The sequence below is a fragment of the Lathyrus oleraceus genome, chromosome 4 (assembly GCF_024323335.1).
Source record: "Lathyrus oleraceus cultivar Zhongwan6 chromosome 4, CAAS_Psat_ZW6_1.0, whole genome shotgun sequence".
NCBI classification, from domain to species: Eukaryota; Viridiplantae; Streptophyta; class Magnoliopsida; order Fabales; family Fabaceae; genus Lathyrus; species Lathyrus oleraceus.
The window spans coordinates 187192545-187264633 of record NC_066582.1 but is presented as its reverse complement, the minus strand read 5'-3'; the positions used below and the strand labels follow the sequence as shown (position 1 = coordinate 187264633).

The 72089-nt window shown below is 37.1% G+C and overlaps 3 protein-coding genes across 4 annotated transcripts; 1 reads left to right on the top strand and 2 right to left on the bottom strand.

Moving 5' to 3' along the window:
- Window positions 1–17419: 17419 nt before the first annotated feature.
- On the top strand, window positions 17420–19401 carry LOC127074451 (uncharacterized). Its single transcript, XM_051015774.1, has 3 exons — window positions 17420–18651; window positions 18731–18812; window positions 19008–19401. The coding sequence occupies exons 1-3, from the start codon at window positions 17801–17803 to the stop codon at window positions 19209–19211; spliced, it is 1137 nt and encodes a 378-aa protein (XP_050871731.1). The 5' UTR covers window positions 17420–17800; the 3' UTR covers window positions 19212–19401.
- A 275-nt stretch (window positions 19402–19676) lies between these two features.
- Window positions 19677–26412, bottom strand: LOC127074452 (uncharacterized). 2 transcript variants are annotated; one of them, XM_051015776.1, is made up of 14 exons: window positions 26274–26412; window positions 25909–26082; window positions 25722–25811; window positions 25271–25336; window positions 25126–25191; window positions 24899–24984; window positions 24560–24605; window positions 24303–24357; window positions 23669–23745; window positions 21768–21912; window positions 21560–21687; window positions 21387–21491; window positions 20772–20942; window positions 19677–19977 (listed from the first exon to the last, which is right to left on the bottom strand). In XM_051015776.1, exons 2-14 carry the CDS (start codon window positions 25927–25929, stop codon window positions 19915–19917), a joined length of 1119 nt encoding a protein of 372 aa, XP_050871733.1. In that variant the 5' UTR covers window positions 25930–26082; window positions 26274–26412; the 3' UTR covers window positions 19677–19914. The 2 variants fall into 2 exon arrangements, with proteins under 2 accessions (XP_050871733.1, XP_050871732.1); XM_051015775.1 differs by having other exon boundaries at window positions 25909–26411.
- Window positions 26413–43631: 17219 nt separating this feature from the next.
- LOC127136612 (uncharacterized) lies at window positions 43632–44963 on the bottom strand. Its single transcript, XM_051063150.1, has one exon. It carries the CDS (start codon window positions 44961–44963, stop codon window positions 43632–43634), a length of 1332 nt encoding a protein of 443 aa, XP_050919107.1.
- Window positions 44964–72089: the final 27126 nt, after the last annotated feature.

The following is a 72089-nucleotide window of genomic DNA, read 5'->3' as shown; positions in this document are numbered from 1 at the left end:
AATGGGTAAATACCTGTGTCGATGCAGGAGAGACTGCATCCTGATTTGTGTTCCCCAAGGCAGTAGCGGGGGAGAGACGAGTCGACGGTGAAACTCTCACGGCTGGAGCAGGGACCGTACCAAGGATGGAAGTGTCGACCACAAGGGTGTCGGCATCTTCAACAGGAGCCTCTAAAGGAGGCATTGTATGGTGCCTCTTCTTTTTGTTGTCGCCACTCTTGGAAGGAGAGTCATGTTTCTTCCTTTTGTGGCCATGGTGGATTTTGGATTTATGCTAGGAGGGGTGCTGGAGACACGAAGAGAGGTTATAAGCAGATAGTCTAGCCAAAAGAGCGGACAAGTCGACAAGAAATACCTCAGAGCCCGCGGGAGCAGAGCGTTTGTGTTTTTTTTTTGGATTTTTTGGAGGCAGAAGAGACAGGAGGTTCTGTCGGACGTGTTTGACCCTGCACATAAGTGAAATATTAGAAACCACGTAGTATTTTTTCTAGGAAGTCACAAGTCACTAGGAATGCTTCAGATAGGGGCATACAGAAGAACTGGGTTTCCTCAAGACCTGAGCAATAGGGCGTCCATCGTCGTTAGAAGATTCCTTAGGAGCAGCCTGCAAGAAGGGAAAGGATGGCTAAGAATAAAAGTAAAGGCCAAAGGAAATAGTAATTCAGCCAGAGTCGAACCTGAGCCTCCTGTGTCGAAGGAGTGGATTGGTTAGCAGATGCAGAACCTGCAGGATTTAGAGGGAGCGCTGCAAATAAATAAAAGAAACGCAAGTAAGTGATGAGATTTAGCTAAAAGGGAGTGTTAAAATTTCCAGAGAAGTGTTACCAAGTTGCGTGGTTTCGAACACGCTAACATATTGAGGATCAATATGAAGCGGCCCTGAGTATTCAGGCAGATAATACTTCGTTGGGACCACTCTGTCAACTTTTCTCTTTTTAGAGGCGTTCTGTACGTATGAAATGGGATAATAGAACCACACAGGAACCAAATGACCAAAGGCCAAAGCCAAAGGGCTAGATGGCAGAGGGGGGAATTTGAGTTTTCCGAAGTGAAGGGCGTAAAGATATTTGTCTTTCACGTAACCAGGGATTCTGAGTTTCGAAAGTTGGTCGGTTATTTTTGCTTTTAGTTCGACCGCAGCCTCCCAGATGGTCCCACGAAGATTATCTGGTCGATACACAACTTGGAAATAATTCTGGAAAGCACGAATTTGTTTGACATGAAGAGCCTTACACTTGGTCGACTTCGCCTGCAAACAAATAAAAGCCTCAGTTAATTCAGAAAGTTTGGCATCATGAGCGCCAACATAAAGGGTAAAATATGACTGTCACCAATCATGGAATTCCTTGGTACAGTAGTAGGTTGGTCGAAAAGGAAGAGAAGGAAGACGTGGTCGGTTTTTCCAAATATTTTCAAGTTCCTCTTCGACCTCGCTCCAAGGTTGACCACAAAGGATATTGGCAAGTAACTCTTGAGAGGAGAACAGAGACTTGGGAATGAATTGGCAAAGGCCAAATTTCCTGGCCACAAGGTTAGGCTGATAAGCCACTAGGCCAGGATTGCTGCTGGCAGTCTCAGCCGACAAGAATCGAGGGAACAGAAAATGCCTCCAAATGAGGAAGGCTTCATCCCTATGTTCCCCGTCAGCCGGAGGGAAAGGTCTGGTGAGCCACTCAGGACCCTCAGTTCGACGGCTAAAAGGGGCCATATAAGGTAGGAAATCGACACGAGTCACCATGATGTTGAATATGAGTCGAAATACTTGAAGGTCTGGGAAATTCTTCTCGATAGGCGTCAGGGGGATCAACCGTTTCCAGATAAGATGTCGTTCCTCTGGGGGACACGCAACCCTCCTCATTCCATAGGGAGCTACATCTTTGGAGAAAGTGGCATTGAGCCACAATTGCAGAAACCAGAAAGGGCCATGGACCAACACGTTTTTCTTTCTGTAGTTCTCAGGGTCGAAGAGCCTAATCTGGCAGACAACCTCAGATAGAGACTCGTAGAGAGAAGCTAATATCAGTTGGCCCAAGGCAACGTCACGCTCTTGGTGGAATTGGGTTTCCAGGAGAGCAAAGTGCTTGGCTACCTGCATAGATCTCGAGCAGAAAACAAAGCGGGACAGCCAAAGGGTCAAGAAAGCCACATGCTCCTCGTCGGTCACAGGGTCTGCAGAGGTGGCGTGATGATCAATAAAGTTGTTGTATGTTGGTTTGCGAGAGTCACCAATATCGAACCTCAAGGAAATTGGCGCTACACCTTCGCAGTCGAAGACTTCGCTAGTCGGTCCCAGGCCAGTGATGACAGCAATGTCCTGAAGTGTCGGCGTGATCATGCCACACTTAGTATGGAAGGAGTTGGTCAAACTCTCCCAGAACTGAAGGGCGGCTAATAACATGCCACAGGACTGGGGAGGGCCACAACGGGCAATCTGTAAAAGGGTATAAATGCCTGTCCTTTTCCAGTGGTCGATTTTTTCTGATTCCAATCGGTCCATCCAAGCGCAAAACTTAGGACAATTTCTGGGAGGAGCAGTCCTGAAGTTCCTGTCGACGTATCGAAGGGAGAAGGGTTGTTGAGCGAAAATCACAGTTTCAGAAATGTGACTGGCGGGGAAAAGGGAAGAGTCATTTTTGGTAACCTCTGGGTGTCGGTTTTCTTGGAGAGGACCTAAGAACGCTATGGGTTCATTAGCCAAAGAAAGAGGAATCAATACCTGAGAATGCCATATCTTCTCCTTTTCTTCTGCCAATGGAGGCTCAGGAACATACTCCTTGCCATCAATGCTAATAGGACGTGTGAGTTTAGCAGCAGAAGGTTTGTTAGAGCTTGCCATGGAGAGAACAGAAGATTTTTTCGTTGTGGAGTAGAAGAGTTTTCACAAAAAGCAGAAGATAAGTGAATGCTGAAGCAAGAGGGCGAAAAAAGAGAAGAAGAAGAAAGAATGAGGATTTTATAGAGCTTAAAACCTGAGAAGAGAAGAGTGAGTAGTTGGACTTCCATTTTCGACACGTATGCCCACGTTCCCACGCCTACAGACACGTGGTGGAGAGAGGGCAAGCGAAAAGACAAACACGTTTCAGTCATAAATACGCGAAATGACGTAGACGTGATTTTGTGCGTCTCGAGGAGAAAAGGAAACGTCCGCCATGATTACATGACGTCATCAACGTGGGGTAAACAGAGGTCCCACTAAGTAGAAGTGGAAACAGTAAATGGTAAATAGACGTTTCAGAGATGCCATCATCTCATCAACTTCGACAGTCGACAATGGCATCTCTGGGGGGCATTTTGTTACCATGAAAAATCTCTAAGGCATGCTGAAAGCATAATTAATGAAGGAGTCCTGTGAATGTGGGGGTCATACCCTATCAAAGGATGAAGAGACGTTGGAAGCAAGCAAGAGTAGGAAAAACACAAATCAAAGGATGAAGATGACGGGGGAAGTTGGCCTCGTCGACAGGCCATTCTATCGACCAACGTAAGATTTGGGACTTAAAGAGATATGGTCAAATGTGCAGAAAACAGCATCGCCCTAACGTCTGGGCGGGAGAAATTTGAAATTTAAAATAAACAGCAGTTTCAAAAGGAATAAGAGCGCCATAATGTGGAGCAGTCATCAAGACATGGGTGCAGCGGTTGTGCAGATCGTGTGACATAACATCTGCTAGTTTCTAGGAGTTTTTAGCTTATGAGTAGTTCCTCTAGTTTAGTATAAATAGAGTGTCCCACAAGGGGCTCAAGGTGTTCACTTTGTACTAAAAATCACTTGTAAGAAAACTTCCCATTCCCAGCGCGAGGAAGCAAGAGTTTTTTGAGAGTGCTATGTACGTGAATCACCACATTCATTTCAATGCAACTTCCTTACTTTTCAATTGTTCCCGTTGAACATTTTATCTTAATTTCATTTACTTTTGAGTTATCATTGTACGTTATCGTTTACGCTGTCGACACTGATTCTATTACGATAATAGAGTTTACCAAAAGCGTGTTCGTCGTATACCTCTTTTGAATGTTATAGCATTGTCGATCACGAGTCACCTATAGGCGATAACATTATCTAAATCGTTCGTGTGGAAAAAACCCTACGTTTGTTCGACACTTTGTTAGGAGCCATTCCTCACAAAGTCATTTTGTCGAGTTGGACAAGCCTCACTTGCACTAGCACATGTTCTAGGATCAACTGGTCGATCCTGCGAGTAACCCTTTGTTTTAGAGCCTAGGGAGGACCAGCGGTTGTTTACCAATTTCCACAGTAAACAGTATTCTGCTTCGCACGATGATAATGCCACTACTGGTTCTTTTCTCGAACTCCAAGCAACTGGTGCACTACCTGTCGCATCGCGCGAAAAACCGGCGGGAAAAGAAAGAACAACAGAGCCGCCACCGTGCGTTATTTATCCCAAAAGAGGGAAAGGAAACGCTCGAAGTAAACCTGGAAAAAACATGGTCTCGCGACCAAAGAGGATGGGTTCGGGAGTCGGTTATGCGAAGGGAAGGTATTAGCACCCCTACGCATCCGTAGTACTCTACGGGATCCACGCACAAAAGGAAGGAAAATTGGTTGCTAAACACTGCTCAAACACACACACACTGGCTGAAAGAGACAAAAGAGACTGACTGAAACTGACTCGGCAGGATGTCGCATCCTGGGCCTACTTAGTCTATCAGGCATAGACATCAGAGTCGAAGTAGTTCGGACCGGGGAGACGACACATGCTCGCTAGGATATCGCATCCTATGCATACGTATCTTCTCGGACGAGAGAAGAATCAGAGCATTCATAGCTCGGCTGACACGCACACAAACAAACTAGACAAAGGCAAACATGGAGCCTGAATGCCAATTGCTGGACTTACATCAGCATCCGAACCAAAACACACACAAAAAGGCAAACGTGGAGCCTGAATGCCAATTGCTGGACTTACATCAGCATCCGAACCAAAACACACACACACTGGAACCCAAATGCCACTCGATGGACTTACATCGGCTTCCAAGCACACAACAACACAACAGGTTGATAGGGAGTCGGGGACTCAGCCTATAACTGTCAAGCACGCATACAAAGAAAAAGGGCGCCCGGAGAGATCAGCTCAACCTCCTGCCTACATACTTCATCTGGTATGAAGATCAGGGCGATGTAGTTCCCCTACACAGGGATAAAGGACTAGCCTAACCAGATAACAGAGGGAGACACAACCAGGGAGACTACGACTCGAGCCTAGATGTTATCATGCAAATCATCCCTAAGTTAAGGTTTCTAGCTAAATGGCACAAGGGCCAACCTATCCTAAGCATGGCTCACACAGGAAGCGAGCCACACACACTTAACTTGCACAGGAAGCAAGCCAAGCAAAAACTAACTTGCACAGGAAGCAAGTCTAAACTAATCCTAACTTGCACAGGAAGCAAGTCAAACAATCCTAACTTGCACAGGAAGCAAGTCAAACAATCCTACAAGCACAGATAGCACACGCTATACACAAACAAGTGGCTCAAACAAGGGTTAGGTTTTAGTCAAGGGGTCATATCAACCTCAACAAACAAACCTCTGGAACTGGGTGAATGTTGCTCTTAACCTTGCCATTGAGGGGCTAAGGTGAAGCAGATGAAAGGATGAAGTGAGGATGAGACCTCACAGCTCTTATCCCTAGCCTGGGAGAGCTCAAGACAAGAATGTGTGGGTTCAGAAAGTGGGAACCCTTCTACACATTTGATACTGACTCAACTGTACAGTTGTACAAGATCTTGGGTTTGTATCTGCAATGCATCAACACAGTTGTGTGAGCAAAGCGGATGACACACTGAATAGTGGGGGATAGATCGCATATCCCTACCTTCCACCAATTGCCTCTTCACTTAGGAGGACTTTGACTCTATGCAAGGACAAAGTTAAACATCCACAAACATTGCCTCTTAAGGAGGACTTCAGACAGTTGCCTGGCCAAGTAACAGGCCAGGTCTTCCAGACTACATGAAGACAAAGAGACATACCTCAATGCAAATTGCTTATACAAGCAAAGCAAAGCAAAAAGTTCACAAGGAACTAAGCAACTAAAGCACCTGAAACAGTCAAGCAGATGTTAGTATGCAACTTCAAACGAAACAAACAGAAACAGACACTAGCAGTCAATTAGAGGCACATGGATGTGCAAGGCACGAGGCTTAAAGCATGTGAGCCAAGCCACCTACAAAACAAAGAGGTTAGACAATGATACTTGGGTAAGCTCAATCAAAAGAATTGGTCTCAATGGCCATTTGATGGTCAACCTGAAATCACAAACTCAAAGGTGAGTAACAGGACCACTAGGGCAAGCCTAGGGTCAAAAATGAATGAGAAAGTCAAAGCAGCAAGGGGCAAGTACCCCAAATCATGCTCAACCCACTAGGAAACACAACCAATTGGATTCACACTCATATCAATCCTCATCATCATTTCATGAACCATTTAGATCAAAACGTGGCAAACAGAAGCTCATAGAAGTCAACAGCAAGACTTAACTCAAAAGTCAACTCAAACATTTCCAAAAATCACCAAATAAATCATGATCAAACCTAACACATAGCATGGTAAGCATGTCAAATTTCATCCCATTTGGATGAGAGGAAGGCAGTCAATGAAAATCATGAAGTCAAACCAAATTCAAGCATGCACAAAGAAAGTCAACAAGCATGGGTCAACTTCAAAAAATCATATCAAATTGAAAACAGATGAGAAATGAATGAGATTAACACCAATGCCAAGCTTGAGATGTCTAGTTATCACATATCAAATTTCATGTCCATCCAATAAAGTATGAGAATTTCACAAATGAAATGGGAACATGTGTCACACAAAGTCAACATTTGACTAGGTAGGGAAGAAAAATCTCAAACAAATGGAAAATTGTTCAAATAAATCCAAGAAAATTCATACACAAACTAGACATGTGATAGATGATTCATGCAAATTTTGGGGTCAATTGGATAAGAGGAAACATGTGAACAAAATTATGGAAAATGCATGATCATGGTATGACACCAAATGTAATCTCTAACTTCAAAAATTCATAACCAGCAAACCACAAATGGGAAATCCACAAACTTTATACCAAAATGAAGGTGAACATGTCTAGTTTCATCACAAAAAAATTTCAAGCTTATTGGATGCAACATCAATATTTCACAATTGAAATGGCCAAGGGTATCATTTATGCACACATGTTGGGAAAATAATTACCATAAAAAATCCAGCCAATGGAAAAATCATTAAAAATCATCATAAAACAACGGACACATTCATGATCATGAGGAAAAAATTTCACAATTTTTGGAATTAAAATGAATGAGAAATTGATTTTTGAAGATGGAGAAATAATTGGAACAAGTATGAACAAACAACATGGCAATAGGGTCAAAGCAATAGTCAACCGTGGCAGTCTTGTAATATTGGGCGCCACTTAACCAAACTGCAGCGTTTTGGGGGCGCTGAGGAAATGTTCCTATTGGCTACTAGCCAATGGAACAGTGGAACGACCAATAAAGCTTCAGAATTCTGGGTTTTCAAAACCCTTAGGGTTTTAACAACAAGGCAATGTATACATCTTCATGTAATCACCAAAAAACAAACATTCAGCAAACTCAATCAAACAGCATGACATTAGTGTTCCAACAACATCATTCAGCAACATACAACAATCCAAACTTCATGCCAATTCTAGGAATTTCATGTTCATGCAGCTAGAGTTTTAACAATGGCAAGGCATTTCATTCAAACATCAACACAAAACCCGACCAGCAGAAAACGGCATAGCATTAATACTCAAATGGCATTCTAACACAAACAACAGAACATAATCCATGTAGATTTCTGAGCATGTTCAAGGTTCAAGCAATAACAGCAGGGCAGTAACAGCATGGTTTTCAACATTTGGTTCACCAACATCACCATCAATTGAAATTCCAGCAAACCAACAACTAACATGGCAATGAGAATGTTCCTACTGCAGCCAAACAACAGCATACATTCATATTTCAAAACTGCAGCAGGATTTTAGCAGCATGGTATCATGTGTTCATCAACATCCAAACAACAGCACACAACAGCATATAACATATTTCACATGGATTTTCTGGACATGATGTTTGGTTCAATACAACAGTGCACTCATCATCAAGCAATTACAATGAAATCCAACAACAGCACATGGACAACATGGCATAGCAAGCAGTAGGTCCATACAGTATCATGCAGAAGAGCAACAACTAAGGACATTCGAAATTCTGGGCAAAGTTCCTGCAGCTAGGGTTTGGCTATGCAACATACGAATCATCATCTCCAACATTCCAAACACCAGTCATGAACAACAGCATCAATGATTAAACGTGGCCATGAAACATCATTACTAAGCAACATTTAGCTAACAACAGAACCAACACAAACAGGGGAATTCTGGCAAGTTTCAAGGTTTCAAACACAACAGCATAGTATTTCATCATCCAACTTTATCATCATGTAATTATCATCATCAAGCAAACAGCAGGAAAGTCTCAATGTGCTTCATGTCATAAACATCAAAACAAAACAAGCAGGAACATTTCTAGGCAAGGTTCTCTAAGCTGCAGCAAACAGTCATCATCATGTCTCATCATCAATCAAAATTAACCAGCCACATGGAAACCACAAATGTAACACAACCATGATGCTCATATAACAAACAGCAGTCAACATACATGATCCAGTTTTCTGGAAAAACAACAGGATGTTTGGTTTAAATAGCAGCACATATGTATACATTCATCATCATGGAAAGACAAATCTCTAGCAAAATTATGCAGACCAACATGGTAACATAAATGATATTCCTGCAGCATAGGGCAACAGCAGCCAACAAGACAAGCATGAAAAAAAAATCTGGACAGCTTAGGGTTTAACAGCAGTAACACACATTCATCATGGAATTTCAACAAAACCCAGAAAGCTTAAACAAGCATATCATCAGTATCACCAAGCATCAAACAGCAAGAATATAATGTCCAAATTCATTAAATCAACTCCAGCAATGCTAATCGACCAAAAGTTCACTTGTAACAAAAAAAAGAAAAGCAGATTTTTCCATCAAGAGAACACCATTTCAAGCAAACCTTACTTCCTTAGAATCAACATAAGATGATCTTTCATGAACATATCATAGCATGGCATATAATGGAAGTCGATTCACTTACTTGTTTTTGAAGAAAATGTGAAACAGTGGTGTATTGATGATTTAAGCTCAAACAGTTGCTTCTTTTGGCCTTTCAATGATGGAGAATGAAGTATGTTAGCTCAGCACCTCTTGAAAACTTCCAACACTTGACCTTGAGTTTTGACAGCTTTTGTGTAAAATGCCAAGATGAGCTTGAGAGAATTGTCAAGTTATGTTGGTTCTGTTGTGACTAGCAGGGTTCATCATGACAGGAAAGTGCAGTTTGGATTGAGAAATAGAAGTGCCAAGCCAAGTCAAAATGGATGAGTGAAGCTCTTGGTCTTGTTGGTTTTGTTGCTCAAGTCTGCTGTGGGATGTTGCTGCTGTCTTGACTGTGACAACCCAAGCCAGGCTTTTGTTCTTTGTGTGTTTAGAAGTGGTGAGAAGCAATGGCAGGTTTAAGTTATTTGGAAACTTGCAAAGTAGCAGGTGAATCTCAATGAATCAGTTTTTGTCATGAGTGAGTTTTTTGGTCTGCTCTGTTTCTGCAAGGCAGTATCTCCCTACTGTTGAGTTTGACAGATAATTTTGAATGCCAAAGCTAGGTGGATCATATCATCTTTTGCTGCAATGTCCCTTTTTGCTTGTGGCTGCCATGAACAGGTGAGAGTGTGTTGGTTTTGTTATGACAGGAAAAGGGAATGCAAGGCAAGGTTGGGTTCGGAACTATTGCTGTTTCATGACAGAAAACAGGATGGTGGACTGCTGCTAGGTTGTTGTGACAGGTTTTTTGGAGTTTGGCCAAAGGTTGTGTTCTTTTTGTTGTAGCAGATTTTGGCAAGGTTTGTGAGGTGATGCTTGTTCTGCTGTTTTGAGTTGGCAATGTTCATGTCATTTTGAAGTCTTTGGCAGCAGAACATAAATGTATAGCAAGAGTGAGGTTGGAGAGAAGTGTGTGAGGGCAAGTTGCAAGGGTTGTGGCAGGGTTGTGGACAGGAAAAAATACAAGGTGAGGACAAGGTTGGTTTGTAGCTGCCACTGTCTTTTGTTGACAGGAAAATGGAAATGGCCAATGTGCTGTTCTATGTGATTTTGCCAGATTTTGTGCTCAGAAAAATGCAAGGTCAAGGTTTGGTGCTGCTTGAGTTTGGATAGGCAAAGTTCAAATACCAGTAGCAAGGTATGATTTGGGAGAGTGAGCCATGGCCTTGTTGGTTGGAAGTTTAGACAAATGAGAGAGATAGCCAAAAGCAGCAAGATGGTTTTAGGGAGTGTATGATGTTAGTCATGTTTCGTTGGTTAGCAGGGTGCAAAGCTTCAGGTTTTGTTTATGCCATTCTCTTTTTGACAGCAAAATCCCCAAGCTAATGGCAGGTTTCTTTGATCTTTTACAATTGCCAAGGTTTTTGTTGGAAGTTTTTTTTGACAGCCCCCAAAAAATGGCCAAATGAGGGCAAGGTCCATCTATCCTTTTTTTTTTTTTTGCAGTATGGTGGTATGGTCTTCCAAAATGACAGAAAATTCCCATCCCTAAAACCTGCTGTTGGCTGCTGTTGTTGTCCTTTAATGACAGCAAATCCATCCTCCAAACTGTTGTTCAGTGTTGCTTCTTCAGCAAGGCAATGTCCTTCTTCATGACAGAATAATTGCTTGTATTCTGCTGCATTAAGTATGGCATGGTATAGGTGTTCTTTCAGTTGCACAGCAGGGTGTGGTCTTGGGCTGCTGCAGCAGGTTTTCTATTGTCCTATGTGTGTGTATGACAGAAAAATGCCAAGGGTTTTGGGCTTAGGTGCTTGGACAGAAAAATTGGAAATCAAAATAGCAAAAATGAGGGCAGTTGTAGGATGAGGGAATTAAGCCAGGCTTTTTTTGTTGTTGGATGTGGTGACAGGTTTTTTTGAAGTTTTAGAATGCTGCTGCAGGTTAGGTTATGCTGCTGCAGGTTTTGCTATGTTTGTTGACAGAAAAAAAAAGGAATGCCAAAGCCAAGATGAGATTTTTGCAGCCTGAAATCCTGTGGTATCCTGTAGCCTTTTTGTGTATTCCAACAGATGACAGAAAGAAAAGCTACCCTTGCTGCTGTGTTGCTGTTGGCCAGTTCAAATCATGGCATGGAGGTATGGAGGACATGGTCACATTTGTCCTTTTGCTCCAAAAATCAAGCAAATAGTGAATGGCCTTTTGTACTACTGGTTTTTCTTACAAATATGTGTTCAAAAATGACAGCCAATAGCCTCTAAAAACTCTGCTTGAAAGTACCAAGGCATGGTTCAAATGCAAGCATGGAGTGGTATGGTGAAACTTGTACTTTTCTTACAATTCAAGCAACCAAGTATAGATTCACATGTGCTGCATAATTTGACTTTGCAAACACACTCAAAATGATATTTATGAGCTGTTCCAATTGGCCAAATGTTGAAAAAATGTTTAAATCAAAAAGTCAACTCTTGGTCAAACTTGCATTTAAATGAAAAAGGTCAAAATATGCCATTTTGATTGGTGAAGTTTTGGGTCATGAAATTTATATTTTTGGAAAGAGGATGAAAAATTTGGTTTGTAGGAAAAAACCCCACCAAATTTGGCCAAACGGTTTGGGAGATATGGCCCTTTAAAGTCCAAGATGTTCTGAAATCGATTCGATCATAACTTGCCAACCACACATGGGAATTGAGAGTTCTAGGACTTTTTGGAAATGGGAGAACAAGATCTTCAACTTTCATGTTGGGCAAAAATTCATTTGAGGCTTGTATCATGATGTAAGTTTGAGGATCAAAACTTTCCATTTTTGGTAAGTTTCAGTTACAGGCCCAGTTTCCATTTTGGGAAATTTTGACCTGGCTTCAAATTCTTCCATGATGGTGTTTGGCATGATGTATGATGACTATTTGGACATGAATGAACTCTCACAAACCAATTCCAATCATCAAATCACTGATTAAATGGACAGTTGACCAACAGTTGACTTTTAGGGTTTCTGACTGATTGTGCATTGACTGATGACTTCCAAACCCTAATTCCTTGAGAACTTGACTTCAAATGATGTCCCAAGTTGTATGAATTATTGATCATTGACCATGGTGCCCAAATTCCACAAGAATGACCATTATCTACTGCTTTGACTGACAGTTGACTTTTTTAGGGTTTTTGACTGTCTGGGCATGAACTGCTGACCTCTGAGCCCTTAACCCTTGACCAAAATACTTCAAATAGACCTCTAAGCCATGTGAACTTGTTGGACAAACCCCAAGGCCTTGATTCAATGAGAAATTCTTCTGCTTGCTTGGTTGACTGATCAGGAGATTAGTTTGACCTAATTTCTGATTGCTTGCTCTTGAGGCAACAGAGGCAATGCAATGCTATGCAATGGACCATGATATGCTATGACCTAATATGAAAATGTATGTACAATGATAGGTGCAAATTTGAGGTGTTACACTACCTAGCATAAACACATAGCCAACTGTGGATTTTCGATCCTCAGCATCACTACACCAACTTGAGTCGGTGTATCCCACTAATTTAATTCTTTTCCTTCATCGGCTGCAGGAAACAAAATGCCATAGTCGAGAGTTCCTTTCAGATACCTTAGTATCCTCTTCGTCGCTGCTAGATGTGATACCTTTGGCTTCTGCATGAACCTACTCACCATACCTACATTGTATGTTAAGTCATGCCTTGTGTGACAAAGATATCGAAGTGATCCAATAAGTCTTCTATATTGGGTTGGGTCGACATCATCTTCATCTGAATCCTTCGACAGTTGTAATATGGGCTCAGCTGGAGTCGAAGTTGGGTTGCAATCCTGCATCTCAAATTTCTTGAGAATTTCGCCTGCATACCTTCTTTGATGCATCATCAAACCTCTACCACTCTTGTAGAATTAGATGCCAAGGAAATATGAAATGTCACCCAGATCTGACATTTCAAATTCCTTGTTGAGATCACCTTTGAAGTCTTCGATCTCCTTCTTGCAGCTACCTGTTATCAACAGGTCATCGACATAGAGGCATAGTATAAGCAGTTCACTCTTGCTTCTTCTTACATATACTCCATGTTCAGATTTTCACTTTACAAATTCCTTCTCCCTTAGAAAACCATCTATCTTCTTGTTCCAAGCTCTTGGAGCTTGTTTAAGTCCGTACAGGGCTTTATGCAGCCTGTACACCTTTCTTTCTTCACCATGTTTCACAAACCCAGCTGGTTGTGCAACATAAACTTCTTCTTCTAAGGGGCCATTAAGGAATGCACATTTCACATCCATCTGACACATCTGCCAGTTGTTCATGTTTGCTAGACCAACAACCAACCTGATTGTTTCGATCATAGCAACAGGTGCAAAAACTTCATCGAAGTCGATTCCTTCTTTTTGAAGAAATCCTTTCGCCACAAGTCTCGCCTTGTGTCGAGTCACTTTTGCTTTGGGATTCAACTTCACTTTGTATACCCACTTCACATTGCTTGCCTTCTTGTCTTGGGGCAATTCGACAAGTGACCAAGTGTTGTTGACTTCGATTGACTTCAGCTCTTCGTCCATTGCTTTCATCCACTTTGAATCTTTCAATGCCTCAGTTGCATTGACAGGTTCGACAGCTGCGTAGAAAGCATAATGTACTAGCTCACCTTCTTCGTCGACCACATCATATGATGTAATCACGCATTCTTGCAATCTTGCAGGCATGTGTCTTGTTCTTTGAGGTCTGCTTGTACTTGCTTCACCTCTGACTTCTTCCTGTCGAACTTCTCTTTCGACTTCATTAACTAGTTTATCACAAAATGTTCTCACTGAATCTTTCTTGACATTCTCAGTCCAATCCCACTCTTTAAGCTCATCTATGATCACGTCCCTGCTGATCACTACTTGCTTATTCATTGGGTCAAACAACTTTTATCCTCCAGTCGAATGATATCCTATCAGGATCATCTGACTCGACTTGTCATCAAGTTTTCTTCTCAACTGATCCGGCACATGTCTATGTGCTATAGATCCAAACACCCTCAGATGACTCAAGCTAGGCTTGACACCAAACCAACATTCTTCTGGCGTGATTCCTTCTAGCTTCTTCGTCGGACATCTGTTCAGGATATATGTCGCAGTCGACACAGCTTCTCCCCATAATTCTTTGGGTAGATGCTTGTCTTTCAACATACTTCTAACCATATTCATAATGGTTATATTCTTCCTCTCTGTGACTCCATTCTACCGTGGAGTGTAGGATGGCACCACCTCATGCACAATCCCTTCTTTCACACATAATGCATCAAAGTCTTTCGACACACACTCTCCACCACCATCAGTTCTTAAAATCTTGATCTTTCGACCGCTCTGTCTTTCGACCATAGATTTAAACTTGGCAAATACCTCGATCACTTCACTTTTCTTCTTGATCAGGTAAGACCACAGTTTTCGAATGAAATCATCTATGAATGTAACAAAGTATTTGTTACCTCCAATAGAATCCACCTGGAGAGGACCACATACATCAGAGTATATGACTTCAAGAATTGACTTTGACCTGCTTCCTACATCCTTACTGAAGTTGTTCTTATGTTGCTTTGCCTGCACACATTCTTCACACACTTTGTTTGGAATGTCGATTTATGGTAATCCTGAAACCATATTTCTTCTCTTCAAATCTCTGATGTCTTTGGAATTGAGATGACAAAGCCTGTAATGACATATCCATTCATCTTTGTTGGCTGTTGTTGCAAGGCACTTATGCTCCATCACATTTAGTTCAATCTTGAAGGTTCTATTCTGAGACATTGGAGTCTTTAAGATCAACCTTCCATTTGAGTCGAGAACTCTCATCATCTTGTCTTTGATTGACACCTTGTAGTTCTTTTCGACCAACTGCCCTATGCTGAGGAAATTACTCTTCATTCCTGGTATGTACAACACATTTGAAATTACTGACCTCTTGCCATCTTTCCTCATAATCAGAACATCACCAACACCTTCAGCTGCTAGAGTGTTATCATTTGCAAATTTCACCATGTTCTTCACTGAGGGCTTTATCTTGACAAACCAATCTTTTTTTTCCAGACATGTGTGATGAGTATCCTGAGTCCAAGTACCACTGGTCCTTGAATCTCTCTTCTTCTCTTGTTGTAACCATCAGCAACGTCTCTTCTTCTTCATGTTTCGCCAGCTTTGCATAAGTTTCTTGATTCTTCTGCTTTTCTGGACAATCACTAGAATAGTGACCATACCTTTGGCAATTGTAATACTGAATGTGACTCTTGTCTGGCTTTTGACCACCACCTATTCCTCTACCTGCAACACCACCTCTTTGGTTGCCTTGGTTCCAGGGTTTTCTCTGATTCGACCAATTTCCTTCTTGCTGATTTTGACCAGTCGAATTGTTGTAGCCTCCTCTGCCTTTATTGCCATTCCATCTTCCTTTGCCTTTTCTTTCTTTTCCTGATTGAGCCTGCAAAGCCATATCACTCTTCGACTTTCGTGCAACTCTTTCAGCCATTCTTTGTTCATGAGATTCAAGCGTCCCTTGAAGCTCTTCCTTTGTCAATTTTGACAAATCTTTCGAATCTTCTATGGCTACTACCACGTGGTCGAACTTTGGAGCCAACGACCTCAAGATCTTTCCAACAATAGATCTTGATGTCAACACTTTTCCACATACCTTGATTTGATTCACCAGTTTCGTAACCTTGGTGAAGAAATCAGTTATGCTTTCATTGTCTTCCATCTAAAGTAATTCATACGTTCTTTTGTGAGTTTATAACCTCACCTCTTTCACCTTTTCCGCGCCTCCAAATGATTTCTCAAGAATCTCCCATGCTTCTTTCGCTGACTCTGCATCACTAACCTTTTCAAAGTTATTTGCATCAACACATTGATGGATTATAAAGAGAGCTTTATAATCTTTCTTCTTCAATTCTTTATGTGCAGACTTTTCTTGATTCGTCGCTGCTTCTGCAAGCGTTACTACTCCTTCATTCACAAGATCCCAAAGATCTTGATAACAGAACACAACCTTTATCTGCTTGCACCAATTCTCATAATTGTTGTTCTTGAGAATCAGAAGATTTGCTGGAAAATGCCCGTTTGGATGATTCGTTGCCATGATGATTTTCTTCCCGCGAATCGATTAAACCGGAGCTCTTGATACCAGATGTTGGAAATCCCCCAAAATCTATGGAGAATTTCAATCAATCTTGATGAACAAGATTGTTATTACCCACATAATAGCAATGAAAAGAGAAGAACAATGGAGAAAGAAAGAGTGTATAGAACGATGAAGGAGAAGAGTAATATAATTCTGCAGAGTTTCTCTCTGCCCACAAACTGTGGAAAACTTCTTATTCACTTTGCAACTGCAAAATACTATGAATACAATGTTATGAATGCTCTATTCACTTCTATATGAAAATAAGGGTTACTCCATCTATTTATAGATTTAGGTTAACTTTGACCTCAAGCCAAAACGCAAAATTATAAAAACCCAAAATTATAAAAGCCCAAAATAGCTAAACTAAACTCATTAATATAAATCTGAGTCAACATATATGGTTAAAAACGGATACACTATTTAAAGAGTTGGGGTTTTGTTTTAAACTCTGAAAACAAAACCTTCACACTTTAAACAATGTATCAGTTTTTAATTACATATATTTATTTAAATTTATATCAATTGTCTTGTTATCACATTATGTCTTCAGAATTTAATGTTTTTTGATCAAAAATTGGTAAAATTGACTAAATAAAATAACGGAAATGAAATTTAAATTATAATATTTTTAATTAAAAAATTAAAATAGAATATTAAATTAAATTAAAAGAGTTAGTAATTAATTATGCCAAAATATAATCTACGGCCCACTGCATGTGAATGCGTTTGTAATTTACATACAACAGGACAAGTGGGAGGGTGGGTGGGTCGTCTTGGGAGTCTATAATATGCCTCACGGTGCTCAAGTCCCCACCCTAGTCTCTTCTTTTTTATGATTACAATTTTAGAACACGAAAAGTGTATATAGTCGATATAAAATTAGGAAAAACTGCACATTTCAACCATTTACGTGTAATTTACAAACATCTTAAAACATAGAAATTTGAACTAGAATTAAGAAAGTTCCATTATATTTCTGTGTCACAACTCTTTAGGCAATCTCTCTCTAAAACCGCCTTTAATCGTACTCATTACTCCAACCTCCAACAAATGTTTTCTCATTGGGGTATGGTCTCTAACGTGATGTGTCTTGTCTCACTATATAAACAACTCCGCATTCTAAGATTGTCCACCCCTACCCAACACAAAACGTTACTTCAAACCGAACACCGATCAATGCAACACGACAAATATCTATTATACTACGATACCCAACTCACTATTTGTTACTCCGTTTTACTTTGTCCTTTTGCATAACCACTACTAGTTCATTTTGTTTGAGTCACGCCTCATGACTGGTCAAAATCTTTCGTTGTTTCTTTTTGGTACAACGAATCTGATCAGATTTAACTACACTATCATGTATCACCTCACAGAAAGTAAGAAAAAAATATCCATTCTTGATTTAGTGAGACTCAGTTGGTGAATTAAGAGATAGTGAAAGTGTTTTTTAAGTATAAGGTTTCGGTCTCTGTCACACTCCTGTGGCTTTGTAATCAAATGGAACTCCAGAACACAGTGAGTGTCATAAACAAGGATTCTTCTTCTTCTTCAGTTTCCTCAAACAATATGGGTTCTTTTCCGAGTCCAGGAGCACCGTATTACAGAGAGAGAACAAGAAGGTATGAGAACAACAAGGGATGGAGCTCAGAGAGAGTATCGAAGCAGACAAGCAGCAGCAGCAGAAGACATACGATGTCTGGTTTAACACCATTCAGTGGTGGAAGAACAATGCCATCAAAATGGGATGAAGCTGAGAGATGGATTTGTAGTCCAGTTTCAGCATCATATGTTGATAGCAGAAGAAATTCACATACACAACAACAACTTCTTCAACAGCGAAGACCTAAGTCAATAAGTGGCCCAATTGTTCCTCCTCCTGGAGTGGCTTTTTACTCGAATTATTCACCGTCTGCTCAACAACTGAGACAAGGTTTTGTTGTGAGGAATTTAATGGTTAGTTCCCCTTTTTCAACAGGAGTGTTGGCACCTGTTGCTGTTTCTGTTCGCCATTATGAGGAACATGATGGAAATGAAGAAAGTGAGAGATCTCTTGTTCCAAGATATGACAAAGGTACTCAAATGAGCCCTACAGAAACAGAGAATGATGTAGATTCATCTCCGAAATCTTCTGCCACTTCGGCCATAGATCAAGAAGATTTCCATTATCCTAAACTAGAAGTCAGAGATGTGGAGGTTGACAGTCAAGCTACTGTTATGAGGGGATCCAAGAGACATGGAGTCAAATTGAACAAAAATGACTCACTGCATAGAACAGAATTGAGACAGAATAGTGCAGATGCTCAAGTTTCATGTTGGGATATTGAAGAATCAACCTTGGACACTTCCAAGTATGTCTCATTATGCTTTCAGTTCCTTAGATCACCATTAATGATTCATTCATCTGGGAGTTTCTTTCTTTTGGCGCAGGTTACGGAGAGAGGAAGCCAAAATCACTGCTTGGGAGAATTTGCAGAAAGCAAAAGCTGAAGCTGCAATGCGGAAACTCGAGGTATATTTTCATTACAACTTGTCTACTTTACTTTCTAATACCAAGTACATCTAGAGTGGAGAATTAGACAAAAAAGTATTCATATTATCATGTGATTAAAAGTAAGATATAAGGTTATTAAACGAGATTTCACCCTATATAACAAAAGCAGGGGCAGTTGTACTATCTTTCTGACCATGAGAATGTTTGACACAGATGAAATTGGAGAAGAAGAGATCTTCAACGATGGATAAGATTCTAAAAAAACTGAGAAGGGCGCAGTTGAAAGCAGAAAGTATGAGAAGCTTAGTACCTGTACAACAGGAACATCATGCTTCCAAGATTTGCAAAGTATTTTCATTCCCCAAATATGTCCAGATAAGGTCTCTGAGCAGCTGCTTCAGCAGCCATTCTCAGTGACACCTATTCCTTGTACATGCCATGAAGTCGTGAGGTTTTTACCAGATTATAAAAGAATACTCTGCATTGTCTTAATGCCCATTGATGTAATTGGCATGTGTTAGAAACCCCAATACATCATTCTTTGTACCTATATGTGTTATTTGTATATATAAAGCACGGTAATATATGTGGACGAACTTTCTTTAAATATTTCGTTAATCTCGTTCTCTTCATGGACAAACATGTTCTCAAGGACGTGCAAGCACTCGCCATGTTGATGGAAACACACTGATCAAGTCTAGCAGCAGGTGTTTTGACAATGTGCTGCCATAGACGACAATAGGGAAAGTGTATCTCTAGCCGCTTTTCTTTGGAAATAATATTTTTAAAATGTGTTCCACATGGTCTTAAGGTGTGCCGCTGACACTAATCATAACACAACAGAGTATAAATTGAAACACAATGAACTGGCATAAACACAACTTGCAAAAAGACCAAGAATTTTCATATAACCTAAAAAATGTCTTTGAAGATTTACAATTTAATCATATAGACTGCAAGTGAATACAAGCTTAGTGTTCCATGGGCCAAAAAAGAATTCATCTAATTTTGTGCATCAAGTAAAATGCAACTCTAAGTGTTGATGATACTTTAAAACCATTCTTGATACACCCATAGTAGTATTTGGAAAATTGGAACGCTTATGCGGCAACATGCTCTCCTAGTATGGTCTATACCTCCAATCTGCTCTTGATGGTCTTCTACTAGCAACTCCATAACCCCTCTGCGAAATAAATATGAATAATAATGTTAGCAATACATGCTTTTTTATTGGTTAAATACATATGGATCCCACCAAATAACCTACATAATTTAGTGAGACCCACATAGAATTTAGACTGTATTGTTAGCACTCCTTAATAAATAGCCGAAAGCAAGAAGCATGCAACTAGACTCAGTATTCCAATATTTTATATTGTCCAATCTTTTACATCCAATCCAAGGAACACTTTAAAAAATATATATCATCCATCTTTCTCATATTGAATAAAATATACAAGCATTTTGGTTCACTTGCAAGATGACCACGATGGGAAACAACACATACTAAGGGTCTAGCAGATTCAAAAAAATATATAAAATGGGCAAATTCTTGATATATAACCTAATTTACCATTTCTTACCAGTTATAAAATCATTCAAGTGTATTATAAGTATATTTGTCAATTAGTATTTCTGCTATATAATTGTATTTCTCCTGTCTGTTAGCAAATGAATCTTTGGAGCAAACTCGGCCTATAACCAACTGCACTTAGTGTGTTGGGATGAGCTTATTGTAGCTTAGTAATCAGATTCTTTCAGTACAGAATCTACCAGTAAACTATAACTATCAACTTGATCTAAAAATACTGTACAAGGAATTTTAATCAGTTGCAAGCTAAGTCTTCAGATTCAGAGTTCAGAAAATCAAAATTTCAGATTCTCTCAAATCTCCAGTTTTCCTCAGCTTCCTATTAATTTCTCAGATTTTCTCAGCAATGCAAATAATAGTAATGAAGCTATATAGTCTGTACTCACATTGTCGAAGTCCCGGTTATCGTACATCCTCACATACGGCCTCCCAGAACTTCGATCAAAATATGGCCTCACAGGAGCACCATATCGCCTGTAAGAATACATACTATTATTCACCATAGAATTACCACTAGGCCCTGTGTCATCAAGAGGTGCGGGTGAACCTATGACAACCTGCAGGAGTATAATGCAAAGAAATAAAATCATTTATAAATCAAAGATTCACACACACACACACACTTGTATATAAGTTTATATGAAATGAGGAATGCATGGTTAGTCAAGTTTATTTAGCCTTGAATACACATGTATACACAACAAACAGAATCATTATTGGTGTTCAACTTCACATTCACATTTTTAACATACGATGCTGTCAGAAGGAATCTGTACAAACAGGAATAGTGTAGGTCTACTGTACATGTCTGTTATGATTCAGTGCAATCACTGCACTCTGATGTAATGTCAATTAGATCACTGCAAGAAAGGAGGGGGTGTTGACAAATTTTTAAATACATCCCACTTATTTTATTGTCATCTCCAAACAAGGGTAAAAAGGGAAGGATAGATTCAAGTAGGGTTATAATGCATAGTGACAGAAAATCCAAATTGAAGCACCTGACGCCCACAAATTTCATGAGATCTTCGAGAGACACAATCTGCAACACCATAGTCCGCAAAAGTCACAAAACCAAAGCCTCTATGACCAGATTTCTTGACATGCTGGATAAAAATAGACAGATGGGTTAGCCAGCATTCCACACTTGTATATCTTTTATTTGACATCTTACCCTAGGAATATAAACATCCAATATATGGCCAAATCTTTCAAAATACAGGCGAAGATCCTGAGTGGTTGCCTCCTGGGGAAGACGGCCAACAAAAATCTTTTTGCTCATTCCACGAACAGGTTCTCGCCCTAATTTACAGTTTGAAGCAGTCAGTATGCGGAAACTTATAAGAATTAATAATTTTAATTTAATGTGTTTCCATGCTTACTTCCATAAATTGAACTGGGACGATCATACATAGTTGGAGCAGCAAGTGCTGCATATCTAGTTGGTGCAGAAATATAAGCATTATTATATGCACTATGTCCTCCTTGTGACGTTCTGGTTCTGCCAATTGGCTTGAAATCATCTTCCTGCCAAAATAACATAACATTTTATTAACAAAAGTCATGTATAATCGGGTATTCTCTATCATCAAACTAATACTTATGGATGAAAATGAAAACTAATACTAATATATTTCACAATAAAGAGAGAAACATGTCAATGGCATGTCGGATGAGTGTTGGCGCCGTATTGAGAACATTTTGGAACTCACTTTTAGTTTAAAATGAGTCTGATGTGCCGGCAGCATATTGGAGCATGTCAAGTATGACACGGGAGGAAAAATGAAGTGCCAGTAAGTCATAGATAATCAACAATAACAAACTGTAATGTAATGCTTTCAAGCAAAACAGAAAACACAACAATAAAATAAATGAAGATATTTACAAGTGAAGAAGCAATAATAGGTAAAAACCAAAGGCTAAATTTCAAATTTTAAAATTTATAACAAATACAGATAATAATGAAGCTAGACACAACTTCAGTCCCTTAAGTTATTTTAAAGTCAATCAAGTCTCTTTTATGTTTAGGATTAAGCTAATATGGTCCTGCTTCTGGATGTTGGAAAAAACTTACAACCAAATCATTATTAATTATTATTCACAATTTTTTTTCAAATTAGGCCGGCCATTTAGTATCCTTGTAAAACATGCATTATGGTTATATGCTTAGATATCAAACAGGAAGTGAAGTGGAATGGAAGGGATGGTAGAGGAGTGGAACAAAACAAAATAAACTCGTCTTTTCAATGTTGAGATATTTTAAAGATAGAATTTCAAAATTGCTTAATTTCATTCCCCTCAAATTGGAGGGGGAAAGGTGGGATGTTGGATGGAATGGAATGGAGTCCATTCCATCTATAGAACATTAAACATTTAATGGTTCAATTCCAATTCAACCTAATTCATCATTTTCCATCAATCTGGACATAGAGCATATCCATTAAACGTACATGATTCGATCAAATAGATTAAACAGTAAATTCATAACTTACTTATGGCGATGGCAGTGAAATAAATCAATTATTTCCTAATAGATGGCTAGTGGCAGGCTGTAACAAATTGTCAGGCAGCTAGCTAGCATGTAACATAACCAGACAGATCAAAAAGAAGATATTCATACAAATGACATAATCATAAGAGGGGAAGCACCAAATGACATACTCATAAGAGAGGAAGCACCAAAAGTATGCCCAGAGTAAGAAGAGAAACTGAACTAGTGATAAAATACAAACTATACTATTGACTCTTCGTATGTTATAGTGTTTCGATCTCCCCCAGTATTTATTTGCACACCATGACTACTGATTCTTAGACTTTATCTCATCAAGATAAGGATCCACATCCTTCACCAAGTCTTCCCTTAATTTTCACTTTAAAATCCTTCTTATTCTTTTTAAAAACCTTGACTATCTATCTATCCATATGAATTAACTTTTTTCTATTTTCTTTTTCACTTAATATCAATGTTGTCAATGGGCAGATTGTGGAAGGCCAAAAATCCTCTGTATAAACATGACATAACCATTGGGTCCTATGGCATCACCATGGCAGGCATCCCTTCACAAATCGCCTATGGCAGTTGTCAAAAAAATTGCCACACCATTTGGCCATTTTACAACACTGCCTAAAAGTTATCAACCAATTGTTTTGAACTATTGGGCCGAGTAGCTTTATATTGTGAGCATATAGCCATGCTTTTACTGGCAATGCATGGCTGCTACAAACAGATAATTGCTTCAATAGAAAATGCAATGAAAAATGAATAAGCTCTAAGCAATCTTGCCTTAGGTGTTGCTTGATCAATCACCACATCAGAACCTCCCAGTTCATGGGTTTCTTTCATCAAGTTCTCAACAGAATCTGCAACACGAATATCTTGGTTATAGGCTTACAGAAATTGATAGTGCCGTTATCTATTTGATTTCAAAACTTAGAGAAAGTTATACCAATAACCTTTCATAAATAGACCAACCTATACATAGAAATGGTCAGAGAAGAGTTATATATGAAATACAAATATTCCAAATGCAGAGTGAAATTACTGATTCTTAAGAACAATATACAGAAAACAATTTAATCAAGTACCCCATACTTACAATTCTAAAAGCCAACAATATGTCCCACAAAATAAATATAAAGTTTGATATTCAACTCAAACAAAGATACATGTGATATTTAATGATGTACCCTTTGTTTAATTTACTTATAGCGAGAAAAAGGTATAGCAGCCCTGTCTCAGAACTCAGAAGTACTCACAAAATTGTCTTTTGCCAATATTATCAGGATACTAGTTAACTAACACTAGTTAATTATTTACGATTTTAAATTAAATAAAATTCAAGGACAGTTAAGGCATGAAAACCCATAAGTTAAAATATACAGATAATTGTAGCACAGACAAATAATGATGGCCAAACCTGCACTTGCAAAAGTGATAAAACCAATTCCTCGATGTGTTTTTGATCCTAGATCCTGTTGGAAATAAATGATAACATGTCTAGAATTAAAATAAATAAAAGTCAATAAACATTATATATGTATATGCATAATAATGCAGTGTAATCGTATAACTAACAACTACAATCAACATTATGTGTATGCATACAAAGAATGCATAAAACATGCCAGCCGCATTTTAACTTTACATGTATGACCATCGAAGTGAGGAAAGTACCTTTGGCATATATAAATCTGTTATATCACCGTATTTCTCAAAATGACTGCAAAGGGGGGGAAAGAGAAAGAAATATATTAAAATAGTAAATAATGCATCCGTTTCCACAGCATCAGAGATTATATATGAGAATGAGACTAACACATCCGTTTCCACAGCATCAGAGATTATATATGACAATGAGACTAACACATCCGTTTCCACAGCATCAGAGATTATATATGACAATGAGACTAATACATCCGCACAGCATCAGAGATTATACAAGACAATGAGACTACGTCCACAAAGATGAAAACACTCCCAATTACTTTAATGAGGATATCACCCTTAATATACCTCCTAAAAGTTGCTTCTGTTACTGATGGGGCAATCCTTCCCACAAAGATTCTGGCAACCTTTTTGACTAGTGCCCTCATCTCCTCCTTTAATTTAAAAGGAAAGCATGCCAAGAATCAGTAGTATAATCCACAACACCATCACAATATCTCATATAACTTATAAGTATACCAGCAACGAACTAGACTAAAACTTAATAATCATAATTTTATATTATGTGTTAAAACCTTTGGTGTGGCCACTTTGACTTCCAGCATTCTGTTGCCAAGACTGTGTTCACTGGATAGCACTTTCTGCATTTAGAAGTGATGCAACTTCGGATTTAGCATATTCAGCTAATAGCTAGGTCTGTTTTGTGTGTAGAACAATTACCTTAGCATCATCTACTGATGTAAATGTAACATATCCAAAACCGCGAGACCGGCCACTCGACCGATCCTAAAATACAAATATAAATAGATTAAAATGTGCCTCCATAAAACTTAAAACTTGAAAGCAAACATGAAATTTAGCATTACAAGATAATCAATCACTACATACGTGCAGTATAAGGAAGATACATTTTAAATTCCCCCAGAAATGTCATTAAGCAAGCAACAATTAATTCTTTTCTATTCTTTTTTTATTATTTCTTGCTTTTTATTTTACTCTGTTTGCGTAAACATGTTGAATTTTCTCTCCAAAATACTTGAATAATGGAGCTTGGAGCATGAAAATGTAGTACCAATACTTGACAAATTTCACACCACCACAAAAAATCATAAATTAAATATGAAAAGGAAGCAAGAATAACAGAAGAAAAAAACGGAAAGCAATAGCTAACCTTTATAACAAAACAATCTTCTAGCTCACCAAATTTGCTCATATATTCTTTCAAGCCCTCAGTATCAACGTCCCATGGGATACTCATAACCTAAGATACAATTCTCATGAGCACAATAAGTTAAATTCGTATTTTTTAAAGCAAGATTTTCAAGAACAAGATTTTCAATTGAACATGCATGACTAACCACAAGCTTTCGTTGCTCCATGAAAAAATTCAATTAAGCTCAATGAAACGCAATCTAAAGCTGCAAAGAGTGAAAACCCTAAAACTTGAAAAATAAATAGGAAAAAAAACTCTCGAACTCTTCTTCTGGAATCTCTCACCCCCACTCTCTCTCTAAATTCCTCACACTCGCTCCCTGCAAATAACAAAAACACTTCTATCTCACACACAATGTTCGTCGTCGTTATCATCATTTACGAGATGAAATTTCAGCTTTAGAGAGGGCTTCAAATTCAACTGCGTAGTTGCAACTCAAAGAAGAAAACTGAATCCAAAAAAATGTGATAATTGAGATGAAATCAATGGATTACGCACTCGTTCACTCACCTTGAGATATCGTATCGGGGAAAACCAAAACCCTAAATCGCAGATCAATGCGCGCTATTTCTCCGTTTCACTCCCTCTCTCGCTGCTCACTCTGCATGTATATGTCTCACAGTCACAATCTTCGCGCCAAGTGCCAATACGTCCACTTCGGCTTAGCATTCAACCGGGCCGCCAAGGATCGGCTTAGAAATGAACCGGGTGCTTAACCGAACCCTTGGTAGAACCGGTTTTTTTATTTACAGGTTAAGTCTCAATAAAAATTCAGTGTGCTTATTATATTAACCTATTTAAAAACATATTTCATTTAAACATAGAAAAATAAATAATTTATAAGTATTTTAAGATAACCAAATATTACTTTTAAATTTTAATTCAAATTATAAAATAAAATTTAATGATAATGAATTTATTCATATTTATTTAAATTAGTCAGATAGATTTATAAGATTTTTTTTATGACATATGTGTTCCTATGTATTTTTAACGAACAATCACGAGTTTGAAAGCCTTTGAGATTAACTCAAAAAATCTCGAGAACAACTTTATGCAAACACGTTTATAAGAAAATACGTATGTGATGTGACTTTGAATGTTTGTGCGCAGACAATGTAAAAGCGAACTTTAAAATAAACAACATTAAAATAAAAGAAGTTTGAAATAAACAACATTAAATAAATGCAGTAAATGATAAAAGAAAAGATGTTTCAATTAAGGAAACATAAAGAGAAATAAAATGAAATGGACGCAGACTCACATACTATTTCACATTTTGACTTAGGTATTTCAGTTCTATAGAGAAAGTATATGAAACTTGCGACCTTGGTTACAACATATAAGCCTACTATATATACTAAACTAAAAATAATGGTTTCCGACAGTTCACTCCTAAACAATCGACTTGCCTTCAAATACAACAACTTATCTTCTGATGCACTGTCACGTCGTCGGTACTTAAAAACTATTGAAAATCATTATCTCACGTTCTCTAACTGCTCTTAGCGACTAGTAATTGTCTGTTCGTCGAAGATAGTTGTTGATGGCGCTAAGTGTAACACCCGAGACCAAAGACGGAGATGAGTGGTTGTAACACCCGAGGCCAAATAGGGCAGAGAGTGATTGCCCGAATTCACATCGGAATGAGAGGACCATAAGGTTGTGCAGGTATGGGACTGCATGATTGAAGAAAGACTTATAAGGATTGATTGGTACTACCTATACCAACAAGATGTATCTTCTTTTCGGTAGCCTAACAAATAAGAGTTTCATAGTTAAGTGTGCTTGATTTTGAGTAGTATTTGGATGGGTGACCTTCTGGAAAGTTTATTGGAAAGTGTGTGAGTGATGACAAAGCATGCTGAAAAGACCCATGTTGGTTTGCGGGATTAGTCGGTAATCCTGATAGCAACCTAGTCATTACAAATGGTATCAGAGAAGACCTCTCTCGGTACGATGCGGTCTGGGACAAACTAAGTGGAAGTTGATATGCATGTAACACCGGAGGTTGAAGAGGGTGAGGAGTGGTTGTAACGCCCGAGGCCAAAGAGGGTGGGAAGTGGTCGCTTGAATTCACATTGAAATGATATGATCTTGAGGTTGTGTATGTATGAGAATGCATGGTTGAAGGAAGGCTTATAAGGATTGATTGATACTACATATACCAACAAGATGCATGTTCTTTTCGGTAGCCTAACAAATAAGAACTTCATAGTTAAGCGTGCTTGACTTGGAGTAGTATTTGGATGGGTGACCTTCTAAAAGATTTTCTAGAAAGCATCTGAGTGAGGGTAAAGCATGCTGAAAAGACCTGTGTTGATTTGTGGGGTCAGTCGGTAATCTTGAGAGCAGCATGTGGAGTTACACTAAGTCCCTTCTTTTGTCTTTGGTTTCCTCAATTTCATAAGTCCTCGAAGTCTGTTCAAAGTCTCATCTTCGACATGGTGTCGAGTGATTACCCAGATTTGTTTCTAAGACTTATCCAAACCATATATCTCAAGATCTACTCTTGATATTCTTCCAAACTACATCTCAATATGCCAATCGGGAGCTCTAGTGGACATACCATTGTTGTTGAATTCTGCCAATCGATGTTGACACTTAGCATTTTCCTAATGCAGCATTCAGTTGACTTTTCTACTAAGTGAAAATCCCAGGCTGACAGATGCCCCCCAAAAATTCCACTTTCGATCATCTGATCAGATGGAAGAAAGTTGGCGTTTTTGTAACTCTTTGACACTGTTTGCCCAGTCTGCACACGTCACTTCAACGAAATGTCTTAGTATTTAATTATTATTCTTTGGTCATTATGACCACTTTACACCAAAATATCACGTCACAGACGTGCGTGCAATCGATCATGATCACTCTTTATTTCCTATGAACTTTAAATAAAATGAAATCAAGAAAAACTCTATTGATTCCATTTTTATCTTTCCCAATGACCTTCTAATGTCATTTGTCGACTTTAGGGTGCCACATGGCCAAGATCATTTGGAGGGAAAATTTGAAGTGTTTTCTCCTTTGGGTATTGTCGCATTACGCGAAAAACCGGCGGGAAAGCGAAACAACAGAGCCGCCACCGTGCGTTATTTATCCCAAAGGAGGGAAAGGAAACGCTCGAAGTAAACCTGGAAAGGAAATGGTCTCGCGACCAGAGAACGATGGGATCGGGAGTCGGTTATGCGAAGGGAATGTATTAGCACCCCTACGCATCCGTCGTACTCGACGGGATCCACGCTCAAAAAGAATAGAAGAAAGGTTGCTAAACACTGCTCAAACACTGCACACACGCTGGAAACAAACACCGATGAAGGACGGAGGAAGCAGACTCGGTAGGATATCGCATCCTGGTCCTACGTAGTTTGTCAGGCACAAACATCAGAGTCGACGTAGTTCGGGGCAGGGGAAACGTGCTCGTTAGGATGTCGCATCCTATGCATACGTATCTTTCCCTAACCAGAGAAAGAATCAGAGCACTCGTAGCTCGGCTAACGCACGCCAAACAAAACACACAAACACGGGAAACCGACTGCCAATCGTTGGACTTACGTCAGACTCCAAACCAACAAAACACGCACCGGAAACCCAACTGCCAATCGCTGGACTTACGTCCGACTCCAACAAGCAAAGGAAACCGAATGCCAATCGCTGGACTTACATCAGACTCCAACCAGAAAAGGATAACAAACACACACAAAAAGAAAAGAAAGTGCCCGGAGAGATCAGCTCAATCTCCTGCCTACGTACCTCATCTGGTATGAGGATCAGGGCGACGTAGTTCCCCTTAACAGGGAAAGAACTTCTAACCCAACCAGAGACAAGGGAGATAACAAGCTACTAGGGAGACTACGACTCGAGCCTAGAAGTTGTCATGCATATGATCCCTATGTTGAGGTCTCTATCCTAACTTGCACAGAAAGCAAGCTATCCTAAACAGCACAATCAAACAAATACAAGCACTGTTGCGGTGGAAATAGGATATCAAACTATTAATTAGCTTGAATCACAATTCTTAATTCACAACCGCTCTTTGATTTATCCGAAGGACAAGGTCAAAAGAGGAAAAACCTATACTTGCATCGTAAGCACAATGCAGGGAGATACCTAGGTAAGGGGTTGGTTAAGCTTAGGGAAGGTACTAGCACCCTAAACTTCTGTAGTACTCTACAGGAACCTTTTGTTTATTGTATGTCTTTTTATTTTTATTATCTGTTGGGAATATGTACTGAGCTAAAGGATAAAGTGACCTAAAAGAGACCTAAGGGTTAGTCCTAAGTTTACTCGGCAAGACGTCGCATCTTGTGCCTACATATCCTGACGGGAATGGAATCAGAGTAATTGTAGTTCCCCTCGTAAGGGAGGTTAGAAACGTCTTGACTGTGGTCAAGGTTTCAATGGGGAATAAACGTATCTTAAGGACACGCTTACGGGGAGTGCGGAGGCTCCAACCTCTACGTTGAATTTGTTAATTAAAATTAGGGTTGAAATTATTAGGGATTCCACGGCGGGAAACCCTACAACAGAGTACGACGACTCTTTGACCTAAAGCTAGGGTAAAGGGCATTTGGGTCCGCGGCGGGACGCCTAAGCTGATTAGGGTTTTGAAACATTCAAAGGGTAAGGCTATTGACTCGGCGGTCAAACGGCTAGACCTAATTCCTTCGGAAGGGAAATAACGGGAAAACATGCAAACATGGCAAAATATTATATGGCAGAAATAAAGTGCTGAAAGTAAAGAAAGCTGTCGCGATGATCATTCGCGTAAATTACAAATCCCAAAAAAATGCAAAAATAAAATAAACTGCGACCATGGCCTCGCGTAAATTACATCCATGGAACAAAATAAACTGAATAAATATTAATCGGAATTTAAGCATGATCTGAGGAGAAACACAAAGAACATTAGTGAAAAGTTAGACAGAAATCAACGGCAAAAATGAAACTGCTAAATTGAAGGAGAAAAATACAAATTTTGTTACGGGTTCATTATTATTTTAAGGAAAAAACCCCTGTCATATTTTTAATTATTTTACAAAAAAAAAAAAGATCTATTTTAATTTTAATTTTTGCATTTTTACGATAAGAAAGAAAATTAAGTTTTATTTAAAAAAAAAAAGCTAATTCTTAATTTAAAACAAAGATTTCTAACAAGCGGACCTTTTATCCTTACCATTAATCTAACTTTAACCAACGACTCATATTGCTAATGAAACAATTTTTTTTTTAAAAGTTAGTAAATTAATAAGACTAACTACAGGTTATTGTTAAAACATGTTAATGGTATAAGGATATTTTTTTACTATAAGTTACTAAAACAAATTAATTACAATAAACCTATATAAAAATCTACAACTATTTGAGGAATCCCAATTATTAAACCCTTACTAACTTTTCAATATTAATATTTTAAAAAAAATAGTGTTTATTATAATAAAATAAAGAGCAAAACAAAAGAAAAGTGGAAGATAGTGAAGGACAATAAAGCAGAAACAAATTAAAAGGCTAGGTTGTCTTGGTTAGGGTTTGACAATCCTTTTTCCTCTTCTTCGCTTCCTGCATGTGTGCCTCGCCGCCATGGATGCTTTTCCGAAAGCTTCTTTCCCCTTCCTTTCCATTGATGCATGCTCCTATTTCTTCTTCAATTCATTATACCTAAACACGAAACATACAGAAATCATCCGAAAATTAGTAATGACCGAAAATCTATACCTGTTGATGGTGAAGAACGGCCGGTGATAAGAACTTTCTGAGGCCTCTGGCTGCGGCTTCGACGGTGACGGTTCGATGGCTTTCCTTTGCTAGGTTCAGATCGTTATTCTCAAGGTTTGCTTCTTTTTCTTTCTCCGTTTGTGATCCGAGGTGATGATGAAGGAGCGGAGGCTCCTCTGAACCTCTGTTGTTGTTGAGCCGTTGCGGCAAGTTCTTCTCTTCGATCCTCTTTTTTGAAGAACCATATGAAACTCTTATACTTCCGTTTGATGGGCCTGGACGATTTTTGCGACGCCGCTGCGAACTTAACGCCTCTTTTCCAGGAGATATTGGTGCTGAGTTTGACAGGATCTTGTGTGGTTTTCTAAAGTTTTCTTAGATTTGCTTGCTTTTTTTTCGGAAAAAACTATTGCTTGGATTGTTGAACGGATCCAGTGGATTTGAAAACTTGTTAATTAAACCGGTTCGATGGACTGGTTTTCTGAACTGTTTTTCTGAACTGGTTTCTGAATTGGTTTTGTTTGAACTATTTCAGCTTGTTGGACTTTTTGTTGGAATTGTGTTTTTTCATAGGACGATTGGAGTTAAGGTCCCATTTGGGGCAAACCGTCCTCCTGAGAAAAATCACTTCTCAAACCGGCTTTTCAAATAAGCTCTTTTCTGTATAATCTCTTTTTGGCCAAGCAATCTCAAAATGCAATTTTCCTCTCAAACCGGCTTTTCAAATAAGCTCTTTTCTGTATAATCTCTTTTTGGCCAAGCAATCTCAAAATGCAATTTTCCTCTCAAACCGGCTTTTCAAATAAGCTCTTTTCTGTATAATCTCTTTTTGGCCAAGCAATCTCAAAATGCAGTTTTCCTCTTCATCTTTAGGTGCCTTTCGATAAGAACAAACATCTGCCCTGTTCTGGCCGAGGTCGCGAACCGGACATCCGATGATGATATCTCTGAGGGTGTCAAATTAACCGATTCAATTTCCTTGTTTTTGCTCATTTTGCAGGTTTGAAGATATGTCGGAAAAGTCGGAGAATCGGAGCGAATAGACATCGGACAGTATAGTAACTTAAGAATTTTATGATTCCTTTTGTAGAAAATGTACTTATTATTTTTGTAATTTTATGTATTATTGTTTTTGTGTAAAGAGTTAATAAAAATTCCTTATTTTTGTGGAAAATTATTATTATGATTATGCAAAACAAAATGAAAACCACTGTATATGCTGTTTGTTTAATGTTGGAAATAGAATTAAAATAAAACTATGAAATAAAGTTATAATTTTTTTTTAAAATGAAGTTATCTAAAATGAAATGAAAACTTAAAACGGGATTAAATGAAATGAAAACTTAAAACGGGATTAGCTATTTTAAAATGAAATAAAACTTAAAATGAGATTAGTTATTTTAAAATGAAATAAAACTTAAAATGAGATTAGTTATTTTAAAATGAAATAAAACTTAAAATGAGATTAATTATTTTAAAATGAAATAAAACTTAAAATGAGATGATCTATTTTAAAATGAAATAAAACTTAAAATGAGATTAATTATTTTAAAATGAAATAAAACTTAAAATGAGATGATCTATTTTAAAATGAAATGAAATATAAAATAGAATTAAATAAAATTAATTTAAAATAAAATGACGGTACAATGCAATATGGTTATCCGACTAACTTCGCTTCCGACACCATTTCCGATTAAAATCTCCCAACCAGATCAAACAAACCAAAGTTCCTGATTACAACTCAAAATTCAAACTTGACGGCCGGCTGTAAACAAATGACCGTTTTGCCCTTCATAAGCTAAAGAGCGCACCACGCGATGTTTCTTGCAAAAATAAACCAACTACAAGAACTTGTTAGTAATTAGTTAAATGCAAAAATGCAACAGAACGCGAGATGGTTCGACTAATCTTAGGGCAAAATTTGGGGTGTTACAGTTGCCCCTATTTAAATAACTTCGCCGAATGATTTGAGCGACGTAGGCTCGAGAAATCATGGTGAAAGGGACTTAAATATAGATAACCGAAAATTTTGCCCTTAGATGCGGCGATATGCACCGCTAGGGACAAAACGGAATAGAATAATCCTGACCATGCTATGATGCGTATGATGCGGATGATGGAATGATAAATACAATGATACAGACGATACGACGACACAGGGGACAGACGCAATGAACGAACCACACTGGGGAATATGACGCACTGGGGAAACAGCGTGACACGGGGAATTCTAAAGATGATGGTCAACTGGTGCGAGCACGACCAACCGTCACTTTTAGAAAGGGAATAGTAAAACGGGATCCTCAATGGAGATGGCACCGATGGAACGGCCTCCACTGGGGAATATCTGAGAGTAAATGATCAACAGGTTCAGGTGTGACCGGCTGATAGCCTAGGGTAAAAAAGTAGGATCAGCACGACTGTAGGATCGATTAACAAGATGCTGGGGCATTGAGCAAAGCATAACCTCCGAGCTTCTGGAAACTCTCCCTCGTGACAGGATCAAACGGAATTTTTAGGAATCCGTAGGAAATATACGTGGTAAAACCGGCTATATGCCAAAATAAATGGACTTTAATGGAAATGCCCTAATAAGCTTTCTCGAGAGAGAACTGCCACTTATCGTTGGAAGGGACTTATATGCCAAACTAAATAAGCTTTCCAATAAAGAGGTTGTTGCTTATCTGTGGATAATAGATGAAAAATTGATTGATTGATGAGCTCCGTTGGAGGGAATTGTCACTCATCTGATAGATAAACCTCTTCATATCTAAGGTCGGCGCCCGGAATACGATTCAGATTCTTCTTTTACTAAAGGATAAAATGGTCCATGGAGGGAGGCCCAAGAATGAGTACGGCGACTCAACATTTTGAAGTTTAGGAAAAGATATGTCCACAGCGGGACACCCAAACATGAGTGCGGCGACTCACCTTCTTAAGGTTTAGGGAAGGATATGTCCACGACGGGATGCTCAAGAATGAGTGCGGCGACCCAACGTCTTAAGGTTTGATGTAGGTGATACGCTCCTCGGCTGGGAACTGTCGCTTGTCTGCAAAGGATTGTAGATGATTTCCTTGAAAGATAGTGCAAAATAAATGCACGTCTAGGTAGGTTCAGTGACCGACGGGACCGAAGTTCGATCTGGAACTGGGCTAGAAAGACTCCATTGGGGAAATAACCTCAAATGGGGATTATCCTATCCTAACACGGAAAGATAGCTGAAATAACCATCGCCCACGAGGGTTGAACTCTGTGGCGATTAGCTGGAAATAAATAGTATTTTATGCTTGGGCTGACGATCTACTTGGAGAGAGCGGACTAACCTAGTTACTCGGAGGTAACGACAAAGGATGACGATGAATAGCAAACATGCTAATGCGCATGCCAAAGTGTATACTACTGTGTATGTAAAAACGTCATGCAATGAATATGCACTGCTTAGGCTCATGTGTATGCTGACAAAACCGACGAGCGGAGGACCTGAGATGAAATAAGCATTTCGATGGGAATACCCGGGGACCTCTGCAACAGTACCCCTCTTAGGGGATAAGAAGAGCTGATGGGAGAACCGAATTTGGCTTCAAGGTATAACTTCCCTGGGGAGATAATATCGTGACTTTCATATGGGGATATGATACGGCTTTACTGGAGAGTATGATATCACGACTTCCACTGGGGATCTTTGACTTATGCATGAGGATACGATGTCAGGACTATCCGTGGGGGATAGCTGTCATGAACCATAGTCAGCCAAAGAACTATTAGGATCAGAGACTTCCGGGGATAAATATCCGCTTCGCGGGGACGATATGGAATTAGGCCACTTCATGGAGACAACGTAGCAACTTCCTGGGAATAGTACCTCGGCTTCCTACTGGGGAGAACTCAACAGACATTCCTGGGGGAAGTATTCCTAAGGCAAGTAAGGCAATTCTACTGAGGAACAGATGATCCCATTGAGGATGGGCCTTCCAGAATAGATATCACTTGGAGGATACTGGGGATAACTCTGCAGTCTTGAGAGTCACTGGGGATTATCGAATGAATCACAAAAGTGTTGTCAACTTAAAATCTCGCTGGGGATTGTCTTTGGGAATATGATGGTAATGATCAAATGCTTATGCAACACCGAGACTTACCGGGGAGCGAAAAGATCCTTCACAGATTTCCATGAGTCAAAGTAACTTTTGTTTCCAAATGTATTTTCGAGAAAATTATTTTGGTTTTGAAAACACTTTTCACGTTCAAATTTTATTAACAAAAGCAAATTGCATAACAAAATAAAACGGAGATACTGTGAACAAGGAAAATGAATAGCGAAAGGTAAATTTTATTGAAGAATGGTAACTTGCTAAAGGCATAGCTCCATGGAAAATTACAATTTTAAATTGGCAATATGGGAAAGGTTACATTGAATCCAACGACCTACTATCCCTAATGACCAAGACTACCCAAAACCTTGCTCATGAAGAGAGTGATTGGATTTGAAGTGGACTTCTGTAAATGTATCTGCGATGTTTGGTGTCATCCGATGCAGTGAAATGCCATGTCCCTAACTTTTTCCTGGACTGCCCTTTCGGGTTTTCAATCCACCGGGACGCTCATTTTTGCCTAAGCCGCCCTTTCGGGTTTTCAACTTAGCGAGCCATAGTATTATTTTTTCTTTAGGCATAATATTTTCGGACTGCATCGGAGTTCACAGGATGTGCGAGCTCTTCTCCATCCATTGTTGTAAGAATTAGCGATCCTCCGGAGAAGACTGTCTTAACAACAAATGGACCGTCGTAATTGGGCATCCACTTCCCGCGCATGTCCTTGTGAACTGGCAAGATCTTCTTGAGTACAAGTTCTCCTTGTTGAAACTCACGGATTCGGACTTTCTTGTCGAAGGCTCTCTTCATCCGTTTCTGGTATAGCTGCCCATGGCACATAGCCGTCAAACGCTTCTCGTCGATGAGGTTTAGCTGGTCGAATCTGTCTTGAACCCACTCGGTTTCATCTAGCTTGGCTTCCCTCAATACCCTTAAGGAAGGTAGCTCAACTTCAATGGGGAGGACGGCATCCATTCCATATACTAGTGAGAAAGGTGTTGCCCCTGTTGAAGTCCGAACAGTAGTTCTGTATCCATGCAAAGCGAATGGTAACATCTCATGCCAATCCTTGTAAGTCTTAACCATCTTTTGTAGGATCTTTTTGATGTTCTTGTTCGCAGCTTCAACAGCTCCATTCATCTTAGGACGGTATGGAGAAGAATTATGATGTGCAATCTTGAAGGTATCACATAACTCCTTCATAGTCTTATTGTTCAAATTGGTACCATTGTCAGTTATGATCCGACTTGGAACTCCATAACGACAAATAATTTCTTTCCTGATGAAGCGGGCAACCACCTGTTTGGTCACATTGGCGTAGGAAGCAGCTTCTACCCACTTGGTGAAATAGTCAATAGCAACTAGGATGAACCGGTGACCATTGGAAGCTTTTGGCTCAATTGCCCCAATCACGTCAATGCCCCACATGGAGAAAGGCCACGGTGAAGTCAGAACGTTCAACGGTGCAGGAGGAACATGCATTTTGTCAGCGTAGATCTGGCACTTGGGACACTTCCGGGCGTATTGGATACAGTCAGACTCCATCGTTAACCAGTAATATCCAGCTCTTAAATTCTTTTTAGACATCGCATAACCATTGGCATGAGTCCCGAAGGTTCCCTCATGAATCTCCTGAAGTAACATGTCTGCTTCATGCTTGTCAACACATCTGAGCAAAACCATGTCGTAACTTCTTTTGTATAACACACCATTGCTGATGAAGAAACGGGATGCCAGTCTTCTCAATGTCTTCTTGTCAAGACAGGAAGCACCCTCGGGATACTCCTGTTTGAGCACATAATTCTTAATATCATGAAACCAGGGCTTTTCATCCACCTCATTTTCTTCGACCACCTGACAGTACGCGGGCTCGGTCCTGCGTTCAATTCGAATGAGAGGTGCTTCATTGACCAATTTGACCTTCCACATGGATGCTAACATGGCTAAAGAATCAGCCACATGATTCTCAGATCTCGGAACATGTTCGAACTTGATCTCGTCAAAATACTTAATCAACTCGATGATGTAGGCTCTATAAGGGATTAAATTCTCGTGCTTCGTCTCCCATTTACCCTTTACTTGATAAATAACCAAGGCTGAATCTCCACTTACCTTGAGAAGTTTGATTCGGAGGTCGATAGCTGCTTCAAGGCCAAGAATGCATGCTTCATACTCTGCGACATTGTTTGTACATTCAAAGTCTAACCTTGCTGTAAAAGGGGTGAACCCACCTTTCGGATTCATCAGAACTGCGCCTATACCATGCCCACTGTAATTTGAAGAACCATCAAACATCATCCTCCACCAGAGACCCGGTTCCGGACCTTCCTCCGGACCTGGCTCTTCACAATCTCTCTTTATCAATAGGATGTCTTCATCAGGAAAGTCGAACTTGAGAGGCTCATAATCTTCTACGGGCTGATCTGCCAGATAATCTGATAAAATACTTCCTTTGATAGCTTTCTGCGGTACGTACTGGATGTCATATTCCGATAGCAACATGTGCCAACGGGCAAGCCTCCCCGTCTGAGCCGGCTTTTCGAAAATGTACTTTATTGGATCCATCTTCGAAATCAATAATGTGGTATGACAAATCATGTACTGCCGGAGACGTCTAGCAGCCCATGCTAGCGCACAACAAGTCTTCTCCAAGAGTGAATATCTGTTTTCACAATCAGTGAACTTCTTGCTTAGATAGTATATGGCATGTTCCTTCCTTCCAGTCTCATCATGTTGCCCAAGTACGCGACCCATAGACTTCTCAAGAACGGTAAGGTACATGAACAACGGTCTTCCAGGAAAAGGAGGGATTAAGATAGGAGGCTCTTGCAAGTAATCCTTGATCTTTTCAAACGCCCGCTGACAGTCAGGATTCCAATCAATAGTCTGGCCTTTGCATAGCAACTTGAAGATCGGTTCACAAGTAGCAGTCAAATTAGAGATAAACCTGGAAATATAGTTTAAACGCCCCAGAAAACATCTGACTTGTGTTTCAGTCTGCGGAGCTGGCATGTCTCGAATGGCTCGGACTTTATCAGGGTCTACTTCAATTCCTCGCTGACTGACAATAAAACCAAGTAGTTTTCCAGATCGAATACCAAAGGTACACTTAGCGGGATTCAGCTTCAACTGGTACTTTCTGAGTCGTTCAAATAACTTTATCAAATGATCCAAATGGTCCTCTTCGTTTCGAGATTTGGCGATCATATCATCCACATAAACTTCAATTTCTTTGTGCATCATGTCATGGAAGAGGGCAGTCATGTCCCGCTGATAGGTTGCCCCTGCATTCTTCAAACCGAAAGGCATAACTTTGTAGCAGAAGGTCCCCCAAGGGGTAATAAATGTAGTCTTTTCTCGGTCGGCTGGATCCATCTTGATCTGATTATAACCGGAGAAACCATCCATAAATGAGAAAACTGCAAAACTAGCTGTATTGTCGACAAGGGTATCAATATGAGGCAATGGGAAATCGTCTTTTGGACTAGCTTTGTTCAGATCCCTGTAGTCTACGCACATTCTGACCTTACCGTCCTTTTTGGGCACTGGAACAATGTTGGCAACCCAAACAGGATACTTTGCAACTGCAAGGAAACCCGCATCCAACTGTTTCTTAACCTCATCTCGAATCTTCAAAGCCATGTCAGGTCTCGTTCTTCGAAGTTTCTGTTTGACAGGAGGACATTCTGGCTTAAGCGGTAGTTTGTGAACTACAATATCTGTGTCTAAACCTGGCATATCTTGATACGACCATGCGAACACATCAATGTATTCCTTCAAAAGCTTTATCAACCCCTGCTTGATCTCAGCCCCAAGCATTGTACCAACCTTGACCTCTTTCTTGTCCTCGTCTGTGCCAAGATTAACCAAATCTACCTGCTCCTTATCTGGTTGAAGTTCCGTGTACTCGTACTCGACCAACTTTGTCAGTTCAGTGGGTACTTCAGAATCTTCCTCACCCTCATCTTCAGCTTGATAAATGGGTGAATCCCAATCAGGAGAGACAATATCGTCATTAGATTCAACAAGGTTTGTAATGTCACTGCATGTTGAAAGGCTTATTTTATTAAATGTTTAATGAAAATGAGAGAAGTGAAAATGTATTTTAGTTTGTTTTTGAAAAGATTGCCAATTTCATTTTTAAAGGTGAAAAAAAAACAGTGGAACAATTTGGAACAGAACAAAATGCATTTATTAATAATTGTTTGAAATGAAAGGTGGCCCTACAATGCGATCCAATAGCCTGGGGCAGAGCTAATGGATTTGAAAACACAAATGAGACATTAAATTACTTTGACACTGGAAAAATAACAGGAATCTCTATAGCCTCCCAGTTGCTCAATGTTGCACTACTCTTGAACACCAGGTTGCTTAAATCGTCATCTTCATCACCATCGCTGACGGCATTAACTTGAAAACCTCCGCTGATAAACACTTCTTGGTAAATCTTCGGACGCCCTTCGACATTTGTAGAAGCTTTATCATGAGTTGGTCTGTAACCCAACCCGTGGCGATCAGTTTTGGTCTTGACGTTGATTATCTCTCCCCAACCTTCAGGAATGCCCTTGTCAATTGTTGATCTGGTACTCTTTAAGGATGAAAAAGATGGATTACTCTGGCCTTCCACAGTCTCTTCGACCTCCACTAACACCGCATTGGCGATCTCAAGTGCTTGGAAAGAAGTTTCCAACGCGTCTTCATCGGCCTCAATATAACGGAACGAAGATAAATTACTGACCATTAAATCCTCCTCACCGTGAATAATCACCAGCTTATCATCAACTACAAACTTCATCTTTTGGTGCAAGGTAGAAGTCACAGCCCCAGCAGCATGGATCCAAGGTCTTCTAAGTAGACAACTGTAATTGGGATTGATATCCATGACTTGGAAAGTGATATTGAAAACATGCGGACCAATCAGAATTGGAAGTTCCACTTCTCCAATCACAGCTCTACGAGAACCATCAAACGCCTTGACAATCAAAGAAGTAGGCTTCACCATAGTTTCTTTGTAAGCCAACTTGCTAAGAACTCTCTTGGGTAGGATGTTCAAAGATGAACCGGTATCCACAAGCACCCTGGCTAAATTATCCTCTTGACACTTCGCTGATATGTGCAAAGCACGGTTGTGATTCGGGCCCTCTTTCGGTAGCTCTTCATTGCTGAAGCTAAGAGTATTACATGCGGTAATATTGGCGATCACACTATCAAACTGACCGGTAGTAATATCTTGAGCGACATGAGCTTGCGTCAACACTTTCTGCAAAGCAGCCCTATGAGCAGGTGAATTCAAAAACAGAGACAGGATAGAGATCTTCGAAGGGGTCTGATGAAGCTGATCAACGACTTTGTAATCACTCTTCCTGATGATCCTTAAGAATTCAGCATCTGCATCATTAGTAACAACCTCTTTATTTTTATCTCTGGTAGGCACAACAGTGTTAGTAGTTGTCTCTCTAGGTGGAGCCTCATCAAAACGGGGAGTGTACACGCGACCACTGCGAGTCATCCTGCTTGCCCCAGCTATGTTAGTCACACTTTCACCATCAACCTTCATTTCTTCTCTTGGAATGACCTTCCCAGATTCTTTGTCAATCGCGGTTACATCATACTTCCAAGGTACTGCTTTGGGATCACTGAATGGAAATGGGCTCGGTTTTTCGATAATCAACGGTTTAGGCTGGTCCACTGTTGGAGTAACAGGAGTCGGTATACTGAACACTGGCATGACAGAATTTGGTGCTGGCAAATTAAACACTGGTATCCTACCCCTTGATTCTGGCAAGTTGAAGGTAGGCTCAATTGCGGCTACTTCTTTCACCTGGTTAACTACTTGCAAAAAACCATCATCAATCAATCTCTGAACATCTTTCCGAACCATAACACAACCCTTATCACATCCCTTATAGCTCGTACAACCGATATGGGAAACAGATACTAGGCCTGCTTTAAACAGCTTTGAATGGAATGCCTTGAGTGGAGTCTTAATCTGAGCTACATCAAGGATAGAATTCTCTTCAGACGAAGCATCAATGGCATTAACAGCCCCATGGTCAGGCAAAGGGTTACTTTTGACATTGGGCGGCGGATCGTTGAATGACAAAATCTTCTTTTCCATCAGATCCCTCACAAGGTTTTTCAAAGCATAACAGTTCTCCAAGTCGTGACCTGGCGCACCCTCATGAAATAAACAATGAGCGGCGGCGTTGTAGTTGGCTGGCAAAGGATTCGGAGGCGGTCCCAAAGCTCGAGTAGTGACCAAACCGCGTTGCACCAAGTAAGGATACAACTCGGTGAACGTCATCGGAATCGGTGGACAAGTCTTGTATAGTCTCCTTGGAGCATTCTGGCGAGGTGCCTGGTTCCTCGGTTGTTGACTCGCCTGAGCGTTGGATGCTTGTTGATAGTTCGGAGGAGGATAAACCGGAGGCGGATAACCAGGAACCTGTTGCATGGGCTGATAAACGGGCGCTTGTGGAGCTTGTTGGTTGAAAGATGGTGCAACAGCAGCCACGTATGGCGGTGGTGCATACTGAACCGGGTATCCCTGTGGTTGGGGATACTGTGGAGGATATTGATACTGCCTATTCCTTCTCCTATCTGAAGACACAACATGAGTCTCTCCCTCCTTCTTTCTCTGAGGATTGACGGAAGTCTTCTTAGCTTGGTCCTTCGAACTCATACTGCTAGAACCACTGGACATCTTTCCACTCTTAATAGCTAATTCAACCTTTACTCCAACAGCAACAATATCAGCGAAATTCGTGGTTACACTACCCACCATCCTTTCATAGAACTCAGGACGAACGGTGTCAACAAACCAGTCAGCTAATTCTTTATCAGTCAATGGAGGTTCAACCTGGGAAGCAATTTCCCTCCATCGCTGGGCGTATTCCTTAAAGGTTTCAGAATTTTTCTGCGTCATACTCAAAAGTTGTCTCCTGTCAGGAGCCAAATCCATGTTGTACTTATAGTGCTTAATGAAAGCGTCAGACAAATCTTGAAAAGACTTGATGTGAGATTGGTCCAATGTTAAATACCACTTCGACGAGGCACCTTTCAGACTGTCTTGAAAACAGTGGATCATCAACTTGTCATTTTCCACATGGGCAGCCATCCTACGGTAGTACATTATCAAATGGCTTTTCGGACATGTAGTCCCTTCATAGCAGTCAAAGTTCGGAGTCTTGAACTTTGGCGGAATAACTAAACTGGAAACCAAACAGATGTCTCTAGCAGCAGCACCAAAGATCTGGTCTCCTTCCATCTTTCTTAATCTTTTATCAATAGTAACAACCTCCTCGCGGAGCCTATCACGCGGCTGGTACCCTTCATCATTATCATCCAGAATTTCATAAACAGGCTCATTAAGATAAGGCTGCACCCGAGTATGGACATTAGCTTGTGTGAAGGTAGGGACCACCTTTGGAGGCTCGGGAACCAAAGGCACAGTCTGTTGAACGTTCTGTATAACCGGCATGGCTTGTTGACCACTTTGTGCAACTGGCATAGTTTGTTGAACTGACGTAACAACAGGCGGATGTATGAAACTCTGCGAAAGACCATAAGGAAACGGGTTCTCAACTGAAACAACCGGCGGATCTACGGCAGCGGTAGTGTTGATCTCAGAGACCACAGTAGGCTGAGTATCCATCTTTGCATTGATAACCTGAAGTAGTTCCATAATCGTTCCTACATTCCCTCGAAGGTCTGCTAGCTCGTTGTTAACGCGATCCATCTCTTGAGCGTGCTCTTCCATCCTTCTTCGAGCTTGAGCTCTAGTGTTGTATCGATTCAGGGTGACGAAACTGTACGCGTTAGAACCGAGTATGAGACAACCGGGAGACACATGAAATGCAAAATGTGATGCAAAATGCGAATGAAAGATTTCATGGAATTCAAGCCTTTACGAACATCGCGGAATACCACTGGGATCTTTATCTATTAATTTGAAAATGGATTACAAATAAATATTCTTAAAAAATCTTAACAAGGAAAAAATAAATAAATAAAATAAATAAAAGCTACGAAAGCCCTAAGGAAGCGTAGTCCACGACTTCAACGAGTAGGCGGAGAGTCGGAGGAAAATAAATCCTCGTAGATTCTTCTCTTTTTGTAGGAAAGCACTTCTTCATTCTTCGCCTGCAGCTGCATTTGTAGCTCTTCATTCTCACTGACGATAACCTGATATTTATTTTTCCACGTTTCTGCCTCATGTTGTGATCTCTTCAAAGCGATTTCCAACTTTTCAGCTTCGGACATGAATACTAAAACAGGTTCTCTTCTCGGAGGTAAAGGATCTTGGCGAGTATAAGGCATCTTCAGCTTGATGGCTCTTTCCCGGACCCAACGAAGATAAGGTTCCATAGACACACAATTCGGCTTTCCCAAACTTTCTTTGCCTTTCTTGTGCAAATGACGCCAAGCGGATACAATCTGATCTTGAAGTTCTTTGTCACCCTTAAAGAAGATTTTCTCCACATGAACACTTTTAGGCGGTTCTTTCAAGGGATACCCTAACTGTCGGCGAGCTAGGACTGGATTGTAGCTGATTCCTCCATTAAAACCAAGTAAAGGTACGTTGGCAAAGTCTCCACAGCTGTCGATAATTAGTATTCCATCATACACACGATTATACCAAACGATGTCCGAGTGTGTCAGCGCCATGACCCTTGGTGACCAAAATCCCTTGTCAAGACTCAAAAAAGACTTGGGCAAGTGCGAAATAAACCACTTGTATAATAAAGGCACGCAACAGGTGATCATTCCTCCACCATGAAAATTCCGGAGATGTATGGAATGATAAGTGTTACCCAATAACGTTGGTACTGGATTGTTCTTCATGAATATTTTGATGGCGTTAATGTCAACGAATCCTTCAAAACTTGGGAAGAGTAGCATTCCATAAATAAGCAAAGAAAGGATTGTTTCAAAGGTAGGCATGCTTAAATGATCGGCATAATATTGGGCTTTCTTGATTAAGAAAAGCGTAGGTAACCCTACAGTTCCGCCTTTGGCGATCATATTGCCTTTGATGTCGGACACCTTTAAGCATATGGCTTTAGCAATGTCTTCCTCTTTAGGGTCCTTCTCTAAGAAAGGGAACGGAGACTTATCCATAATAGGTAACCCCACCAACTGAGAGTACTCTTCTAAGGTAGGTAATAGCTGATAATCTGGGAACGTGAAACAATGGTAATCCGGATCATAGAACTGTAGTAACGTAGAAAGAAGCCCATCCTTCACTTGGATTCTCAATAAGGATAATAGCCTTCCGTACTTGTCCTTGAACCCCTCTTGATCTTCAACCAAAGCTCCTAGCTTCCTTAGGTCATCCAACTTAAAATTCTTAAAAGAGTATTTCAAGGTGTTTCTCTTATTGTAATCCATGGTAGCCTGCGATGTTCATAAATAAAATTTGAATTCCATGAGATGTAATGCAATGTGATGTTTTATGGATGTAATGCACATAAACACACAAAGTCCTAGGTTAAAGGTATATGAGCGGAAGTCAAGGTCTACCCATCCCACAGAGGTATGTACTATAGGGTTAATTGTACCTGCGGAACAAGGGTTCTAAATCGGTGCCCAAAGTCATCAGTCCATCTTTCGGATATTATCAATTTCCCAATTGACTCGGTGGTTAATAATATTCTCAAGAGAACCTCTTTTGAGTGTGGTATCGCGTAGCAACTATTTTGGGATTACTCCCTCATAGTCCCCGCATTACGTCCTATATAAGGCCAAAGTGGTGTTAAGGTAACTACGGTCCCCAGTGTCATAGGCTCCCATCGAAGATAGTAAGTGTCTTCATGATTACTCGTTCAACAGAACTACCTTTCAAAAGGGCCTCAACTGAGCGGTGATTCTCAAGTCGGCTTGGTCGGGATTCAACTCCCTATAAGCTTCGTTGAATCTATCACCTCCTATAATAAGTTCACTCAAATCCGGGTGTAGGACTTACCTCACAACAAAGATACCCCCCATAATACACAATAATATATACATACAATTAATAGTATAAAATATCATACAATAAACAAAATAGGGGCAACCCTTAATTATGTTGTTCCCCAGCAGAGTCGCCATTTTCTGTTGCGGTGGAAATAGGATATCAAACTATTAATTAGCTTGAATCACAATTCTTAATTCACAACCGCTCTTTGATTTATCCGAAGGACAAGGTCAAAAGAGGAAAAACCTATACTTGCATCGTAAGCACAATGCAGGGAGATACCTAGGTAAGGGGTTGGTTAAGCTTAGGGAAGGTACTAGCACCCTAAACTTCTGTAGTACTCTACAGGAACCTTTTGTTTATTGTATGTCTTTTTATTTTTATTATCTGTTGGGAATATGTACTGAGCTAAAGGATAAAGTGACCTAAAAGAGACCTAAGGGTTAGTCCTAAGTTTACTCGGCAAGACGTCGCATCTTGTGCCTACATATCCTGACGGGAATGGAATCAGAGTAATTGTAGTTCCCCTCGTAAGGGAGGTTAGAAACGTCTTGACTGTGGTCAAGGTTTCAATGGGGAATAAACGTATCTTAAGGACACGCTTACGGGGAGTGCGGAGGCTCCAACCTCTACGTTGAATTTGTTAATTAAAATTAGGGTTGAAATTATTAGGGATTCCACGGCGGGAAACCCTACAACAGAGTACGACGACTCTTTGACCTAAAGCTAGGGTAAAGGGCATTTGGGTCCGCGGCGGGACGCCTAAGCTGATTAGGGTTTTGAAACATTCAAAGGGTAAGGCTATTGACTCGGCGGTCAAACGGCTAGACCTAATTCCTTCGGAAGGGAAATAACGGGAAAACATGCAAACATGGCAAAATATTATATGGCAGAAATAAAGTGCTGAAAGTAAAGAAAGTTGTCGCGATGATCATTCGCGTAAATTACAAATCCCAAAAAAATGCAAAAATAAAATAAACTGCGACCATGGCCTCGCGTAAATTACATCCATGGAACAAAATAAACTGAATAAATATTAATCGGAATTTAAGCATGATCTGAGGAGAAACACAAAGAACATTAGTGAAAAGTTAGACAGAAATCAACGGCAAAAATGAAACTGCTAAATTGAAGGAGAAAAATACAAATTTTGTTACGGGTTCATTATTATTTTAAGAAAAAAACCCCTGTCATATTTTTAATTATTTTACAAAAAAAAAAAAAGATCTATTTTAATTTTAATTTTTGCATTTTTACGATAAGAAAGAAAATTAAGTTTTATTTAAAAAAAAAAAGCTAATTCTTAATTTAAAACAAAGATTTCTAACAAGCGGACCTTTTATCCTTACCATTAATCTAACTTTAACCAACGACTCATATTGCTAATGAAACAATTTTTTTTTTAAAAGTTAGTAAATTAATAAGACTAACTACAGGTTATTGTTAAAACATGTTAATGGTATAAGGATATTTTTTTACTATAAGTTACTAAAACAAATTAATTACAATAAACCTATATAAAAATCTACAACTATTTGAGGAATCCCAATTATTAAACCCCTACTAACTTTTCAATATTAATATTTTAAAAAAAATAGTGTTTATTATAATAAAATAAAGAGCAAAACAAAAGAAAAGTGGAAGATAGTGAAGGACAGTAAAGCAGAAACAAATTAAAAGGCTAGGTTGTCTTGGTTAGGGTTTGACAATCCTTTTTCCTCTTCTTCGCTTCCTGCATGTGTGCCTCGCCGCCATGGATGCTTTTCCGAAAGCTTCTTTCCCCTTCCTTTCCATTGATGCATGCTCCTATTTCTTCTTCAATTCATTATACCTAAACACGAAACATACAGAAATCATCCGAAAATTAGTAATGACCGAAAATCTATACCTGTTGATGGTGAAGAACGGCCGGTGATAAGAACTTTCTGAGGCCTCTGGCTGCGGCTTCGACGGTGACGGTTCGATGGCTTTCCTTTGCTAGGTTCAGATCGTTATTCTCAAGGTTTGCTTCTTTTTCTTTCTCCGTTTGTGATCCGAGGTGATGATGAAGGAGCGGAGGCTCCTCTGAACCTCTGTTGTTGTTGAGCCGCTGCGGCAAGTTCTTCTCTTCGATCCTCTTTTTTGAAGAACCATATGAAACTCTTATACTTCCGTTTGATGGGCCTGGACGATTTTTGCGACGCCGCTGCGAACTTAACGCCTCTTTTCCAGGAGATATTGGTGCTGAGTTTGACAGGATCTTGTGTGGTTTTCTAAAGTTTTCTTAGATTTGCTTGCTTTTTTTTCGGAAAAAACTATTGCTTGGATTGTTGAACGGATCCAGTGGATTTGAAAACTTGTTAATTAAACCGGTTCGATGGACTGGTTTTCTGAACTGTTTTTCTGAACTGGTTTCTGAATTGGTTTTGTTTGAACTATTTCAGCTTGTTGGACTTTTTGTTGGAATTGTGTTTTTTCATAGGACGATTGGAGTTAAGGTCCCATTTGGGGCAAACCGTCCTCCTGAGAAAAATCACTTCTCAAACCGGCTTTTCAAATAAGCTCTTTTCTGTATAATCTCTTTTTGGCCAAGCAATCTCAAAATGCAATTTTCCTCTCAAACCGGCTTTTCAAATAAGCTCTTTTCTGTATAATCTCTTTTTGGCCAAGCAATCTCAAAATGCAATTTTCCTCTCAAACCGGCTTTTCAAATAAGCTCTTTTCTGTATAATCTCTTTTTGGCCAAGCAATCTCAAAATGCAGTTTTCCTCTTCATCTTTAGGTGCCTTTCGATAAGAACAAACATCTGCCCTGTTCTGGCCGAGGTCGCGAACCGGACATCCGATGATGATATCTCTGAGGGTGTCAAATTAACCGATTTAATTTCCTTGTTTTTGCTCATTTTGCAGGTTTGAAGATATGTCGGAAAAGTCGGAGAATCGGAGCGAATAGACATCAGACAGTATAGTAACTTAAGAATTTTATGATTCCTTTTGTAGAAAATGTACTTATTATTTTTGTAATTTTATGTATTATTATTTTTGTGTAAAGAGTTAATAAAAATTCCTTATTTTTGTGGAAAATTATTATTATGATTATGCAAAACAAAATGAAAACCACTGCATATGCTGTTTGTTTAATGTTGGAAATAGAATTAAAATAAAACTATGAAATAAAGTTATAATTTTTTTTTAAAATGAAGTTATCTAAAATGAAATGAAAACTTAAAACGGGATTAAATGAAATGAAAACTTAAAACGGGATTAGCTATTTTAAAATGAAATAAAACTTAAAATGAGATTAGTTATTTTTAAATGAAATAAAACTTAAAATGAGATTAGTTATTTTAAAATGAAATAAAACTTAAAATGAGATTAATTATTTTAAAATGAAATAAAACTTAAAATGAGATGATCTATTTTAAAATGAAATAAAACTTAAAATGAGATTAATTATTTTAAAATGAAATAAAACTTAAAATGAGATGATCTATTTTAAAATGAAATGAAATATAAAATAGAATTAAATAAAATTAATTTAAAATAAAATGACGGTACAATGCAATATGGTTATCCGACTAACTTCGCTTCCGACACCATTTCCGATTAAAATCTCCCAACCAGATCAAACAAACCAAAGTTCCTGATTACAACTCAAAATTCAAACTTGACGGCCGGCTGTAAACAAATGACCGTTTTGCCCTTCATAAGCTAAAGAGCGCACCACGCGATGTTTCCTGCAAAAATCAACCAACTACAAGAACTTGTTAGTAATTAGTTAAATGCAAAAATGCAACAGAACGCGAGATGGTTCGACCAATCTTAGGGCAAAATTTGGGGTGTTACAAGCACAATAAAGCAAGCACACACACTATATGCAAACAATTGGCTCATACAAGGCTAGGCTGTAGAAACAAGCCAACTGGAATGGGGTGTTTTTAGCTCTTAACCCTAACATTGAGAGTTAGGGTGAAGCAGATGAAATGGGAAGTGAGGGTAAGACCTCACAGCTCTTATCCCTGGCCTGGGAGATCTTGAATCAAAATAGAAAGTGTGGGAGTTCAGAATGAGGGAACTCTTCTCCACATGACTGACACAACAAGATCTTGGGTTCCTATTCACAATGCATCAACACATGGTGTGAGCAAAGTGAATGACACAACTGAATAGCAGGGGATGGATTGCACATCCCTTTTATCTGCCAATTGCCTCTTAAGAGGTCTTTACCTGCTTGGCACAAAACTAAACATCCACAAACATTGCCTCTTAAGGAGGGCTTCAGACAGGTGCCTACCAATAACAGTAGGTCTTCCAGACTACATGAAGTCAAAGGAATTATACCTCAGTGGTATGCCAACCACAAGCAAGCAAAGCAAAGTTCAAATGAACTTAAAGCAACTTAGGTACCTGTGGAAACAGCTAAACCAATCAGTACAATACTCAGACAACAGTCAATAGTCAAAGTCAAACAGACAGACAAATCATCATCAGACAACAATTGTGCAAGGCATAAGGCAAACACAAATGAATTGTCCTCAAAGCCTACAAAACAAGCAAATGTTAGCCAACAACAACAAATGATCAAGCTCAAATGAAGGATCAACATCAATCATGGAGATGCACACTTGAACCTGCAATTCACAACTCAAATATAAGTAGCAAACCACTAGGTCAAAGCCTAGGGTCAAAAGTGAATCAAAAATCCAAAACAGAAGCTCAAACTCAACATGAATCATATTTAATCCATCAAGAACAAGTCCTAAAAAGAACCAAAGCAAAATCATCAAGCAAGTTCATTTTGTGTGCAAGAGAAATCAAAGACCAATTCAAGGCATCCAACTGATCATCATGAATGAAAATTCCCAATCAACACAGAAATGATTCAAATAATTCTGGAAAAATTCATGAGTATTAAACACATCCAAAACATCCATCATGCAAAAAATCAGAAGCATTAGAGGTCATTTGGCATGGAAATCAAATTGCATAAGTTGATCATCAAATTGTGTGACACAAATTGTCACACCATGCAAACACAAGCATAAAACAGAATTGGTACATGATAAAAATACCAAACCAAGCCTCAAAGGTCCATCAACATGTCTAGAATCAGCATGTAAAATTTCATGTCCATTGGATTAAAATCAAGCATTTCATGATAGTTTGAATCAAGCAAGGTCATACATACACATGTGTTCAATCAACCTAGAGCAAATAAATTTCCAGCCATGCACAACTTTTGAAACCATGATCATAAAAAACTAGACATCACAAGGATCATTTTGCAAAAAATTGGGAGTGATTTGGATCATTTTTCAATTTTATATGATTTTTCTAAGTTGGCATAAAAAATGGAATTCAAACATGTGAAGCATACATGGAAATGGAGGGAAAAGGCACAAAAATGCTGAACAATTGAAAACTTGCGCTCGGCCAGAATCGAAGCCAGTACACTTTTGAAATGTGCGCGCGCCAATTGCAAAACGTCACCGTTTCACACTAAACCCTAAGCATGCATGGCAAAATCCAGAAAACCGCCGCTATCACCAGAAAACCGTCGCAAATGTCCAGAAAACCGACACAAATCTCCAGAACGCATGAATCTTCATCTTCTTCATGATGAAGAAGATGAACAGTGGCATGAACACTCATACAAATTTCCAGATTTTCCAGATTCGCCCAGAAATCCACAAAAACTATATCATTCAAATCCTTATTCCATGGTGAGCACGAATCAAACAACAATTAAGCCTAAAACATCAAGATCAAAGAGAATCGTGCATGAACATTTTTGCATCTCAAACTTCAAATGCACATAACTCAGTCAATACTACACCATTTCACTTGATTTTTCTACCGGAATTCTCAGTAAACAAGGATCTACACAATTATGTTCATGGATTTGAGAATAATTGAGATCGAAAATCATACCTCTTGAAGAGCAGAATCTTGTTTTGCACGTTTCAAGGCTTGTAATGGTCCAGATCAATTCCAGAAGTCTTGTGGAGATGATTGATGAAGAATTTGAAGCTCCAACACGTGTGAATCCAGCTTAATTTGAAAACTCCATTAACACCTTCAAGCTTCAAGCATGGTTGAATCTGACACGAATTCTTCAAAGTGCACGTTGAATCTTACTCAAAACCACTCCATGATCATGAATTATGCAAGGAAATGAGTGTTTGTGTGAAGAATTTGGAAGTTCTTTGTGAGAGAAAATTTTGATCAAAATTCCAAATCTAGATCTGAAAATGTGTATTCTGTCCAATTTAGTTGTGATTAAGCCTTTATATCCCTTGCTAATCATTCAGAAATTAACACTAAGCCATGTTTAATTGAGATTAGAAAGAAATAAGGTGCATGTATAAATTTGCATTTTCACCTCATGCATGAGATGCACACGTGAATAGTACACCAAGCTCATTATTTTCACTCAAAATCCATTTTTAAACTCAATGGTAATGGTAGAATATCCATACAATGCACCATTTTTAAATTTCCAATTTTCCCTCCAAAATTGACTTGGATATGCACATGCTCATGTGATAACATTTCATGCAATGTGATGGTTGATTTGGAAACCTCATGACATGAGAAGAACAATGCAAAAAGAACCACCAAATTTGGAGTTTTGGTTCAAAAGATATGGCCATTTGAAGTTTCAAGCACACTTTGCAATGATTTGATCATAACTCCTTAACCATTCATTAGAAATTCATGATCTTGGACTTTTTGGAAATGGGAGAGAAAGATATTCAACTTTCATGTTGGACAAAATTTCATTTTAAGCTTCTTTGATGTTGGAAAGTTGAATTGAAGTTGGTCCAAAAACTTGCCATTTTTGGAAACTTGAAATTACAGGTCACTTTCCATTTTTGGAAACTTTTGATCTGGCTTCAAAATCTTCAAGGTAGATGTTTGACATGTTGAATAACCTTCTTTTGAACATGAATGAAGTGTCTCAAACCATTTCTCCATCTCCTAGCCCTCAGTTGACTTGTAGTTGACTTTTATGGGCCTCAGATGACTTGAACATGTACTGTGGACCTTGAGCCTCTAGCCTTTGGTCAAGTTGCTTCAAAATGATCCTTGGGTAATGTAAGCTCATTGGAACCACCATAGGGCCTTCATCTCATGGAAAAACCCTTGCTCTCTTGCACAGATGGATTCTCCTGATCAGTCTTGACTGATGAAATGCAACATGATATGCAATGCTAATGACCTACAAATGAAATGAGTATACAAATGGGAGGTGCAAATTTGAGGTGCTACAGGTATTTAACATGTTGCCCTTTAACATCCTTTTCTCTCTCACATTTCCATCTTTCTGAAACCCAAGCAAAAAGAAACCTAGAACGGGTCACAGTTTCTTCTTTATCAAGTCTTCCACTTGAAAAGGGTAATAAACATCCCCACGATTCTGGTCATAAACCATGAACGGGTCTCAGTTTCTTCTTTAATCACGTCTTCCACTTGAAAAGAATAAGCAAACAAGCTTCTAAAAGGGTAACTATTTTCTGAATTGATAACTTCACCGAGAATCTTTAAAGAGACGCGGGTCAGTTAATTTTCTAAACGAATTTCTCAAATTAAGAGAAAATCATTTTTATGGATCTTCATCAAACTTATCACCGAAATTTACTGGGGAGATAACCATAATTTGATAACAAACTTATTGGGGAAGTTGCCATTAGTTGTGGTTTACATTGCATGAAGCAGATAAAACACTTGTAATAATCTTCGACAAACTCCTCAGATGAAATTTTCCGGAGAGATAACCATTTGATGAGAAATAACTTCATCATACTTCTCTTCGAGACTTTTAGAGAGATTACCATCTGATGAAATGAAATTTGATATGTTGATCTTCAAACTTCTCTGACGGAAACTTCTCGGAGAGATAGCCATTTAATGAAGGGTAATTTGAGGTATTGGTAGTTTCTTTAGGGACATACAAACTTCTCGAGAAGAGATTACCATTTGTCATTCACAAGGAAATCCAGGAACAAAACAAGCATCTCAAATAAAGAGATCACCACTCATTGTTGGGTATAAACTTCAAGGGAGTGTTGTAACAACACTGCTGGGGGAATAAAATTTGTCTTCAATGGGGAACCACCAATTGATTCTTCCTGAGGGGACAAAGTATTCAAAGTTGAAAAATAAATGCACTCTCAATCCAGGTTTCACAGCCTAGAGAGACTCAATCATTAAAATTTTCAGAGACGAAGTTCAATCCAGGAATAAACTGGAAAGAAACTGTCAAATAAGACACTACCCAACGAGGAACGAAACCCAACAGGGTATTTGTCTGATCCATGGACGGAAAGGAAAGTAAAAGTAAAATCTTCTACGATGGATAACTCAGTAGGGAAATAGAAAGGGTATGACACTAAGTAACCGAGGTTAAATCCCATTTGTGCCTGAGGTTAAATGTGTTTTTGTAGTAGTGTGGACAACTTGGCCGAGAGATAACTTTTTGAGGAAGATGAATAGTGTGCTAGAAGAGTGAAGCGCGGAAATAAAACATAAAAAAGAGACTTAAAATTTTGAATATGAAGACTTACAATCTCTTTATTGGTCTTGAAAAGATACACTACATGGTTCTTGGAAAGCATGAACTGGTTGGAAAAAAATACTACCCAATTAATTTCCAACCACCTCAGCATTGATTTCTACAATGATTCCACCATACATAACCATAATAAGGTTCTTAGTTATTCAAATTGAGTGGCATCTAGGGATTTTGTAAAGATGTCTGCTAGTTACTTTTCAGTAGTAACATGATCCAGAGAAGTCACTTTTTCTTCTACTAGCTCTCTAATGAAATGATGTCTAATGTCAATGTGCTTGGTACAACTATGTTGGATTGGATTATTTGAGATTTTGATAGCTTTCATGTTGTCAAAGTACAATGTCATGATATCTTGTGTGACATTGTAATCTTTTAACATTTACTTCATCCATATTAGTTTAGTGCAACTGCTTCCTGCAATAATATACTCAACTTTTGTAGTGGATACAAAAACACAACTTTTCTTTTTGGTGAACCAATAAATGAGATTATTTCCTAGGAAGAAACATCCAATAGAGATTCTATTTATATCATCTACATTACCTGCCCAGTCAACATCATAATACCCAACTAGAAAGGACTTAGTATCAAAAGAGTATAAAAGCCCATTGTCACAAGTTCCACTTATATACTTGATGATTCTTTTGACATGTGTGATATGACTAATTTTTGGATTGACATCATAATACCCAACTAGAAAGGAGTTTGTATCAAAAGAAAGTGATGTCATGATGGCTAACATTGAGATACAAGAGACTACCAATCATACTCTTATACTTTAATCAATAGTTACTCTTTGATCATCTTTAGTAAGCTTGACATGAGTGGCAGTAGGGGTGCGTTTATGCGTAGCATTTTCCAGACCAAACTTCTTCACTATATTTTTATCATACTTTCTTTGGGAAACAAATATTCCATCTTTCTTTTGGTTAACTTGAAACCCAATAAAGTAAGTAAGTTCACCAACCAAGCTCATTTCAAATTCAAATCGCATTTGTTGAACAAAATGTTCTACCACCTTTCTTGAAATTCCACCAAACATAACATTATCCACGTAGATTTGAGCCATCACGAGCTTTCCCTCTTATTTCTTAAATAAATTTTTTTGTCAATTCCCCCACGAACATAAACATTGCTAGTGGGAAATTATGTGAGTCTTTCATACCAAGCTTTGAGATCTTACTTCAACTCATAAAGAGCCTTATTAAGTTTATACACTTGATTGGGAAGCCGTGGATCAAGGAACCCTTTTGGTTGTTCAACATAAACTTCCTCATTCAAGTTTCCATTCAGGAAGACACTTTTCACATTCATTTGGTAGAGTTTGAATTTCATAAGGCATGAAACTCCTAACAACAATTTTATATCTTATATATGGGCAACTAGGGAAAAGGTTTTATCAAAATCTACTCCCCATGTTTGAGTATAGACTTGATCCACTATACGGGCTTTATTTTTTATAACATTCTCATTCTCATCACACTTATTCTTATAGATCCACTTGGTGCCAATGATGTTGGCATAATCATGTATAGCAACTAATTCTCATTCTTTATTCCTTCTGAATTGAATAAGTTCTTCTTGTATATAATTGATCCAATATTCATCCTTGAGGGATTCCTTAACATTTTTATGCTCATTTTGGTATAAAGCACATTTTGGCTATAAATTCTCTATAATTGACAAGCTTTTTTGATATGGTTGTAACTCCTTCATTCAGATCCCCAATTATGTTTTAAATGGGAATATTCTTTTGTACTTTTGTAGATGGTCCTCTATTTTCTAGAGCACTACCTTCATCGGCTTTTGTGTTATCATCTACTGTTGGCAGAATGATGTTGGTATGCTTGTCTGGGTGATTAGATAAGACATGTTGCTCTAGAATATCAGAATTCTCATCTTCTTGAATGAAAACTTCAGATTTGATGTAATTAATAATGACATTTATGAATTCCATCATATATTTTGTTTGATTATTGAACACACGACATGCCTTACTATTTGTGGAATATCCCAAGAAAATGTCGTCATCACTTTTAGGATCCAACTTTCGTCTTCGCTCTCTATCAGCAAGGATATAACACTTGCTACCAAACACATGAAAGTATTCCATATTTGGCACTCTTCCTCTCCATATCTCATAATGAGTGACCTTGGTACCTGGTCGAATGGTTACACGGTTGTGGATGTGACATGCAATATTTATTACCTCCGCTCAAAATCTATAGGGAAGATTCTTGGCATGAAGCATAACACTAGCCATCTCTTGAATAATACGATTCTTATGCACAACAACCCCATTTTGTTGAGGATGCATATCTTTGGTTGCTTTCCAAGTAAGATAAGACTTATGGTGATAGACAAGTCTACTATATATTTTGTAGCAGTAATGTCATATATGTCCATGTATACCACAACATTGACATATAGGAGGCTATGACATAAGAATTAGAGGGATAGATACAATATTTAATAGAATATTGTGACTTGTAGTCTGACATGATGCACTCAATTTTCTTGACAGGGGGAACAAACTTGATTTTTTATGAGTCATAATTATATCTAATTCTTTTCATGCCTCTTGACATTTTTACCACCCCTAGAATTTCATCAAGGGTTTTCGTTCCATAATTTATCATGCAAACATATTTAGTCATTCCTTCAAGTTTAGAATTAAGATGATCAATTTCCTCATTTAATTCATAGACGGTGTCCATGAGTCATCTTTGTGTTCTTCAATCCAATTTAGATACAAAATCTTGTAGCCTTCAGCAAGTGCATTATCATACATCACGTTATCACTTGCATCACCATTATTATGCACCTCTAAATTTGACTTGATGCGAGTTCTGAATCCAAACACATTGTTGGCTTGCTTAGTTTTGCTTTCCTAATCTAACTTAACATCATAAAAGCTGGCATTATATCACTTCTTTTGTTTTCTAAGAAAGTTAGTGCATTAACCCTGAATATTTATAAAGCATTCACATTCATGACATTGAATTCCCTTGACCTTTTTTTGTTTATTTTTATCCATATTTTCCTTTACCCTAAAAGTTAACACCTTTGGAGTTCTAATGTTCGCTGTCTTTGACATTGGTAGTGACATTGTTCCTTAATCTCCTGCCAAGTATTATCATGACCTTGCTAAAGCTTTTGGCTAAAAGGGAAATGGATTTAGTCAAGTTATCATCAACATCGCCTTCTAAATGATTTTCACCTTCTTCAACTTCAACTTTAAAAGCCATTCTCTTACTCTTTTTGTATGATTTGTAATTGATCGATATTTAAAAAGTTAGAAAAGATTCAATCAACTTATCAACTTTAAATTGGTTTACATCTCGGGCTTCTTCAATGGCTGTGACTTTCATATCAAACCTCTTTGTAATATATCTAAGGATTTTTCTTTCCAACTTTTCTTCTGACATCTTTTCACTAAGGGTATAAGAGTTGTTGGCAATGTCACAGAGTCGAACATTAAATTCAGCAATGGTTTTTTCCTCCTTCATATTTATATTTTCAATTTTCGTTGTGATAAGTTGAAGTCTTAACACACAAACCTTGGATGTTCCTTCATGAGCAACTTGAAGAGTTTCCCAAGCTTTTTGGTAAATGGTTCAAATGTTAATGATTATAAAGATATTATTGTTAACTCCATTGTAAATAGAATTAAGGGCATGAGAATTAGCAAGTGCTTCTTCATCTTCTTCCTTTGAATAATCCTTTTAGAAGCTCCAAAGTTTCAGTGTCATCTTCTGTTGTAACTTTTGGAGAAGTCCATCCCTTTATGACTGATTTCAAAGCCTTAGTGTCCATTGACTTGAGAAAGGCAATCACATGAGTCTTCCAGTAATTATAGTTCGTACCATCAAGAAATGGCAGTCAATTCAAGTATTCTCCTTATTTTGCATTGTCCATCTTGAACAGGATGTAGAGAAACCCCGGAGCTCACCTAACCAGATTAGAGTGACTACTCTGATGCCAATAAAATTTTTGCTTTACCGATGTCAAGATGTCAGACACAATGTTGGAACAATGTGTATGACAACAAGATTTCGTAACAAAGGAAAGAAATGCGTAAAATAAATCAAACAAATAATTATTAACCCAGTTCGGTGCACAATCACCTACGTCTGGAGGGATCATCTCAATGAAATAAAGTTCACTCTTATTAGCCAATAATATCGTTTGTCTAATATGAACTCTCCCAGTTCACATCCCTTTTCCTAATACTATTGTGAACTTTAATCCAAGCTCCCCTTGAATCTTAGACTCATCTCACTCTCACTCAAACACTCTCCCAAGTGTTTGTACAATTACAAAATTATATGAATTGATGAATCACAATGACAACACAAATACTCTATTCTCTTAACTTAGAAAGATAACCCTAAAATAGAGTAGTACAACCCTAAACACAAAGACTAAATAACAAATAAAACACCAAGCTTCACAATACAAGGTTTGTGTCTTCACATGAGGAGAATGGCTCATTAAATAGAAACAGTTGCCCAACATAAAGCCTAGCAGGGTATTAGCGTGAACGCGTCTGGTTCTGAAAACCATAACTCTGAATCTTGATTAAAACAAATCTAATTATATTTGAATTTGATATGAATAAGAATTCAAATCTTGAAAGAAAACGATTCATAAATATTCTTTTCCAAAAATGTACATGCTTTAAATCGAATATTTGATTGAGCATAAGAGGAAACAAATCGTGAAGGTGCGAGATTCACTCCATTAAAACACGCGCGTCAAATAATAAGCTACCTCGAGACAAAAAAGTCCCGCATAACGTAAGAACAACTTGCTTAACATGTTGCCTACAAAATTTTACCAATCACAAGTAATATAACTCTTTATTATAATTATTTCTTTTAAAAATACCACTTTTTAAATAAAGTGGAATTGTTTTTGTTTTGCAAAATAAACTGAGTTTTAAATATTTGAAAGTGATCAACCCCACTATATAATTTAGAAGTACCCTATTGAATCAAGAAAAGATTCATCCTCATTTGTTATAATGTGGATAATGGTTCTGATTGGTTTGCAAATAATATTAGGAAGTCGCTTGAAAATGGTTAAAAAACCCAATTTCGACCCTTTGTGTGTGTCCTTTAGGAGGTTATTCCTTATTTTAAAAAATATATGCCATGTCATTCCTTATTTCATTTGTTGTTTTGGGAGGAAGAGTTGCTTAGCAGTTTGGTGATTTTCTTGACTGGTTTGGATACCCATGGCCGAAAGGACGCTTTGGTTTAAAAGGTTAGTAATGAGAGTGTGTTTTTTTAAATCTTCTTTTTTGATTCGTTCCTCTTTGTCTGCTGGGGTGGATCATGTCATTAAATTTCTAGTAAAGGGGTGGTGTGCTTAAACTCCTTCAAAAGTGTTCATTTTTTCTTGGAAGTTGTTGTAGGATTGCATCCCGATCAGAGAAAATTGTATCAACCTTATGGTTTTAATCAAACCCATTATCATGGATTGTGCTACGTACTCTTCTCAGGTAGAGTCATTCAATCATTTGTTTGTGTCTTGAGGGTTCACATATGCTATTTGGTATGGAGTCTTTAGGTGGATTTGTAGAGATGTGACTATTCCTCATTTCATTATTATTTTGCTTAAGTTTCATGAGTGCTTTAGTAGGGGTAAATATCAATTATTAGGTAGCTTTCAATTTGGCATGTAGTGATTTGGACTATTTGGAGGTGTCGTAAATAGTTTTTTTTAATAAAAAAAGCTCGATTGTTAATCACGTGGTCAATCGCATCACATGTCTTTCTTAGAAATGGGTTCAGTTTCATTTTTTGAATTTCTTCCCCTCACTTTTGGATTGGGAGCAAGACTATCTCAGATCTTAGGTGAATATGTGTGCGTTGGGTGACAAGATTACCTGTTTGTGGGGCTATGGATGTCTTCATAATGTTCTCTTACCTTGATGTTTCAATTTATATCACTTGCCCTCTTGATCTTCGGTTCTTTCCTCAGTTTGGTGGTGTTGCTTTTGAATGTGTCTTGACGGCGGTGAATATGGTAGCTCATCTTAGTATTCTTGTTTTTTCGGATTCTAACTGAAGGATTATTTTTTATTCCTTGATTGACTTTACTTTGTTCTGTTGTTTTTTTGTTGTTGGTTCTTTTAGAGAGTTTGTTGTTGTTTCTTGATATATATATATATATATATATATATATATATATATATATATATATATATATATATATATATATATATATATATATCTTACTATAATATTCATAATCAAAGATTGCAAATTCTCATCACAAATACTAGGGGTGTGCAAAAAAATCAGTTATTCATAACTAAATTGATATCCAAATTGTTCCACTTTTAAAAAACCAAACCAAATGCTAAAATAAAAATTTAGGTATCCATTTTACTATCCAAATATAAACCGTTATCCATTATAAAAATTTGATTTTATTATTGGGTATCCAAATTTTACTATACGTTAAATTTTTATATTTGTCTGTTTTCATGTTTTATCACATTATAAATTAATTTTATATTTTAAATTTTTTAAATTTTTATAAAAAAATTATTTTAAAAGTAAAATTTAGATTTTTTTTCTTTTCACGAAAAAATATTATATTTGGATTTTTTTTTCAAAAAAGTTATATTTGATATTTTTTTTCAAATAAAATTATTATTTTCTTCTAAATAAAAAAAATATTTTTTATCAAAAAATATTTGTATTTTTTTCAGTAAAAAAAAATTCTTTTTAAAAAAAATTTATATATTTTTTTTAAATAAATTTTTTTGATAACTTTTTTAATTTTTAAAAAGATTATTTTTTCAAATTTTCAGAAGAAAAAAAACTTTTATTTAAAAAAAAATAATTTTAAAAAATAATAATAAGATTTTTTTTATAATTTCAGAATATAAATTATTTTTTATTTTCAGAATTTTTTTATTTTTGATTTTCGTTTTTTTAAATAAATTGTTTTCAGTTATTTTTATTTTTTGGAATAATTTGTTTTTTAAGATTTTTTTTTCATTTTCAGAATATAATTTTATTCTTTTCAATTTTTTTGATATAATTTTTTTCTTTTTTCTGAATATTTGTTATTTTTTATAAAAAAAATAATTATTTTTTTGTATATTTTTTAAATTTTAAAAGAAAAAATATTTTAAAACCTCATAAAATTTGTTTATGTTTTTAAATTAATATTAATTTAAAGAAAATAAAATTTAAATTAAATTAAATAATTTAAATTAAAATTAAAACCCATTTAAAAACCGATTTTAAATCGATTCAGAATCGATTCACAATTTTAAATTAGATTTTGTGAGAAGTGATTTGGTTTATTAAGTGATTTGGTTTATTAATTATAACCATAAAATGGATTGATTAATATTAAATGGTTATCCATGCACACCCCTAACAAATACCTCATCAATTAATTTTGTATCATCCACGTATTAAAATTTCCAATTTAAAACATTTGAACTCAACGAATAATATAACTTTCTAACTAAATCACCATACTTCCGTCATCAACAAAAAAAAAATATGGACAAGACAAGAGGATCTCCTCTTTTAAACTCATACCATTATTTACATCTTTATAACTAAGAAAACATCACACACTGAAATTGTAAGATTTCTTTATTTTAATCAATTTAAATTAGTTAAATTAAAATATAATAAAAATCTAATGACCTAAATCACATGCCTTCTAAAAGTAGGTTGTTTTCATAAATTATCACCAAAATAATCAAATTCTCATATCTAAGATATATAGTTAGGTGAGTTTTAACTTTTTTGTCGATATGTAGATTCAAACACAGAACAATATTATATAAATTGGAATAGAATGATAGGAAAGAAGAATTAATAAGAGTAGCTAGGATACAATGCACCATAGAATGCATAGAGATAATGCATGAAGTTGTAGTCTTTATTCTCCAATAAATGAAACAATAAAAAACCTCATCTCAAATGGTGTGTTGGGACCGTAGTGGAATATCTCACATGGGTGGAATTCACTATCTAGATCAAATGTGCCTTGTCCATATCCCAATATCTATTTTATTTATTTTTCTTAGCTTGATCATTGAGTTGATTTTGAAGAGAAAAAATGGATTTTATCTTTTGTTGAGGCATGATCCTTCGAACATGAACACCTAAATTATTCGACCTTGCTGTAGGAGGCAACCAACTTCTACCCTCCACGGTTTCGTCCCTTTGCAAAAGAACAATTAAAGTAGTATGGGTGGATAGTTGGTCCAAAAGAGACAAGAGAAGATAATATATAATAAATGTCACTTGTCTTTTTTTAAATCTGTAAGAATAATAAAATAGTCATTGCTAAAAATTCATTTTATAAGTTTGAATTAGGTTGAAGTAAAACTACAAAAGTATGGAATTCATATTGGTCAACAAAAAGGCTAATTGCCTAGAGATTAGTATTAGTTTATTAATTAGAACCAAATCAATCTTAAGTGGATGACTATATATTAATTAATAAGCTTGTGTATCTTTGCGCGAATCCGTACCACGACCAAATCAAATACTAGTAATATTTTGGATTTCATAATCATTATATATTCAATATATTGTACATGAATGAAATGAAAGTACGGTAAAAAGTGAGGCAATTTGACAATAGTTTTTTAATTATCGAAACATTAAAAAGAGAAATCAGTTCTCTCGGACCATACTCCTTGGGGTCACTATATTCTCATGAAAACAAATTCTATTTGGGTGACATAAAACTAGGGTTGACAAACATTTTTTTTTCTCTTTAACTCCACAAAAATTTACAAAAAAATAGATAGAATAAATTGAATTCCACACTCGCAAAAATCAAGGAAAAAATAAGACGGGACAAAACATGCCCAACAAATCGAAAGTAACCAATGCCTTTGAAAGTAGGGTATGAGTTTTCTTGGGATTATCACGACCGCTAAAGCAAATATTTCAATCTTCTGATATCGGGTCTCGGTGCCCTTAAACACCTTGCCCACTAAATAGACAGGTCACCCAACTCTATCTGTCTCTTGGACAAACACCAAACTCATCACTTGGTTAGTAACGAACATATAGAGATATAAGGGAAAACTTGTTATTAGGCGTTTCAAGATGGGTGACGACGCCATAAATTCCTTTAAGTTTAAGAATGCCTCCCCGCATTCGCTCGTCCACTCGAACTTCTCCTTTTTATTTAGAGTGACAAAGAAATAAAAGGCTTCGTCACCTTTCTTGTTTAACATTTTAAAGAGCATTTAACGGGATTTACGAACATGTTGTACTTCCTGAGGCTCTTCCCTTTCGAGGTATTTACTATCTTTCCATCAATGCAGACTTCTAGGTTGTGCCCTATCGGTTTGAGAATACTGCGTCCATGAGTCTTTGATAAGTGGCGTATGCATTCTTTAATCCAAAGGACATGACGTTGTAGTAATAGTTGTCATGATTGGACATGAATATTGTCTTGGACACGTCCACGTGATCCATTTTAATCTGATTGTATCTAGAATAGACATCCATGATGAAGGTGAGAAAAATATACACAAGAAGGGGGGTTGAATTGTATGTGAGGAAATTTACTTTATTTTCTTAAACATGTTTAGAACCTGAAATGTCAAGCTCAGATTCTGATCCTAGTAAGAGTCTGAATCAGATCAGAGTTTGACTTCAGAATTTGTTGCACAACTGAATGTAAATGCATAATCAATCAAACCTTCATGCTCAATCCCATAGAAAGAAACTTCATACTCAATCAAACCTTGGAAGAGACTTATTATTCGGTCCTCAAGCATGATGTCGCGGTTGGAAAAATCACAGAGTCTCCACCATCCTTTATTCGTTCCTAAGGAACAGGGAAAATAATGAAAACATCCTTAAAAGTTAAGGATAAAACGTTAGGAATGAGAGTTGGTTAAGTGAGGGGAAGATACTAGCACCCCTCACCTCCATTGTTCTCAATGAGAACCTCCTATAGTGATAAGTATGTTTGTTTAATGGATGTTTTTCTAATTACTTATTTCTTACTTAACGCTCTAATTTATTCATTTACAACGGAAAATTGTTAAGTTAGATTTAACCACAAAGGGGAAAAAAGAGTTTTTATATTGTACTCTCCGGAGTGTCACAACTTTGTGCCTAGGTATTCTCAAGTTTAACGAAGAATCAGAGTACCGTAGTTCATCTTGAAAATATTGTGTGTTGATTAATTTTATTTAAGAAAAGATCTCAATACACTAAGCGGGGAAAAGTTTGTTTGAACAAGAGGTCTCGATGCACAAGGCAGAGAAAATAGCATTTGGGTGTGTTTGAATTGATTTTAAGTTATTGATAGATATGACGTAACGCCAACCGACCAATTTAATTTGCATAAAATATAGTTTTAATTTACTTAGAAAATAAAGTCATATATACATAATAAATATTTTGTGTTAGTTTTGAACATTGATTTACAAGGAGTAAATTTATTTTTATAAATTTAAACTAAATTAGACTAATTAAAACATAATTAAGTAAGCTCATTTTAACCTAAATCACAAGGTACAAAAGATAAAAGATTTTTGTCATTTTTATTTTTTAGAAACTAAATATAAAAGGAAATGTTTTGTTTTTATTTATTTATTAAACTACCAAATTATATTAATTAACCTAATTAAATTAATTAATTTCAAATTATCCTATCTAATACTAAATTAAACTAAGATTAAAGCCTAATGAACTAGGGAAAATTTTAATTAATAGCTAAAATGAAAAAACATAAAAATAAAATAAATAGGACTGGGGTTGTAAAATTAGTTAAATTTTAATTGGCCAAGTATTCCAGGGGTGCTAAACAGAGAATGCAGAAGGCCCCAAAGAAGTCAAACACATGCACTGGTCAGCAGGTCCATGAAAAGAGTCAAAATGTTGACTCTCTCCGGGACGTTGGATTGATCCAACGAGATCAAAGTATATCTCATGAGGGGCGTCAGATCAGTGTACTTGGTCAAAGCAACTAAAAGGGATGACTAACACTAGGAGTCAACTAAGGGACACGCTAGGAATGCCTACATAGGAGTAGTCAAAGTCATCTAATAATGTGGCCATCAAGGGGGCACGTGTTAGCTGCCAAGCGCGCAAGGGAGAGGGTATTAAAGAGAGTTTCTTCAAAAACTCTCATTTTTCATTTCTATTTATCTCTCTAACTCTCAACTCTCTCTTTTCCCTCTCTTCATGCTCTGGTACCTCTCTACTCCGTCCCTTATCTGACCACCCTTAACTCTGCCCTAGGCCATCACCAGAACCACCACCTTCAACCATGTTCATCATGAACATGAAGAACATGCAACCCAGAACATGAACACCACCGTCTAACCCAAATATCCGGTTGAAGCTCAATCGTGATCGTCAAACCTTTATCCCGTTTCTAGAACCCTACCTCTAAATCATATGAACCCTAACCCTAACCTTCAATAATCCTAACCATAACATTAACCCATAAGAACCCTACTTATGAAACCTAACAATCTTCATCCCTAACCTTTGAACACTAACCCCATTTTTCCAGAAATCCTTAAAAACAAACCCAAATACAATGAAAACAACATCAAATCATAGATATTGACCTCCTAATCAACAATCAAACATCCAAACAACAACATGAAGCCAAAATTCCAAAAACCCCAAACCCTAAATTCTTTCTGCTAGACCTAAATCGAACTATAACCCTCATCAAAACCACATACATCAACAACGTACATTAACATACATTCCATCACATCTAAGCAACAACAACAAAAGTAAAGTTCAAAGTCTACCAATCTACAGAGACAAGGATCTCTCTGGTAAAGGTAAAATTTCTAACTTTCCTCTGATTCTTTCTTTGCTTTTTCTTTTCCTTCTCCTTCTCTAACTTAGTTTTCTCTTTGGTGTGAGGTATCCTGGATGGAGTTTATTGCTCAAGTCAATTAGGGTTTCAATGAAAAACCTAAATGCTTCAATTGAAGCTTTGGTGGAGGTTAGGATTTTGCATCAACTGAAGGTTCTCAAGTTTTCTATCCCCTTCTCTGATTTTGTCTTAGGTTATTTATAAATTAGAATTAGGTTTAGGGTTTTAATTCTGATTGATTAGATTAGAAAGTTTTTGATGTAATTGTTTCTGGTTTTGGAAGTTTAATTGTAACTGAAAATATTTGATGAATGAGATTTGATTTTTGTTAATTACATTAGATTTGATCCATTTTGATACTTTAATCACGTGTATTTGGGTGTTTTTGGCAAGTTTGGACTCTGGTTGACCTAATCTGAGGGTTTGACCAGGTTCATTCTAAAAAATAATCGAAAAACAAAATCCTAAAAGGATAGAAAAAGATATCAATAATACCTTTAATAATAAAAAATCTCTAAATAAAAATACTTAATAATCTTACTCTAATAAACCGAAAATAATATTAACTAATAATGTTAATGCATAATAATCTAAATAATGAAATATCTAACTAATATTTTGACCTAATTGCCTAATAAAAGAATAGTAGTAATATTAGTAAATAATAATACTAATAAATAACTACTTCTAATAAAAATAAAAATGTTTTCTAGTAGCACTAATGATATTTATCTAATAATTTTATTGACTAATATACTAAGACTAAATTAATAAATGCCAAAAATAACAACATCTATCACAACATAAAAGAAAAATTTAAAAGAGGATGAAAGGTCAAAACGGTCCTTATTTGACTTTTTAGGTAATTGTAGTTGACCAAATGACATGTATGATGGACTCTGATGGATTAATATTTTATGCACTAACTTAAATGGACTGAGTCTGACTCAAGGTTCTCAGATATACCATAAAAGAATGGTCAAAATTTGGGGTACAACACCTGAGACTTCTTGCTCTATCCTTAAGCATGAGACTTTAATGCTCAATCATCAAAAAGAGACTTTTTTGCTCAAGCACTCAGCAAGAGACTTCTTTTCTCTATCTAACAGAAAGAAATTTACTCTGAGCATAATGGCTAGAGTCTTTAGATTCTCTTAACAAAAGAGTCTGGTATTAACCTTGTGTTTATATGTGTGCTTCTTAGTTAAGCAAATACATAAAGATTTTACACTATTGAGCATAATATAAGTTGATTGCTCCTAAGTGTGGAAGAATGAAGTTTTCAATCTTCTTCTCTTCATGCACATATTTTCTTCTTTGTTGTGCCTTTCTGTTTTGTTGATCTTCTCGATCACATTCACTCTACTCTCACATAGTTAATCTTTCTGGTTATATTTTCCATTTTGTGTGTGTTTCTTTCACTTGTGTTTTTTGTGTAAGACAGTCTCTCTCCCAACCCATTTTATGAACTGGTATAATAACTTTGTGAATACAGTCACGTATTTTTCAACCCTCCTACATCTCTGTATCTGAATGTCTTCAATCTTCTTCTTATATAGATGCTAAAAAAAGATCCATTGAAGAATGAAACTATCCATGGTATAAGTAGCTGTTGAAGGTCTTTAGCTAAAATACATAAAATGACTATAAACTCAACTAGCATAGAGACATTGGGAAGAGAAGATTAGAGTTTATAACAGTTGGAGGGATAATATTCTCACAATGTTAATTTTTTTTGATTTGACATAAAATAGTGTGTCGTTATCACATGATCTTCTTTAGATAACTCCTGACCGGAGACTTCTTGTAGACGTTTGTTGAAGCTTGATTTGAGTCATTGTTATCTTTATACTTAACTTGCTGAATTAAAGGATTTTTATAGAATTAGTTAAAGCATTATCAGAAGTTAAAGTATGTCTTCAGAACCTGGTTTAAATGAGACTTCAGAGTGTTGGGTTCACAAGTTATGAGTTTGCCTTTTATCAAAGTCTTGATCAGAATTAATCTAGATGAACACTTTCAGAGTTGTTGAATTGATATAGACAATATTCCTTTGAAGAAGAATCTTCATAACTGCTGATAAAGCTTGTTCATAAGTTGCAGAGTCATTCCTTATGACAGAGTCTGCTTGCTTTAAATGACTCAAGTCTTTAGAACCTTGTTGATCTTTGAGTTTCAAGTAAGCTTATGTTCATCATCTAAAACACTAGAGTTGACTCTTCAGAGTCTGAAGTTTTGGTTTTGATCCTTCACATTCATAATATCTTTGCTTCTCTTTAATGATTCTTCTAAGTGATTAACTTGATTTACATTGAGGTTAATATATTTTGATCCTACATATTTGAACAACCATTAGTAAACCCTATTGTTCTTTAAATACTTTGTTATCATCAAAACCTTTTTAAGGGTATAAACAAATCTTGTTCCAACAATCTCCCCCTTTTTATGGTGACAAACAAATGTATTTAAGAATAATGGTTGATAATTTAATTAACACGGTCTAACATCATAGTCCGAGGTTTGTAACCCCCCCCCCTAAGTTAGACAATCCATTAAGGTGAGGTTTGTAAGCTTTCCTCTAAGTCTAATAGTCCATTCATATGAGGTTTGTAAGCTCCACTTAACTTCTTATCCATGTTAATTAAATCTTATAATTATAATCAACAAATTATAACATCAGGGTCTGAGGTTTGTAAGCTCCCCCTGAGTTCGACATACCTTAGGTTGATGCTTATAAGCTCTTCCTTTAGTCTGATAGTTCATTAAGATAAGGTTTGTAAGCTTTCCTTAAGTCTTACCTTTGTTAATTACATTATTCATTTAAGCTCAATAAGATAAATTACTTAAAAATATTAATAACTTAAAACTTAAAACTGATAAGTTGTTTTGGCAGAAACTGCTTTGTTCAAGTTCTGATGCTTCAATCTCTTTTTAAATACTTCATGCATTTTCTCCCCCTTTGTCATTATTAAAAACAATTTAAAAGAAATAGAAAAACAATAAAACTGAAAGAAAAAATTAAACAGTTTAAATACACATCATTTTGAAAGAGTTTAAAACACTGAAATATTTGAAACAATTTAAAGGATTAAAACATTTTTTAGAAGAAGACAATTTAAAACAATTTAAAGCCCTTTTAAGAAACTGAAAGAAAAAACAATGAACTAAAGAAATTCTTTACTTCTTATGGTAAAACACTACCGTTTTAGTTTCCAAGGAGTAATTATGTTCCAGTATGGTATGTTTACTTAGTGATTTGCTTTGAGAATTTCAAAAATCAGAAACTTAAACATGCAAAGTGTTTGATCTTCCAAAATTTTTGTTGTAAAACCACAAAACATGTTCAAGCCAAATCACAAATCCTTATAAAAAAGCACACAACATGTTCAATCCAAACCACAAATTCCTTCAACCTCTCTTCCTCAGACACTAAAGCTACAAAAGAATATTATTAAGAAGAAGAAGAAGTCCAAGAGAAGAATAAGATTAAGAGAAGTAATTTTTTTGATCATGCACATTTGAACAACCATTAGTAAATCCTATTGTTCTTTAAATACTTTATTATCATCAAAACCTTTTTAAGGGTATAAATAAATCTTGTTCTAACACATGAAACTGAATATTTTGTAGCCTCATGATCTGTCAATCAGACGATCTATGTTGGGTAAGAGATATGGATCTTTTGGGTACACAACATTAAGGCCAGTGAATTCTACGCACATACGTCATTTGTTTGATAACTTCCTCACCAAAATGACATTATCCAGCAAATACTGGTATTTTAGCTCAATTATAAAGCTGGCGCTTCTCAGCTTCTGAACTTCTTCATTTATGGTCGCTCTCATTTCCTTACATACCTTGTGTTTCCTCTAAGACACTAAATTCATTGCGGGATCAATGGAAAGACGGTGGCATACCACTCTTGTATCTATTCCTGAAATATTATAGGGCACCCATAAAAACAAGTCTAATGTTCCTAGAATCAGGGTCGACCTTGGACAAAGGAAAACAGACGCACAACCCAGGGCCTAAAAAAATAGGACATAAAAATTTTAGGTGATGGATTTTGTAAATTCAATAGTAATATATTAAATATAGTATTTTACATTCTTATTTTGAAAAGGACAAATGACCCAGTGGATTGACATGTACTTAGTTCGATACCCTCTGATCCAACAATGCTAACATTAATTTTCTTGGCAATTTAATTGTTTTAATTCAACAACAAAGTTGGCTCTATAATGATTTCAAGCTTGATCTCATTTTAAAATGACAAAGTAACCTACATAGCAATATAGGTATTTAATAAATTACTTAAAATTATGTTTTAAAATTTTATGATCCTATAATAAACAAAGTATAGTTTATTTTAATTTTTTAATATTTTTTTTAATTTTTTAATTTTTTTAATTTTTTTAGATTTTAAAATATCACATTAATGTTATTTTAAAAAAAGGTTATTTTTTAGATATATCACTTTAAAAAAATTATGTGATTTTGATTATATTAAATTTTTTAATGATAAATATTTAAATAATTAGATGTTAAAATTATTCTTTTAATTTTGATCTAATTTTAAAATCATAAATTAACCTACATAGTGATTTAGGGTTTTTATAAGTTACTTAAAATTATCTTTTAGAAAATTTTGATTCTATAATAAACAATTTGTAGTTTATTTTAATTTTTAAATATTATTTAAATATTTTATTATTCTTTTAATTTATAAAAAATAATTGAAAATAACTTCTAATATTTTCTTAAAAATTCTCATAAAATGAATAAATATTTTAAGATATGGTAAAACTTTCATGTCTTACAAATATCCAAAAGTTAAGAATTAAAATTAAAAACTTGATATAATCCTTAAATCAAAAGATGAAAGTGATTGTGATTTTCGAAAAAAATCTAAGAAGGACGAAGTCCTTAAAAAGCTCAACAAGTTAATTTAAATGTTGAAGGGTGAAGGTATGACTTTCAAAATATTAAAAGAATCATCATCAAGTTCATCAGGAGATTCTTTTGTTGAAGAAATAGTGAAATCGACTCCATGGTTTCATTTGAAAGAATTTTTTTGGTAAATGAATGATCTTCCAAAGAATAATCATCGGCTAGTGAAGAAGCTTCATCAAAGATAATATATTTTCGAACAATGATGATGATGATGATGAAGCTTCAGTCAGCAGAATCTCTGAAAGAATAAATGATGGAGGATTTTATAAATAATGTCAAATGGAGTCAAATCCATCCAATTGGAAAATGCAAGCTCTACCATGAATACCAAGCTAATCAAATTCTTTGCCAATATGCGCTTTTATACTTATAAATAGTCATTTCTTAATCATTAACCTTTACTGTAAAAATAGAACCCCAAAAAAAAATCAAAATTCAAGGTTAGTTGCTCAGCTTTTTATTAGCGGTCCATTTTATTATTTGGATTAGGCCTCTAAAAAGTCAGGACCGGCCCTGCCTGAAATACTATGTTTGCAAAAAAATTGTGCGTAAAGTGAAAGAGTATTCTTAGGGTTAGAGAGGAAGAAGTTGAATATGGTTTAGGGAAGATGAAAAAGTCTCTAAAACTCTAAGGCGAATAATATAAAAAAGAATAGTATTTTGAATAACAATTGAATATGGAATACCAAAAGTTAAAACAAAAGGAGGCACACAATATTCCACATGCCATCTCATCTCAACATTAATTGCTATAGATTCTCAATAATGTATAGACCTAAGGCATTTATTAATTTTCAAATTTAGAAGCATCCAAAGCCTTAGTAAAAATATCAGCAAGTTGGTTTTCCAGTGCAACATGATCTAGTGTGATAACCTTTTCTTCAACCATTTCTCTAATGAAATGATGACGTATGTCAATATATTTAGTGTGATTGTGTTGAACAAGATTTTTGGAGATACTTATCGCACTCATGTTGTCACAGTATAATCTCATAACATCTTGTTAGACATTATACTCTTTCAGCACCTATTTCATCCACAACAACTGAGTGCAACTATTGCCTGCAAAAATATACTCAACTTCAACAGTAAATAAGTACACACAATTTTGCTTCTAGATGAAACATGAAATAATATTGTTCTCTAGAAAGAAGCATCCACTAGAGGTGATCTTTCTATCTCCACTATTCCTATCCCAA

What these genes read in the sequence shown, in the direction of transcription:
- LOC127074451 (XM_051015774.1), top strand. Translation starts at nt 17,801, where the DNA reads ATGGAACTCCAGAACACAGTGAGTGTCATAAACAAGGATTCTTCTTCT. An exon ending in TCAACCTTGGACACTTCCAA is followed by an intron (nt 18,652 to 18,730) that starts GTATGTCTCATT and finishes CTTTTGGCGCAG; the next exon opens with GTTACGGAGAGAGGAAGCCA. An exon ending in CTGCAATGCGGAAACTCGAG is followed by an intron (nt 18,813 to 19,007) that starts GTATATTTTCAT and finishes TGTTTGACACAG; the next exon opens with ATGAAATTGGAGAAGAAGAG.
- LOC127074452 (XM_051015776.1), bottom strand. Translation starts at nt 25,929, where the DNA reads ATGGAGCAACGAAAGCTTGTG. An exon ending in ACAGAAGCAACTTTTAGGAG is followed by an intron (nt 24,606 to 24,898) that starts GTATATTAAGGG and finishes CCCCCTTTGCAG; the next exon opens with TCATTTTGAGAAATACGGTG. An exon ending in TGGATGTTTATATTCCTAGG is followed by an intron (nt 21,492 to 21,559) that starts GTAAGATGTCAA and finishes ATTTTTATCCAG; the next exon opens with CATGTCAAGAAATCTGGTCA.
- LOC127136612 (XM_051063150.1), bottom strand. Translation starts at nt 44,963, where the DNA reads ATGGATTACAATAAGAGAAACACCTTGAAATACTCTTTTAAGAATTTT.